The 72,089-nt window shown below is 37.2% G+C and overlaps 2 protein-coding genes, 1 non-coding gene and 1 pseudogene across 3 annotated transcripts; 2 read left to right on the top strand and 2 right to left on the bottom strand.

Annotated features, from left to right (window-relative positions):
* The first annotated feature begins 14,034 nt into the window (after positions 1-14,034).
* Positions 14,035-15,003, top strand: OR51S1 (olfactory receptor family 51 subfamily S member 1). The gene has a single exon (XM_058306431.1). It carries the CDS (start codon positions 14,035-14,037, stop codon positions 15,001-15,003), a length of 969 nt encoding a protein of 322 aa, XP_058162414.1.
* Positions 15,004-24,142: 9,139 nt separating this feature from the next.
* LOC101431274 (olfactory receptor 51F2) lies at positions 24,143-25,093 on the bottom strand. The gene has a single exon (XM_004447288.3). It carries the CDS (start codon positions 25,091-25,093, stop codon positions 24,143-24,145), a length of 951 nt encoding a protein of 316 aa, XP_004447345.3.
* Positions 25,094-36,531: 11,438 nt separating this feature from the next.
* Positions 36,532-37,454, top strand: LOC131280248 (olfactory receptor 52R1-like; annotated as a pseudogene).
* A 12,580-nt stretch (positions 37,455-50,034) lies between these two features.
* On the bottom strand, positions 50,035-50,198 carry LOC111763527 (U1 spliceosomal RNA). The gene has a single exon (XR_002796383.2). It is a non-coding gene; the product is annotated as a U1 spliceosomal RNA (small nuclear RNA).
* Positions 50,199-72,089: the final 21,891 nt, after the last annotated feature.

Raw genomic sequence — 72,089 nt, forward strand, 5'->3', positions numbered from 1 at the left:
AAACTAAAAACTTCTAACCATGGGTAATATGGCACTATATGGCATAGCATCATCAATCTCTCCAATCTCCTCTTTTTTAATCTCTTACTCCTTCTTTCTGCTCCAAGCATACTTTCTTATTTTACAGGAATCCCAAGTTGAGTCCTGCCTCCAGGCCTTTGAATTTACCTAGAACACATTTTTCCATATCTCCACATGTCTGTTCATTCTTAGTATTTAGGAGACAATTCAAAAATCACCTCATCAGGTATGTCACTATTTCTGAGTATTCAGCCATTCTCCATTTATTACCCCATTATCCTTTCCTGTTTCTTCACAGCCCTTATAGTCATCTGGAATTGACATAATTGTTTTATGTTTATTATTTGTCACTCAAACTGGAATATATAGTCCACAAAAGAAGGTTCCATCTCATCCTTTACAACTACACCCTACAATAACATGTGGTACATATCGGTGCTTAAAAATGGTTTATTGAATGAAAGTCATTTTAAGGAACAAAGAGGGAAGATTAAGGGACAGATAGTTGTGCAAATACTGCACGTAAAAGGAGTTAGGCATTGTGCAAGACACTTCACTAACATCACATCTCAACTACTGCCAGAGATATCAAATAGTAGTCCAAAGCCTCATGGCTAAAAAGTGGCAAAATGTGAATCTGCCACCCACATTATTCTAGATCTGAAAGGCACTGCGCCTAACAGGATTCCTGAAATATAATAACAAATGACACTCATGTTGATCTGAGAACAGGAGGGAATTGGGAGTAATTTAATTCTGTCCTTCCCTCTAGCTTGTTAGGTCAGATTCACTTATCCCATTAATAAATGACCATTCTGGATATCAAAGAGCCTGCAGCTCAGATAGATATCAGGCGATATAGAGCCCTTTGGATGGGACAGAGATCAGCTCTGGATCCTGGAGTGATGAAGGAGTTAGGAATGTATACTCATAGAGGAGAGAGCTTAAGACAGAATCTGGATATGGGCTGTAGATGTTCTGAGGGGCTAAGGCAGACTTAATCAATACTTCTAGCTCCATTCACAATGGCGCTAAACTGCAAAGGGTGAGTCTGAGGCCAACCTCCAGGTCCAACAGATCACACCAGCTCAGGAAGGAAATGGGAGGAGCATGGGAGGAGACATTAGTAACCTGAATCCAGGAGAAGACAGACTATACCCTGGGATAAAGAAATTAATGCACCATTCCCTGAAAGGAAGTGGAAGTGACAGAGATGAGCCAAGATAAACCCACAATGTGAGATCTGGTTACCCAGGTCTGCAGCAGGGATTACAGGAACAAAAACATCCCTGAAAGGTCTCAGGGAGGGGAGGAGCAGGGGTAGCATGACATACAAAGAGTTCCCATGTTGTTTACAGAGATTTAGCTTGATTATGACCAGGGTGTGAAGGAAAAGCCGCAATGTGGGACGGGAACAGGGATTTCAGTGATACTTGATCCATCAGAAAACAGGGCACTATTAAGACCAGTAATGCCAAGGAGAATGAAAATGCGTGAAGTACAGGGAAGAGAGAGAAAAAAAGAGGTAGACAAAATGATTAAACCAGAGGAGAAAGGAGACCCAGTCAAGCTAGTTGTTGTAGTTCAGAGAGATCTGACTTTACATATATAGATATGTGTGTGTATATATGTATATATGTATATGTGTGTATGAGTATGTGTGTGTATATGTAAATATACATGTGTATAAAATACATATATATGTAAAATATATATATTTATGTATGTGTGTGTGTGTGTGTATATATATGTAAAAAGGTGAATAGGTTTAGGGACAGGAAAAAAGGGTAACCAGAATCATTCTGTAGCCCAGGTGAGATCTAATCTGTGAGCTGATTCATGGCCCAGCCGGAGGATGAAAAGCAAAGTGAATCAATGCTCTCTACAGAGATGGAACCTGTGACTTTCATTCTAGTAGTATCATGGGTACCCCAGTGAGCAAATGGCAATTAATCAAAACAAAGACAATTAACAAAGCCAGAAGTGTCCCTGTGGCTTGAGCTTCAGTCCCTCTCTGGGACTTATTATCTTCTTTCCAAAGAAAAGGCTGGCGAGAGGTTGTGATAATGGCCAAAGAGCAGACAGGTCAGGGTAGAACAGGGCATTCAGTGTCTACCAGGTCTCTGAGCTCAGGACCAGGGAGAGGTGGAGGCTCACCTGCTTCACTGGCTATGAGAACTAGACTGGAAGCCAGGGATAGGAGGATTCTTCCATTCCTGTTCCAGTTCAAGGGTCATTGTGGTGCTTCCACTGGGTAGAACAATAGGCCGTTAACTAACCACAGCATTCTCATTGAGACGCCCCCATGGGGCTCTGGCAATGAGAGGCTGAACACCTGTGCTCACCCTTCCTTTGCCTCATAGCCCACCCACTGACCCAGATGGGGTACAGCAAAAGTAACATAAAGAACACCTCAAGGCAGTCCACTAGAACATCAAAGTGTGTGAGGGGCGCTGGGAGAAACCAGGTGTGGTGAGTGAACTGTACTGACATGGGAAAAATAAGAATGGGGATGAGAGTGAGAAGATAAATGGGGATAGGGTAGAAATTGGGGAGATGAAGTAAGAAGGAGAGGAAAGAGGATTGAGAAAGAGGTGCGGAAGTTAGTCTTTCTGAGTCTGGAAGGACAGAATGAGAACCGGGCAAAGAAATTGTCCCTTCTCAGAAAGTTGCTCCAAATTTTGAATACTTGGAATTTAGGCTGGGGTTGGAGAGTTTGGATGGGACAAGAGGAGAAATGAGAAAAGCCTGGTGCCCTTTGCAGAAGTTAGGAGCTCTAAGGTTCAGGGTCTGGGCAATGAGACTGAATTTTTGTCTAAGCAGGATCCTTAAAAATGCTCATGGTATTCAAAAATACTTATTTCAGGAAGGCTGAATAAATGCTGTTATTATAGGAATGTCAAAGATATCCTTTGCCTTCAAATAGTTCATAGTGTAGTAGGAGGCCCCGGGAAGAGTTACAATAGTGCATTTTAAGTTTATGAAGAGAATTGAAAAGTAGCCATGGATAGAGGTAGTAGAACAGGAAGAGTGATTCATTTGGAGGGGAGTGATAGATCTCTTAGCATCTATGCTCCAGAAAGGATGGATTCATTCCTGAAAGGGAAAATAAAGAGAAAGCAGATATTACTGGAGGTGCAAAGGTAAGGCTGATGAGCTAGCAAGCTGGATTTCAAATTGGGTAAAGGTCTTAGATAACTAGAGCTAATGAACGTTAACATATAACATCATACCTGGGAACTAGGAAGTCTCTTGAAACAGACTCTATTGACCAGACATATCACAGAGGGATATATTAAATTTACCAGTATAGTTCTAAGCTTACTGGTAGCCAGAAACTCTGGATGGTGGAATTTGGGGTGCCTTGAATGTTTAGAGCTTTCTGCCTCCCTTGACCCAGTGATAATCTGAAGGAGTCCTTGTCCTCAGCTTATTCAGGGAAAGGATATACACAACGAGCTTTCCCAGTGAGGACACAGCATAAAAAATAAACCGAATATAGAAACAGAACTGACTTATACCTTTATATCCCAATTACCCGCAAAAATTTAAGCCTAAGAATATGGTAGGTTATTATCTAAAATTAGGCCCTATAACTTGTATAATCATCTCTATTGCTTAGATTACTTTATTCTGCAACACTAGATGCTTTACTCATTTTTTATTCTCCATATCTGTCTGGGTCTCTTAAATCCATATTTCTTATCATTCTTTATTTGATTTCTTACTTAGTTTGATGATTCATTTTATGTGATATATCACTTGTCTCCAGTAGATTGTTTAGTTCTCAACACTGAATGTATCCCTCCCAGTATATTTAGGGTTAATTTGGAGACTGATGGGGGGTCTCTCAAGCTATGGAGGGAGCAAACATTGCTTTCGATATGATGTTCACTCTCTTAGTCACTTCCGGGTGCTCTGGTCAATTCCATGAGACCTAGCTGCTGGGGAGTTGATGCTATAAATACTCTCACAATGCCACTTCGTATAGCCATTCTTTCCATGCAGCATTTATCTGAAACCAGAGACACTGTCTGACCCACTCTCTTCCATGCTTGCCTGTAAATAGCATGAAGAATTGTGGTGAGGATGCTCATAGCCAGCGCTAGCTGGACACAAGTGAAAAGTGAACAAATTTGTTCATAATACTCTGACTTCTCCATGTCACTATTCAGATCTCTTCACTAGCCCAGCATCTCCCCTAAAACCAAATATCTTGTGTCTCATCTGTTCGGTAAGCTTAGCCATTTGTCTTTCAGAATGGCAGGGTACTAATAGGAGAAATGAATATGACTTTTGTCCTCTTGCAGAAACACTGTTCAGTATTTGTAAATGTCTTTTGGAGATGATGTTCCACACTTTCATTTTTGAATCCATAGAATTAAATCTGTAAAAAGCAAGAGTTCAGTTTGAAAAAAGAGGGTTTTTAAAAATATTTGTACCCATCTGTCAGTTATTTTGAAGTTAAATAAGAGTAACCTAATGGTTATTTATTTATTTATTGAGGAACCAGGGCCCAGGATTGAACCAGGGACTTTATATATTGGAAGCTGGCGCTCACCCACTGAGCTACACAAGCTTCCTGGAGTTGGTTTTTTTCATTTGTTTGTTTTAGGAGTTACCAGGGGTCAAGCCTGGGACACTTGAGCTTCACCTGCTCCCCCTAGTGGTTATTTTTAAGATTGAAAAATAGACTCCTAAGATTTAGAAGACTCCTTTGAGCACCAGACCAGCTAAAGAATCTCAGCTAATTTTTAAACATATTTGTAAGTCTGCATGGTTAGGTAATTATAAGCACCTATATGTAAAAATTATAATACTTTAATGAAGTCCATTCTTACCAGCGTATTTTTAGTCCCCAGCTTGGACTCTCTGTTTCTCTGTCTCGAGTGGCCCTTAGGTGGAGCTCCTGAGTGTCTTCACTTGTTTTTATTGATACCGAAAGTTCCTTCAACTTTATCTAGTTGTTTTAAAACATTTTATTAACCAATGTCCAGTTTGATTCCTATTAAAATTTATAGCAGTTAGTACAGGGCATTAGGTTTTTAGGATTAATACTCTTATTCTTTACAGATAAATAAAAAGATCAGGAAAATAAGGTATTTTTTCTTCATCTTACCTAAATAGAAGGAGGGTGAGATGGAACTAAGAAGGAAATCTCCTAGATCCTATTTTAGTGTTAGATGGTGTATCATGGGAAAAGCAAGTAAGTAGAAGGCAAAGCCCTGGCTCTTTGTTTTGTTTAGAACAGAATTTGCATTTGACTTTGGACAGCTATTTGACCACACTCTTCCTCTGTTGATACTATCACAGTGCTGCATGGAAACAGTTTCCAGCATCAAGAGAGATAATGGATATGAAAGTATTCTGAGAACTGTTCATCAGAATGAAAATAGTGTGTGATAAGTCATTGTTACATTGTACTGTCTTCTGAATAAACATGGCATTTAAAATAAACAAATAATGCTGCAATATATGTGCATATGCACATATTATTATATTTGTAAGGATGCGATTGTGTGAGGTGGTCAAAACTTTGGTCAGGAACATTTCCCATTTACCATTTGTGGAGGCAGACATGTACATGTAAAGACGTACATACATGCACAGGTTCTTTTGTTTCCTCATGACTTTCCATACAAGTACTTATATACGTGTGTGTATGTGTATGTCAGTACATATTGCGCAGTGTATGTATCTTAGTAAAAGTGCACTTGTATATGCCCACATCTCTGGATGTGTGTCTGAGGATGAACATTCTTTTCTGCTTTAATTCCTGTTAATTTGATTGCAAAGCCTCAGAAATATTTCCAACCTTGAATATAAATCTTTTTTTAAAACTGTATATCTGAGCATGTCTGTGTTTCTGTGTGAATCAATTTGAATAACTGTGTGTGTGTCAGTGTGCACTGACATATGTCCAGTACTAAATGCGAATATTCTTTTGCTTGTGAATAGGTGTAAATAAGAGGCTACATATGTTCCTAGTTAGAGTGTATGAGAGAAGTTTCAATATTCTGGGAAGGCATGAGCCTGTCAAATGTGAAGGGCCTGTGCAGTGGTGATAAGCCACAAAGGTCCACAGGCTTTCCTCAACAGACACCTGGCTCAAACCCCATTCTGCTTTATCCTCTATCAACCATAACTTGTACCTCATTTGTTTATAATATGTATGTGAAATGTATGGTATGCATCATCAATCTCTGCTTTCCTGACTGCAAGCCCAGACACTCAGAAACTCCACCGAAGGGTCACTTGAAGGAGAGAAGCAGAGATTCCAAGTCATAGGAGGAGAGGGTGGAGACTAGAACTATGCTGAGAAGAAATGACTCCATTTAATGAAAGAATAAAATTTTGGAAAAACTTTTAGGAGGTGTGAATGAGAGGTGGGTAGGCAGATTTTGAGAAAGGGAATAAGAATGGAATAAGAAAAGTGGGAGGACATTTCAGAAAAAGGGCTCGCATGCAGAAGAAACCTTTGGGAAACAGGGTTTTAAGGAGCCTTGGTGTATAAGATTTACATCGCATATTTAATATATACCAGGAAATGGGTTCACAACAATGAATAAAATAATCTTGCTTTGAGGAGGTCACAATCCATTGAGGAGGGAGGCATGAAAAGAAAGATTTAAGAAAGATTTATAATTGAGGATGACGAGGACTGTATTAGAAGGTTCACACAGTGTGATAGGAAGAGGTCAGTAACCCAATCCCTGGATTTATAGTTGGAGAAAGGTGGTTGGCAGTGGTTCAGGGAAGAAAGGAAGTACCATCTGAGTTGAGATATGGTGATAAATATGTGATATGCTGATACAGAAAGGGAGAAGGAAATTTCATGAATAAAACGTGATTTTTTTTTAAAAGATTTATTTATTTATTTAATTCCCCTCCCCTTCCCCGGTTGTCTGTTTTCTGTGTCTTTTTGCTGCGTCTTGTTTCTTTGTCCGCTTCTGTTGTCGTCAGCGGCATGGGAAGTGTGGGCGGCGCCATTTCTCGGCAGGCTGCTCCCTCCTTTGCGCTGGGCGGCTCTCCTTATGGGTGCACTCCTTGCACCTTGCACGTGGGGCTCCCCTATGCGGGGGACACCCCTGTGTGGCACGGCACTCCTTGCACGCATCAGCACTGTGCATGGGCCAGCTCCACACGGGTCAAGGAGGCCCGGGGCTTGAACCGCAGGCCTCCCATATGGTAGACGGACGCCCTAACCACTGGGCCAAAGTCCATTTCCCTAAAACGTGATTTTATTTTCATTTATTTCTAACCCCCCCCCCCCCCCCCCCCGTTGTCTCTTCTCTGTGTCTATTTTACTGCATCTTCTTTGTCTGCTTCTGTTGTTGTCAGCGGCATGGGAATCTGTGTTTCTTTTTGTTGCATCATCTTGTTGTGTCAGCTCTCCGTGTGTGTGGCGCCATTCCTGGGCAGGCTGCACTTTCTTTTGCGCTGGGCGGCTCTCCTTACGGGGTGCAGTCCTTGCGCGTGGGACTCCCTGATGTGGGAGACACCCTGCGTGGCACTGCACTCCTTGCGCGCCTCAGCACTGTGCATGGTCGAGCTCCACACTGGTCAAGGAGGCCCAGCATTTGAACTGCGGACCTCCCATGTGGTAGACGGATTCCCTAACCACTGGGCCAAGTCCGCCACCTCAAAACATGATTTTAAAAAGTATATAAACCTATGATGTTTCAATGAAATCAGAGTAGATCTAGAAGACCAAGATACATGGGTGCAAACAGAATAGAAATGAGTTATGCAGTAAAGGCTGTCCAGGGACAGATGGTAACGGGATTTCTGTAACACATAAGGCGTAACCATCACTTTAAAGCAGTGGAAAGTCAATGAAAAGGTTTTAAGCCAAGAACCACAGCCACATTATCGAATTGCAAATTTAAAATAATACCCTGGGATTTATGTGGAGGAAGGATTGAAAGGCAGATGTATTCACAGCAAGAAAATCATCTGGAATAAGGCAAATGAAATCCGCAGCAAAGGACGTGGCACTACTGATGAGTAAAAGAATTGGATACAGGAGAAAAATTTGAGCAAAGTAAAAGTGACTGAATAATTGATCCTCATTTGATATATGAATACATGTTTCCATATAAAAAAATAAATATTAGAGTTAAGGCCAAAGTCACCTTTGAACGTCATTCTCCCCTTTGAATATCATCTTCACCCCACCTGCAATCATTAATCAAATCAATTTAATTGGTATCCTTCCAGGTGTACTTCTATGCACTTACATACAAAAAATAGCTATTTGTCAGAATATAGAGTTCTTTGGGAGATTTAAAAAATATGTTATTACTATAATGCATAAATCATAATGTAGCTTATTTTAACTTGGCAAGGTGTCTTCATTGTGACCATATCTCTGATTAGTTATTCCCCAGTGAAGAATTCTATTTTTTATTCCCTTGCAAACATATCTATAAAGATATTTTGTTTGTTCCTTTATGTATATGAAATTCTTTTCCCTTTATAGATAAAGAACTAGAAATGCCAATTCAAGTGAATTTTTTATTTTAATAGGTTATGCTAAATTGTTCTACAAAAACTAGGCAATTTTATATTCTTCACAGCCTTTTTTTTAAAAGATTTTATTTATTTTTTCATTTATTTATTTATCTATCTATCTCTCTTCCCCCTTCCCCCAGTTGTCTGCTCTCTGTGTCCATTCGCTGTGTGTTCTTCTGTGACTGCTTCTATCTTTATCAGCAGCACCGGGAATCTGTGTTTCCTTTTGTTATTAAGAGTACTCTTTTAACATTTTTTCCAGCACTTAATATTTTCAAATTTTATGTTATCCTATATGATTGGTAGAAAATGGTTTATCCTTGTAGTTTGAATATATATCCTCAACAATTACTACTGAGGTTGATGATTTTATTATACATTGTTATCAGTTGTATTTATTCTTATATAAATAACTTCATATAATTGCTATATTTTATTTTATATTGTTCAACAATTCTTTGTTATCCTAGGTCCTTAACATTTCCATGTAAATTTTAGGATCAGCTTATGAATTTCTACAAAAATGTCTGCTGACATTTTGGTAGGCATTTTGTTGAAACTACTAGATCAATGATGGGAGGGAATTGATATTTTAACTATACTGAATCTTCCAATCTATAAACATGGAATATCTTTCCATTTATTTAGAGCTGCTTTATTTTTCCTCAAAAATGTTTTGAGTTTTCCATGTACAATATCATATATTTGTTAAATTTATTCCTATATATTTCATTACTTTTATGTTATTGTGAATATAATTTTTAAATTTTTATTTCATTTTCAGATTGTTCATTACTACTATATAGAAATAAAACTGATGTTTGCATTTTGACTTTGTAGCCTGTGGTCATGATAAATTCATTGGTTAGTTTAAATAGTTTCTGGATGGATGTATACCTAGAATATACAATGTTGAATAGAAGCGATAAGAGCAGATATCGCTGCCTTATTCTCAATTTTAGGGATAAAATGTTCAGTCTTTCACAATAAAATATAATGTCATTTAGGTAATTCATAGATGTCCTTATCAGGTTGAGGAAATCCTTTTATATATAGTTTGTTAAGAGTTCTTTTATTTTTTAAATCATGATTTGGTATAGTACTTTATCAAATGTTTTTTCTGTTTCTATCGAGATGACAGTGTGTTTTGTGTTTTTCTCTTTTTTTTAAAGTAAGTACTAGGGATTGATCCCAGGACCTCATTCATGTAAAGCGCAGGTTCAACCGCTAAGCACATTTCTCAGATAAATCGCACTTGGTCATGGTTTAGATTTGCTCTCATATATTGCCAAATTTGATTTGTCAATATTATGAATTATTTTGTTTATTTACTTGAGAGGTATTTGTAGTTTTCCTGAGGTGTCTTTATTTGGTTTTAGAAAAAGGGTGGTGTTATGTACTTAGATTGAATTGGAAACCTGTTCCCTCCTCTATTTTATAAAACAGTTTGAGAAATATTTGCTATTATTTTTTAAAATATTTGATAGAATTCACCAATAAAGACTTCTAGGTCTGTGCTGATCATTGTTGGAAGATTTTTAGTTAATGTATTAACCAGCCACATGGGTGCTGATGCAAAATACCAGAAAGCTGTTGGCTTTTATAAAGGGTATTTATTTGGGGTACACACTTACAATCATAAGGCCCTAAAGAGTTCAACTCAGTGTTACTTCTTCACCAAGCTCTATTGCCATGTGTTGAAGCAAAATGGTGGATGATGTCTGCGAGGGTTCAGACTTCTTCATTCTTCTTAAGGTTCTGTAGACCCAGCTTCTTCCTATATCATCTCTAGGCAGGCATAAGGCTCTACCAGCAGCAGAATACACATTCTTTCAGGCCTCCATGGAAAATTCTGCATGATAGATCATAGGTTGAGATGTGAAATAATGTTTGAAATGTGTCTGTCTTCCAGGGACTTGTTTCTTTCCATCCTCAGCTGGTCTGCTCTCTTCACAAGGTCGGCTGTAAACTATCAGACTCTTTCTCTTCCCAGGGCCTCTGCCATGTCTAATGAAGCCGTCTGTCTTTTCTCATGTATCTGCTTCCCTGTGTATTTATTTACTGGGGCTCCAGCATCAAAACTCAACCTCTCTTCTCTGCCGTGTAATTTTCTCTGCCCCTTGGTGGGCAGGGACTCAGCAGCCTACTGACGTGACAAAATAAAAGTCCTAATCTGGATTTAATAAAGTAAAAGTGAAACCTCTGAATCTAATACAATCTAATATGCCTAGAGGAACAGGCCAGTTTACAAACATAATCCAATATCTATTTTTAGAATTCATAAATAATATCAAGCTCCTATAGTCAATAATTCAATTTCTTTAACTGTTATCATTTTGTTCAGATTTCTTTTTTTTAATGAGTTAGTTTTAATAATATGCACCTTCCTAGGAATTTTTTCATTTCATCTAAGTTGTCAAATTTGTTGTTGTACGATCATTTATAATATTCCCTTTAGATTTTTTAAAATTCCTGTAGAGCAAGCAGTATGTCTCAACTTCATTCCTTTTTTGGTAATATGCTTCTTTTATCATTTTTTTTTGTAAGCCTGGCAAAGTGTCTCTCAATTTTGTTCATTTTTTCAAAGAATAAACTTTTGGTTTCATTGATTTCCTGTGTTGTTTTTCCATTTCTACTTTGTTTATCTTTACTCACTTCACTTTGGGGTTTGATTGCTCTTTGTTTTGTAACTACTTAAAGTAGCAGCTGAGGTTATTTATTTGAAACCTTTCTTTTTTTCTAACATAGGTATTTCAGGTTATAAGTTTCCTCAAAGCACTGCTCTAGCTGCATACTATCCATTTTGATATACTGTATTTTTATTTTAATATGGTTCAAAATTATTTTTAATTTATCTTATTTCTTCTTGGCCCATTTATTATCTCTTTTTCAACAAATTTTATTTTAGGGCAGTTTTAGGTTTACATAAAATTTGCACAGAAAGTACAGAGAGTTCTCTAATACCCCCACATAGATTCCTCTATTATTAATATCTTGTATTATGTCATACATTTCTTACACTCATTGGTTATTTAGAAGTATGTTATTTAAAACACAGATTTCTTGTTGTCATGTCTAATTCAATTTTGTTATAGTTATAAACATTCTTTGTATGATTTCAACATTCCAAACACTATTTTGCACTTCAACCTATGGTCTATCATATAGAATTTTCCATGGGGGCCTGAAAAGAATATGTATTCTGCTGCTGTTGGGTGGAGTGTTCTATAAATGTCATTTTGGTTCATACTGATATTCAAGTTTTCTATTTCCTTACGGATTTTCTAACTGTGTTATCAATTGTTGAAAGTGTGATTTGAAATCCCAAAACTTTGTTGAATTGGTTATTTCTCTTATCAACGTTGCTCATTGTGCTTTATGCATTTTAGGTGTCTTTATTTGCATATATACCAGTAATTTCTATGTCTTCTTGATGTATTGACTATTTTTCATTACCAATTATCTTTATTCATTTCATAAAATGTCTTGAAGTCTGTTTTGTCTTGTGGAGTATAGCAACTCCACTCTCTATGGTATAACTTTTTCCATCTTTTTACTTTCAAACTTTACGTCTTTGAACCTAACATGTGTCTCTTGTATTCAGAATATATTTATACCTTGCTTGTTTTTCTTGTATGGCAATCTATGCTTTTGGGGAGGGTGTTTAATCCATTCACTATTAATGTAATTATTGATACGATTGGAATTTTGCTTGTCGCTTTGCTATTTGTTTTTCTCTTGGTCACCTGACTTTATTGTTCCTATATTCTTCCTTTATTGACTTCAGTTATGGTAAATAAATATTTCTAGCCAAGCATTTAAATTCCTCTCTTGAGGAATTTACTGTTTCTAAAATATCTTGTTAGTCATTGCTCTAGGGATTATAATATGCATCTATACATACTAGCTTATCATATTCTATTATAGAATAGTACTAACTTAATTCCAGTGAAATACAGAAATTCTGCTCTAATATATGTCCTTTTCCTCTCCTCCTTTGTGCTATTGCCATACATATTCCTTCTATATATATTACTGACCCAATAATAGGGTGTTATAATTAATTCTTTGTATGATCTATGTCTTTTAGAGAAATTTGGAGAAAATCAAGAAAAATATATATTTACTATTTCCAGTGTTCTCCATTTCTTCCTGTAGATTCTAGTTACAATCTTGTTTCAGCCAGAATTCCCAGTTAAATCCATTGCTTGCCCTAGATAGAACTACAGCTTCAAGTAGTGGGGCATATTGGACCTTCCTATTTTTTGCCACCATGACCATGTTTGCTATCCTGACAATACTTCACCATTTGATTGAGGGAGGAAGGTATCATTTTAGTGCTTTCCCAGTTCTTCTTGTTGATATAATAAATAATATCTGGATATTATACAGGAAGTCAGGCTAATTCTGAGGCTTTTATTTTGAAAAAATGATGAGTAGTGATGCCACCAACAAGATATGTTTTGTCATTTTTGTTATTATTAATTTCCTCAGCACTGTCCTCTAGCTGAGGAAGATGGAGAGGTTTTAAGTTCTACTTCTAAGATCGTCTTTGGATTATTTGAATTTAAGATACATCTCACCCAAGTGGAGATTTCCAGGAAGAGGTGAATATAGAATGGTCTGTGGGATATACTGGAGAGTCATCAGTTACAGATTTGATTTGATGCTATGAATGTAGATAACTGAGGAGAAGGAAGAAGGCCCCAAAAAGATCCCTGACAAACCCAAAAGTAAAACTGGATGGAATGTAGGAAGGTGAAAACAAGAGATAAATTCCAAGAGGTACATCTTAAAAAAAAATGCAATTTACAAAAATGATGGGGTGGTGGATGGGGAGCGGGGTATATGGGAACCTCTTATGTTTTTTTACGTTTTTTTTTAAATGTTTTTTTTTTTGTGATCTATTAACTTTAATAGAAAAAGTGTAAAAAAAGAAAAGATAAGGAGAATGCATTAATAATAATCAAAGCTCCTTGATAAATCAATCAAGTGTTTGATTGATTAAAATAAGTGTTCCCTTGATTTAGCAATAGAGGGGTAATTGATGTCCTTAATGAAAGCAGTTAAAGGGCATTAGAATGTTAATGCCTTAGGGTGGCACAGAATTTAGTGACCTGCATTTAGAAGGAGATAAATAAGTGGATATGAGGAGAGATACTCTCCTCAAGTGTTTGTCATTCAAGGAGGAGGTTAAATTAGGAAAAAGCTACAGGGAGAGACAGAGTTAAAGTAAATGGGAAAATAATTTAGGGAGAGAAATAGGACTTTGACTACAGCTGTAGGAAGTGCTCCAAGGCAAGAAATGATCATAGCCTAGAGTATTAGTGTATGTATGTGTGCATTTGGAGGGTAAGTGTGTTTATGTCGGGATGTTGGGCAGGGGCGGGTTGGAGAGATGCAGGTTGCTTTAGAAAATATCATGTCATATGTCATAAGATTAATTCAATCATTCTAATCAATTTTCAGGTTCCTGAGTTCAAAGCTAGATCCTGAACTATGTCAACACTTCCTATTCAGACAGGCCCAAATATCAGCACTTCAGTGGCTCCCACCTTCCTGCTGGTGGGCATGCCAGGCCTTTCAGCTGTACCCTCCTGGTGGACGATCCCCCTGATCACTGTCTACCTTCTCTCTTCCCTGGGCAATGGTATCATCCTCTGGATCATTGCCTTTGAGCCCACCCTGCACCACCCAATGTATGTCTTCCTTTTCTTGCTCTGTGTGTCTGACGTTGGCTTGGCCACAGCCTTGATGCCTACCCTGCTGGGCCTTGCCCTTGCTGATGCTCACATTGTCCCTGACTCAGCCTGTCTCCTCCAGATGTTCTTTGTCCATGTCTTTTCTGTCATGGAATCTTCTGTCTTGCTTGTTATGGCCTTAGATCGGGCATTGGCCATCTGCTGCCCTCTCCGCTACCCAGCACTCCTCAATAATGGCATCATTAGCAAGATTGGTCTGGGCATTGCTTTTCGATGTCTGGGTCTCCATCTGCCTCTGCCATTCCTCCTGGCCCATATGTCCTACTGCCACCCAAAGGTCCTGACCCATTCTTATTGCTTGCACCCAGACGTGGCCCGTCTTTCCTGCCCAGGAGCTTGGGGTGCAAACTACAGCCTCTTTGTGGTCCTGTCAGCCATGGGGTTGGACCCTCTGCTTATTTTTTTATCTTATGGCCTAATTGGCAGGGTGTTGCATGGTTTGGGATCCAGTGAAGAACGTTGGAAGGCTAGTCAAACATGTGCAGCCCACCTCTGTGCTGTACTCCTCTTCTATGTGCCCATGATCCTCCTGGCACTCATTGACCATCTTAGGCTTCCTATTCCTCAGCCTGTCCATACTCTTCTCTCCTATGTCCATTTCCTGCTTCCTCCACTGATAAACCCTGTTCTCTATAGCGTTAAGATGAAGGAAATTAGAGAGAGAATACTCAAGAGGTTGCAGCCCAGGAAGGTGGGTTGTGCTTAGTGAGAAAGATGTGTCTCAAATTTTGGTGGCCCAGGTTTATCTGATGAAAAGTTTTCCATGAGTAAGAATTCTGGTCATCATACATAAAATGCCCATTCAGTTACACGTAAGTACATGTACACAGATGTTTCTGCCTGTCTTTAAAAGTGTGTGTGTGTATTTCCATGAGCGTTTACAAGCCAGATGAAACGGAATAGATCCACCCATTGTTAAACACATGCCAGTGGATCGAAAAACCAGAGCCTAGATCTTGTCATAACCATCTGTGTGGCTCTTGTTTTATAGTTAATTTCACCACCACATCTATATGGCCTAATTATTGAGAAAGTTGCAGCTAAGCAGTTATACATCAAAGGAAAGAGAAACATTCTACTCAATTTTTTGGAGGATCTTCCACTAGTGTTGGGATCTTACAGGAAGTAGGGGTTCCTGAAACATCCTCAGAATTGGCATTTATAATAATCTTTCCTATGAAGAATATATGGTAGATGTTTCATTTACTAACATCTTGTCTGTAGGGGTTGGATGAATGAGAATGACACAAGAAAGTCACTTATTTAAGTTCTCTAAATCAAGGTATCTGTTCTATAACTCTGATCAAACCAGATAAAAAAAGAGGGAAAGGGAAATTTTTAAGCCATTATTTAACTTTCAAAATGTTAGTGTAATTTTTAAGTACACAAATGCATATTTACTGTTAAATTTAAAATAATTCATAAAAATACATAATAAGTGACAATCACCTTAAATGACAGCATCCAAACATAACCATTATTACTTTTGTTGTGAGCACAAATAAATGTAAAGTCTTATGTAAATGAAAGCATATATATGGTAGATGTAATTATGGTCTCAAAATTCTAATAGTATTTTATACCTGCACCCATATCAGGGGAGTCAATGTAAACAGATTGTACTTACCCTCACTCTGACAGCTTGGCCATGTGACTTGCTTTGGTCAGTAGGATGTATTTGAATGTGATAAGAGCAGAGATATAAGTGTGACTTTTGCAAAGAGGTTTGACTTTTGAGCTATGAGAACTGTTTCCCTCAAAAGAGGTGCTACTCCTTCAACCTCGTCCCCAGAATGAGCCACATGGTACATATCCTCACCCCACCAAAAAACCCAGAGCCAATTCCAACTGACCAGAAACCTGAAGCAGAGCCCTCAGGCCAAGGCAGTGTGTACCAAGAGGAACTCTGTCAACCCGATGTCTCAGTGAGATAATAAATGCCGTTATTATAAGCAACTGAAGTATAGTGGTGGCTATGCAGCAAAAGTGATCTCACATATTATATTTGTAGATTTATTCAATAAGCATGATTAATTTCTTAATGTATTTATCTTAATGTTCATGCAATTATTAATACACATATATGATGAACTTGCCTTGTTTGTAACACAAAGCTAGAATAACATTCTATGTGTCTTTCTGCATTTTGTTTTACCTATGGGAGAAATCCACAAGAAACTAGTATCCATGTAATTCATTCAAATGCTTGCATGGTGTTTCATGATATGAATGGATTACATTATGTTCAACTATTTTCTATTAATGTATGCATGAATTATCATCAATTTTATGCCATTGCCAACAATGCTGAATAAACATTCTTATACAACTCTCCATGTGTACCTATACTTTTATTCCTATAAAATCAATTTTCAGGTCATCATTACTGGTTTTAACAGGTCATACATTTAAAAAATGTCAATATATATTAGCAGATCTATTCACCAAAATGTTCTGCCAATTCATATGTCTACCTTTATGGAGGATAGTATCTTTTACTTGCATCACCACAAGCATTTACTGTGTTCAAATTTTCATCAATTTTATTAGTGACAATGATTTAATTTTACTTAATTTTGAATTCATCAAATAATATGTGTCTTTTACATGACTATCTGTTGTTTCCTCTGTTAATTGTTTATTTAGATATGGTCCATCCATTTTTCCATTGGATTGTTTATGATTTAAACATAAATTTGCAGGATATCTTTATTTCATGCTTTTCTAGATCTGGTATTTAATTTTGACCTTTATTTATTCAGCCTATGGTCAAAATTATGAATAGGTTTATATAATGAAATTTATATTTTCCATAATAATTTCAGTTTCATGTCTTGCTTTAGACAAGAGTCTCCTTGATCCCTATGCTTTACCAACATTATGATTTTTTAAATTGTTGTAACAGTCTTTTTCTTTTACATCATACTTCTAACTGAACTGTACCATTTTACATAACACATGCACATATATTTGTAAATGCATATTTAATTAAATCCATATATACATTTGCATATATGCATATATAACCTGTGTTAGAGGATAAAATTTACATTCATCAAGGTGACTAGTGCCAGTATCATTTATGAAATATTTTTCTTTATCTCACTGAAATGAAATACCACACATCTATTATAAAGGTATATGTACATGTATGGACTTTGCTTCAAAGATCTGTTTAAATATTTATATATGTGTATGCATACATGCACATTTCTACATATATTTCCATAAATATATATGAATATATACATACCTATTATTGATCTATTATAGCAGCTATAGGATGATTTAATTGATATGTTGCATAAAGTGATTTCCCTGTTCCAAAATGAACAAACAAAAGCTTATAAATTCTAAGAGGAACTACATTATTTTTATAGAGTCGATGTGGGAGAATTGACATTTATGGTAATAAGCTTCCCCATCAAAAATATATGGTAGGTGCTAACATTTTGATTACCTATTTCAATAAAATTAGTTGCTTTAGAGAAAATTTTTAATGTATTTTATACATGTATGACATTTTATGTTTATATAAACATAGCCTATTCCCCATATTGCTAGAGTAAAGCTTTTATTTTTTATCTTACATTAATTCATGTTATCAGGTTATTATGTGCTTTAAAGAAGTGTTTAGTTGTTTATTTATTTACTTATTGACTTGCAGCATATATAAGTATAAATACATGATTGGAATCATTTCCCCAATATTCATTCAAATTATTTTATTTTATTATTTTATTTTATTCACTAGAACTGCAAACAATTATGAAAGATAAAAGTGAAAGTAAGCATTCAATTATTTTGTAAGATTTGAATAGAAGTGGCTTTAAAGTTTCATCCATGATAGTTGACTGCTAGATATTTAGTTAAAACTTATAATATTTAAATGTTCATTTAAATTCCTATTTTATTTAGTTTCTGGTAAGTTTAGCTGATGAATCCTATAAAATGCATTTTCAGTATTCTGTGATATATTCATAATTTTCTGCTTGGTCATGTTGAATTTCTAATACCAAAGCATACTTGTTCTCTTATGAATCCAAAGAATATATTTTAAATGAAAAGAAGTAAATTGAATCTATTTAATATGAAAGCTAAAATATACTAGGATATATTGGGATATGTCCCAGGAACTCAAGAGTTTTTATATCCTCATATTATATCAAACCTTTCTTCAGGGTATACATTCTCTATTCAACTAATTAGAGTTAGTCTCTCCATTACACAAATGAAAACACTGAGTTTAAGAACTTAAGAATGTCCTATGTATAAAATTAATTCCAGAGATAATATTTTATTTTCAGATTTGCCTTGATCCAAAGCCCCTGCCACAACAGTCATTTAAAATAGTCATATAGGAAAACATTTCGGCTTTGAAGCAGTGAATGAGGCCTCTGAGAAACCCAGTTCTCCCAAGGTCTACCCCATCTTCCCAGCTGCCCTGGCAGAGCCACCTCCAGCTTTCCATGTATTTCCTGGGAGGGGAATGACTGTGAACTCAGGGTTTAGCATCAACAGGCCTGGTTTTGAACTCTCACTCCACTAGCTGCCTGTGTAATATGGCAATAGTTGTCCCCATATTTCTAAAATACGTGTAATGAGAACTGCGTGAAATCAAGTGCCTGTATACAAGTTTCTGAATATAGGTGATAATAAATGGTAATTATTTGGCATTAAAAATAAAATGAACAATAACTATATTTAAACTTTTAAATTCATATTCATGCTTTTATACTTTAAAGGTAAAAGGACTTCTAGAGATTTTGCAACCTCATTTTATAAATGGGAATCTGCAACTTGGGGCCTGTTGAAAACACCTTTGGTTGGATCTTAGTAAACCAATGGCAGATCCTGAAGTAAAATCCAGCACTACCAGCTTCCTCCATGTGTATTACTCTGCTAAGTGAGGAGAGTAGGGAACTCTGGACTCAGCTGCTGTCTCCTGACTCTGGTACTCATGGCCAGTGACCACAACCACTGGTGGCAGCTATTACCAGGCTGTCAATCTATTACCTTACCTGGCCAGGGGGAGCTCTGTTCTCTCTCAGCAAGTCAATCTCTTCATTTCAACCTGAGCGATAGGCACCTGGCAAAACACATTTTTTCTCTTCCAACAGTGCATATGGGGATGAAAGGAGTGCAGATTCCTAGAGGATCCCAGCAGATGGCATAGATAAATGAAACAAACTCCTAGATTGTGTCAGTGCTGGGGACTGTGTAAACTAAGGGAACAGCGACTTATTACTAGGCTCCTACCAAACTTTCCATGTGTGCATGTAGGCCTAGTGATGCAGATCTTCATTTTTCAAAGGAAGTAGTAAATCTGTATTTTTATATGAAATCATCCAAACAGTATCATGTCCAGAAAAATATGTCTGAAAGCCGTATTAGGATCTTGTAGCTTTTAAATACATTAACTTCTTCAACCTATCTGACTACAAAGCTTTTCCATTCATCTTGCCTCCTCCCTGGCAGGACTGGGCTATCACAGTAACCAGTTTAGAGGACAAACAATTCTTCATGGGACCAACTAACTCTTTCTTCTGTGGAATGGCTTCCAAAAACTCAGTCTAGAGCCACATTATGTCTTAGAATTTAGCAAAATCCAGAGCCCTGACCCCCTAAAGAAGGATGTCATAATCCTAATGGGTTCTAAATTTATTCGCTGAGACCAACCCAGGAGGTTCTTGGAGCTTTTTGGCCTGGCTCCATTTACACTGGCAGGAAGTGATAGATGGGGGCAAGGATCCTTAGGTATAAAAGTTGTTTGTGAGTCTGCTTTGACACAAATGTGAACATTTTGTTTTGTGTCTTTTTTTTTTTCATTTTTAATTTTTTGAAAAGATATTTAGATTATATAAATGCTACATAAAAAAAAATGTAAGGGATTACTACATGCCCCACTTCCCACACCTCCCAAATTTTCCCACATTCACAGCATCCTTCATTAGTGTGGTACATTTGTTATAATTGATGAACACATTTTGGAACATTGCCACTAAGAATGAACTATAGTTTATATTGTAGATTACATTTTCTCCCATACAGTTCTGTAGATTATGGAAAGATATATAATGGCCTGTATCTGTTGCTGCAATGTCATTCAGGATGATCCCCAAGTCTGAAAATCTCCCCATATTACACCTGTTTTTCCCTTTTGCTGCCCTCAGAACCTCCAGTGGCCAAGGACTCCATGTCAATGATATAATTACTTCCATTGGTGGAATCACAATAAGTCTACAGTAGAATACCAGTAAGACTATGTTAGTCCATAGTTGATTCCCCAGTCCTGAGCATTCTGGGATGCTGATGCCTCTCCACAAATAAAATACTGGGTTCAGTTCTCTTTTCCACATTCAAGAAAATGTATGGTCCAGTTAGAAATTTAAGTAAAGAAGTACAAATTCCTAACTTTGATGCACTTAATCCAGCACCAGTCCAGGTTCAAGACAAAATTATATGGCTCATTTTTGTCTTATGAAGCCTCCTATTACTACCTGGTATATACTTTCATCAATCTGAGTTGATAATTTACTAGTCTCCAGGTCCAGAAAGCACTTTAAGGTCACCAGGGGGAACACTGTCTAAAACTGGGAAAAAGCTAGGTTTTTCAGGGAACAAAGCAGAGAGTTCTGTCTTTGGAAAGGCTAAATTTAGATAATTGGGGTGAAAGTTGAAATAAAATCTATTATTTTCCTCCTATTTTTCTTTTTCCATCTCAAATGACTGAGTCTATTTTCTTATTTTTACCTAAAAAATGTTACCTATAAAGGCTATGGAGATGGCTGACTTTTTATCTGGATTATAGACATTGGAAGAATATGAGATGAGGACAGCCAACTGACTACTCAGGGTGCTCTGTGAAAGCCAGAGGGCTTCTATAGGAACATGTAAGGAAATCTTCATCTCTTTTCTTCAGGCATAGTTTGTATAGTTCTGAGAATCAGCCTCAGTATTTAACTGAAGGGTAGCATAGCTGCAAGGTGGTTTGATTGTTCAGTTTTAATAGGTCTTCTCTGATAAATAAGAACCCTGAAAAACACTAGGAATAAACAAATGGAAAAATAATGTGATTCTGACTCCTGAGATGTTGGCATTTGAGTGAAGAAACTGGAGAATCTTGAAATTTTTGAATATCCCATGCCAGCAGAAGCAACAGATTTCCCTTTTTCAGAAGAGATTTATTATCCCTATCAGAAGACACCACAAAGACCACTTGAGGACTGTGTCTCAGATCTCAGAAGATTTTGTTTATTCCTTCAGAAGATCTACCTCCACCATTCATCAGTTCATCATAGAATCAAAGCCAGTAGCCAGTCAGGCCTTAGCAAATTATGAGTACAGAAATGCAATAGCTACTTTGGAAGGAAATAACTATCCACAGATGTCATCACAAAACCTACCTACAATATGAAGTGGAATCAGGTGAACACTTGTGGGAGTGGATATTGAAAGTGTTTAGAACTGAGACTGCAGAAGAAGTGGGTGACGGTATGAAGACAAATCATGGGCATGATGACAACCTCCAGCAAATTAGGTGGAGATGCCAGAACTTTTTGGCATAATATAGACTATAGTGAAAGGGCTTAGGAATCTCTAGGAGGTAGAAACGTTAGAATGGATTTATTAGGTAGCATGAGAGAATTTACCATATGTCCAAGTACGTGGGGAGGAATGAAAAGCATCTCACACTGAGGCAATAGAGAATGCATTTGTAAGATGAGTTCTGGTATCTTTGAATAATTCAGTAGTTGCTATGCTATGTAGGCTGGGTTAGGCAACAAAAAGAGGCTACTATAGAACTCCCTACTAACAATGAGAATATGGGATTCTAAGGTCAGATGACATCATGAAATAATCAGAGGCAAGGTGGATGTAATTACTCTAAGTGAAAACAAGGCTAGAATGACAATGAGGGTGGCTGGATGCACAGAGATCTGTGACAATGTATAATAGATTATAGTGTTTCTGGTGGCAATACAAATACACTGATAACTAAGGCATTACTCAAGATAAACCTAAAAATGAAAGCTGCTCGGTGTCAAATTGACATCAACCACTATCATGGAAAACTGTGTTCCCTTTTCCAGTTTACAGATTGATATTCTACTTTACCCAGAGGCCATTAATTGAATTATTGTGTATGCATTGAAACATATATCACCAAAGTATTGGTTCCCTTGATGAAGTATCCTACAGTGCCACAATATAATAAATATTCTCCAGATCTCTCTCTAAATGAATTTATGACCATTTACAAATGTGACTGCTTTGAAACAAGAGGGACATGTCGACTCTCTGAGGATTACTGGATACAGAAATGACCTCTTACTGGTAATACATCATATTCCATCATATTTTTTTTAGTTTGAGTAAGAAAGTATGGAGCAAAGTGATTAATGAAGTTCTGGCCAAAGCTTGTCTCATATTGAGCCCAAAGACTTTGCAGCTCTATCTCTGGTTGTCCCCCAGAGGCTTGAATGCAAAATTAGGAATAATACATTTATCATCTGGAAAAGCTTTTACATTGTTCACAGATCTGTTAAGTTAGAACCATCGTACTGGAAAGGACAAAGTGCAAGACAAAGAAAGTGTAAATAAATTATGTGAAATGGTTGGTCCAGAATCCCCTGTCACCCATTATTATTATATGGATGCCACTCATTTAAGTCCAAACCCATGACCTCAGTAGGAATTCCTGATGAACTATGGCAGAAGAGGACATTATTCAGGCTTGCTTCATGGAAGAATTTTTGGACAAGTTGGTGCTAAACAAAACTGGGATCCAGATGCATACTAGCTCCATACATGATGGTGGTAGCCATAAAGAATTAATGTGAAGAAAAGTCCCCATAATGGGCAGAGTTCTGAGTAATGCCTTCAACTGATAAATTTGGAGGGAAGGAGATTTTGTCTAAGATATGTGGATATAAATTGACTTCTTGACATTTCTGAAAGGTTTAGCTAGTTGTTCAGGGATTATAACAAGTAACTTTGAAGGAAAGAAAATAAGGAACTCTGTAGAGATGTATGTTACAAAACATATGGAAGTAGGCACAAATGGTGCAGTTCTTTATATCTCATGGTAATACCAAAAAGAGTACTCACTTCAGAATAGGAACACAAAAACCAGGTAGAAAGGCTGCCTGAGTGTCTATCAGTCAGTATTGGCTTCCCAATACTGGTGCAGTGGGTCTATAATGTTCTCATCATTTGTAGAGATGGTGATAAATCAAGAGCCAAAATCCTTTCTCCAAGGCTAATCTGATTATTACCTATTTGTCCAACTAAGAGTAGTAACTGATGGTGAACATTTGATACGGTATTTTCCTTTTACATTATCAGTTTTTTCTGCACATAACAGAGATCAGAAAAATTCCATCTATATAAGACCCAAAAGTAAGTTACATTGATCTGAAGATGTATTATATAACATCATAATTTGGAAGCAAGTAGCAGAGAATTAAGAGATTCAAGAAAAAAAATCCAATAAATTAAAATGCTTTTTGCTTGTCATTCAGAAAATAACTCCCTCACAGAGTTTCCCACATTAAATCTGGATTTTCAGAACTATATGCATAGTCTGAATGAATATTTTATGCAGGTTTCACACATGAGTAACTCTTAAGATATATTATCTTGGTCGTGAAAACAATATAACAATTTAGATGATATTAATATGAATTTACTGACAAGGAAATTGATTGAGAAAATATTACATAGGTAGTAGGTTGCTTAGCTTGGAATCTTGGAGACATGCCCTAAGCATTTTAAGGAAATTACTGCATCATAAGACAGCACTCATTCTTAGCTAGCTCTTTTTCTGCCCAGATATGACATGATTAGATCTGGACCTGCTTTTGAGTTAAAACCATGATCACAGCCTTGCGAATCTGCTTTGTCTTCACGCTGTAGATAATAGGGTTGAGCACAGGAGGGATGAGCAGGAAAACATTGGCCATGATGGTATGGACAAATGGAGGTGCTGAATGGCCATAACGATGCACAAGAGACAAGCTGATGAGAGGGATGTAGAAGATGGCAACAGCACTAATGTGTGATATGCAGGTGTTGAATGCTTTCTGACGCTCCTCTGAGGAAGCAATTCTGAGGACGGACCTAATGATCAGAACATAGGAGAGAAGGATACAAGGGCAGTCAAACCCTGTTGTGGAGAAGAGTGCAAGCAGACCAAGGATGCTGTTGATTTTGTTGTCTGTGCATGATAGCTGAATGAGATCAACGTGGTAGCAGTATGAATGGGAGAGGACCATAGATTTGCAGAAGGACAGTCTCTTGACAAAGAGCACAACTGGGAGCATGATCCCAACATTCCTTATCAACACAGTAATCCCAATCTGGGCTATCCTGACATTGGTGAGGATGGTTGTGTATCGCAGTGGGTCACAGATGGCCACAAAACGATCAAAGGCCATGGCCATCAGAACCCCAGATTCCATGAAAGTAAGCCCATGAAGAAAGAACATCTGGGCAATGCAGGCATTTATGTTGATCTCTCGGGCTTCAAACCAGAAGACACCAAGTGTAGTGGAAAGTGTGCATAGAGACAAGCCCAGGTCCGTGGCTGAAAGCATAGAAAGGAAATAATACATGGGCTCATGCAGGCTCTGCTCCCGGAAGACCACAAACAAGATCATGCTATTTCCAGAGAGGGCGACAACATATAGGAGGCAAAAGGGGATGGAGATCCAGACCTGTGCTGCCCTCAGACCTGGAATGCCCGTCAGGAGGAAGATCAGAGGTTGAGGATTGGTATGATTGAGAGCCAACATAATGAGTGACTAGAAGACAGGGTGTTTGAATAATTGAACGTAAATAGCAAATATACACAGTTTATAATTTCTTACAATAGCACATCTTTCTGGTACTCCGATAATTACTGAATTATTGAATTCCCCAATAACTTGGATATTTTCTCAATTTCCACTTCTCTCTCATTTCTTCAGTTTTCATAATTTATTAAGAAAAGGTATTCCCTGGATTGTTCCACATCAAATTTTGTAAAGCATATTTTATAGTTCTTTTTGGTATAGTTCTTTTCAGTACTTGGCATAAATAACTCCTCCCTGCTAATGAAAAATCCCAGAAGAATACATAACAAATATAAGGATCAATCTGGTTTTCAATTATTATTATTTTTATTTGACTTGAACTTTATTTTGACTGTTGTAGCTTTACTATGCCACAATGATTACAAATTTTAATTCTAGCCTCAAGAATTAAAGACTTCCCTTGTGACTGCACAATAAATGCTGGTTGAATTGGCATCATCTCAGGATACCTGATTTCCTGTACTTTGTGAAAATAAATTACTCATTCTGGAACAAAACACTGAAAACTACAAGTCACATTGGAAATGTGGATATTATTAGGTTTGCCAGGGAAATAACCAGCAAAATGCCAAAAACATCACTGAGATACCCATATCTGTATGTGTGATAAAGAAATACGGGGACAAGGAAGGAAGAAAGGAAGGCAGGGAGGGAGTGAGGGAGGAGGGAAAGAGGAAACAAGGAATGAAGGATTATTTAAAAAGCAAATGGGAATATTTTGCCAAGATTAGCAAGAAATTTTAGATAAAACTTCAACAAACTGCATAAGAAATGAAAAAGATAAAACTGCATATAGAAAAATGAAACTTTAAATGAAAGCTGTATGAATAACGATAATAATATTTTAGCAGAAAAAAAAATGCAAAATTTTCTAGGAAAATCGCGATCACCAAACTAGGCGAAGTGGTACAATCCAGCAGAGAAGGAATTTCAATGAGAGCAAAAAATCCACTGACAAAAGGACTAAAACGTATGTTATTTCCAGTTTCTATCAAACTTAAAGAAGAAAAGAACATGGAATATTTCTTCCTTTTCCAAATTCTTCTAGAACACTGGTTCTCAATGGAATAGTGGAAATTTTGTCCTCCAGGGTCACCTGGTAATGCCTGGAGACAATTTTGGTTGTCATAACTGGTGGATGGAGGGCAGGGATGCTGCTACACTTGCTACAATGCATAGGACAGCCCCTTACAACTAAGAATGACCAGTCTACAATGTCAGTAGTGCTGAGTTGAGAAACCCTGCTCATATAAAAAGATGGAAAGTTATCCATCTAAAGTTTCAAGACCATAATTTAAATAACAAAAGTTAACAAGGTTACAATGTAGGAAATTATAAACTAATATTACTTATGAAGATAGATGCAATATTATAAGTAACTTGCAAGTCTGAGCCAACTGTGCTTTTTAAAAATGCTGCATTTTAACCCAGGAGGGTTTGTCCGAAGTGTGAAAAAATGATTCGACTTAAGAAACGTATCATGGAACTTCTATACTAATAACTATAAGGAGGGAAAACATGAATTTCCTCAAGAGATGAGAAAAAAGCATTCAGAAAATTCAACAGTAATACTTGGCAAAAATTATTAATATACTGGAATAAAAATAAAGGTCTCCTGATAAAGGGTACCTACAGAAATCTAGAGTAAATATTCTAATGATGACAAATTCAAAGCATTTCCACCAAAATTACTGTCAAAATATGGATAACTATTATCACAATTCCATTCAACATTCAAAGGGCCATTCTTGCCCATGACAAAACGCAAATAAATAGATAGAGTTGTTGTTTTTGAAAAGATACAAAAATGTCTTTATTTAGGTTTTAACTACTTTTTAACCTGAAAAATCAAAAAGAATATCAAGACCAAAGAATGTTGCTCTATCTACTTAAAATGGCATTCTGAATTGAAGTATTGAAAATGAGATAAACAGAATATTTGAAAAAACATTTATGGAAGTAGAATTAACAAATAGGGCAAAACAGGATTTAGGATATTGAATCAGGCCATAGAGGGAGTGAAAGATGTTATTAAAAAAAAAAAAAAGATGGTCAAAACTTCCCTAGATCAGAAAGAAAAGAACAAAAAGTTGCCAGTTTGGTAATGAACCTCAAATCACAATAACTGGGTTTTGTCTTTCCCATTCTATTCAACAAAAACTCGATTCTCAGCACTCACTGTGCGTGCTTGTTGTCTTGTTATTTTTTGTTTGTAACTTGTCAAAAAAATTGGTGGACTAGATCAATGCTATGTTAGAATCATGTGGAAACTAAAAAATATGTCATGCTCCAAGCTCAGACTATGTAAATCAAATTTCTATGGATGGAGACCAAGCATGGGCTAGAAATTTGCATGTCTGTTTGTTGATGTTTTGTGGTCTGAGACTAATGGTGAGAGATTTGCATCTGGAAAGTGGTAGCACAGAATAAATGGATATGTTCAGGGGGTTTGATTAAGGAAGAAATGGTGGACATTGGGGAATGTTACCATGACCAGGATGAGTAATAAGAAGAAAGCATGGAAGAGAGGTAGGACCCTCTTGTCTGTGTCTTTATATGTAAATCTTGAAGTTTAAAAATATCTCTGATGTGCCTATTTCCAGTTGTTTCTGTGATGGTCAAAAGCTAAGATGGATTTGAAGTACTTCTTTCTAAATATAAATGGATAATATTAAGAGGGCTAAAATATGCTCGCAATATAAGGATTCTGATAAAAACCATATTTCCTAACAAAGGGGAATAGAGAAATCAGTTAAATTTAAAAACTGAGTGAAACATTAGACAATATACAATATATATCAAATTTAGAGGCACATAGAATCATAACAATTTACTCCATGTCCTTGACATAACTGGCTTTGAAGTTTTGTCCTGGAAAGAAACATTTGTTTGCGAAGTTTTTGCTGATGTATCTCTTCATTCCCACAGCCTTCAGGTAGACCTATCTTCCCCAAATTTCAACACTTCTACCTCTGAATTTTAGCTTAATGTACCTTCCTCACTCCAGCCCCATCCCAGCCTCTCTGCTCTGTCCTCAGTCTTGTGTGATTAGCTCTCATACTCCCTGTCCTTTGGGCCTGTTCTTTCTAGTCCTTGCATCTTACCTGTCTCCCAGCAGAGCAGGGAGCTGCCCGCTTTGTATATGGGTGGCCCTTAAACTTGGCCCTTTATAAAAGCCCAACACGTAACTAGCCCTGCTTCTAAGAGACCTGTGGGACTTGAAGGTATATAATCAGACAAATTGCATGGCCCTAGGTATTATATTTAGAATTTCCCAGGAGCTTCCATACCCTAAGTAAAGCTTAGGTTTATATCCCCATTTTAAATATGTTATTGATCACTTTTATAATTTTATATAAATATAAACATTATTTTTCTCCAAAATCTTTAGAATTTGTATCTTAATTTCCTCCTTTGTAGCACAACCAGATGTAGAAATGTCCTTGCACTACCTTCCACTCCTTTTACCTCCTTTCTTAAATTCAGTCAACTATAGCATAATGTTTCCCTGGACAAGATTTGCCTATGGTTCTGTTTCTGTGATGAAATCTTTAATATTTATTTTTAGGTTATTTGAATTTAAAAGCAAATTAATTTTTATTAAAATATTATTAGAGGTGGTGGACTTGGCCCAGTGGTTAGGGGGTTTGTCTACCACATGGGAGGTCCACGGTTCAAACCCCGGGCCTCCTTGACCTGTGTGGAGCTGGCCCACGTGCAGTGCTGATGTGCACAAGGAGTGCCGTGCCCTGTCACGCAGGGGTGCCCCCCATGTAGGGGAGCCCCATGAGCAAGGAGTGCACCCCGTAAGGAGAACCACCCAGCGAGAAAGAAAGCGCAGCCTGCCCAGGAATGGTGCTGCACACACGGAGAACTGACACAACAAGATGACGCAACAAAAAGAAACAGATTCCTGATGCCGCTGACAGCAACAGAAGTGGACAAAGAAGACACAGCAAATAGACACAGAGCACAGACAATCCGGGGGGGGCGGGGAAGGGGAGAGAAATAAATAAATAATAATAATAAAATATTATTAGATAAACATTATTCAACATAGATATACAATACTAGCTTATGTGTGACCATAGAAAAGAATGAAATATAATCCAATATCAAAATGTTTTTTGATATTACTTCCTCTTATAGTACTATCAAAAAATATATTTCTGTAAGAGGAAGCATTCATACAACAAAACAAAATAGATTCTTTCCTTTCATACCTATTCAATTATGTCAAATTACTATTTAATGTTCAAAGTGCATGGTTTTCTAGGACATCCTTCTGTTTCCTCTGTGCAATTTTTTTGTTTTTTTCAGGAGGTATCAGGGACTGAAACTGAGACCTTGTACATGGGAAGCAGGCACTCAAACCACTGAGTTAGTTACCCATCTCCCTTCTCTGTGCTATTTTAATGTGCAAACAAATATCCTTATGATTTTTTAAACCTGCAGTATCTGATTCAGTAATACTGGAATAGGGCCTGCATTTCTGATTATGTCACCCACTCCTATTCTGAGAGCATATTTGATAGCAGGACTGTAATGTGTTCTGCATTTTGTAAAGCATGTTGGATCACAGTTTTTCTAGGGATACATGCACAGCACCCTGGAGTAAGCCCAACACATAACTGTTATCATTTGTTGAACTTTTTTGTATCCCTGTTTCTTTTTGCTAAAGTGTGTTCTCAAATATTTAAAAACTGGGTACATGGGTGATAAACTTCTGATTTATATAGAGTTTTTTTTATGTAGAGTCTGTTTTAGTTTGGTAAAGGCTGCCAAGGTAAAGGCTGCCAGAAATGGATGGGCTTTTACAAAGGGGATTTATTAACATATAAGCTTACAGTTCTGAGGCTGTGAAGGTATCCAAATCAAGGCATCATCAGATGTTTTCTCTCTCCTGGGTTGCAGCTGTGCATGATCAGGCACTTGGTGGCATCTGTTCATCTCTCCCCTCTCCTGGGAACCTCGTTTCTTTTAGCTTCTGGTTTCAGTGTTCTCTTCTCAGCTTCAGTTTTCCATTGATTTCAGCTTCTCGCTCCCAGGAACTTCTCTCACAGCTTCTAGGAGGTTTTACATATGTCTGTGCATGTTTCTTCAATGTAAAAATGACACTAGTAAGAGGATTAAGACCCACCCTGAGTCATACAATCTAATCAAAGACCCTTAATAAATTAATTTAATCAAAGGGCCCACATACAATAGGTTTATATGCACAGGAATGGAATACTCTGAGGAGATGAACTTTTAGGTTCCACACAGCATCAAAGTTTCACAAAGCATGTGTAGAATATACCTAGTTAACTCTTGTTCTTATTGGTAGAATGCCTATATATAAAAGCAGAAGCTTTGAATCACTTTCTCTGAACATTTTTAAGGTTTGGTGTAATGTAATGGCTAAGACTACAATCTCTGCAGTCAGCCAGAGATAAAATTCTGGTTCTGTCTACACTGTGAAAACTTAAATTCTCTGTGTTTCTTTACCTGTAAAATGAGGATTTGGTGCCTAATTGAATTGTTGTAGAGTATATATAATTACGGAAAAAAACATTTATATGTGGAGATTAAAGACTTGATGTGAAAAACATGTCTAGAAGCAGTAAAAGAACTAGGAAGAGCAGATACTATAGTTAGAGATGGAATGCTCAAGATTTGAGAGATCAAGCAGCTCTGAGGTGTGACAACATCAAGGCTGTGTCCAGAAGTGACTGGCTGAGGTACTGTGGAGATAAAGATCAATTCAAGGGAAGATAAAAGAGCTATGTGGCAATGGATGCAGAGAAATTCTATACATTGATTTATTGAAGTTCACCAGGATTCTCAGATCAATGCTCAACAATCGTTTCTCCTATTGTACCAGAGAGAAGTCGGGTAATCATGGTTTTGAAGGCCAGGATGTGAGAATCTGAGAAGAAAGATTTATTAACAGCCAGCTGAGCTCAGCAGACTTCTGTCCCAAAAAACTGAGTTTGGAATAGGATTTTTGGTTCTCTTTTATACAGAGGATGTTGGAGTGGGGAGTCAAACAGTGCTTTTATGAAAAAGGACTTTCTTTGTTAGTTTCTTAGAGTTGTGAGTGTTTGAGTACCAGATAAGTTTTGAATTAACATATCCCCCACATTCCAGGTAAGCTTGAATTAATCTATCCTTCACATTCCAGGTAAGCTTGAATTAACATATCCCCCATATTCTGTCTGGATGTAAGTTGGAATACACATTCAGTCTTTATAGAGCCTTTATCACTTAATTGGCTTTCTGGGAACTAGGCATACTGGTATTTAGAATAAGATAAATTTGAATTCATGCACACACCATATTCCTATCAACAGTTCCTGTTCAAATGTCCTTCTTTGCCTTTGTCCTTACATCCCTCTGAAAAATAACTCTAACACTGGTATGGTGAAAAGTTTATGGCACACAAATTCAATAGGTTTCAACAGTGCCCAGAATCATACTAATGGAGACTGGGGTTCAGAGCTAGTCTGTGATCCAGATGATAGAGGGTCAGTGAGGAAGAAGCTATTGAAAAACTCAAACAAGGAGGGAGCTATAGGGTGAGTGAGGAAAGGATTGACTTTCCTAATACTCCTTTCAGCAAGCCATTTCGAACTAAACTTGTAAAGTGGTGTGTTTGACCTGACAATTCAAATTCCACAAGACCATGGGGGTCATATATTCTTGGGTGGCCTTAAGGTATCTGAAACTGTAGAAGAGAAACAAAATGGTGATATCAGAGACCTTCCTCTAGAGGTCACATTCTGATAGGGGAGGAAATACTCTCTTGGAAAAGAAACTGGCACTGTTCAACTTTCAGTATTCCAAGCACTATACAAACTATAGTTATAAGAAACAAACACATGCAGAAAATACTATGTAATCTAAAATAAACCAAAAGACTGGTCATTACCATCCCCAAATCCTCAAGATTGGGGAAAGAACAATGGACTAAAGTAGACTTACTATTTTTTTTTAAGATTTATTTTTTACTTATTTCTCTCCCCTTCTCCCCCGCCCACTTGTCTGCTCTCTGTGTCCATTTACTGCATGTTCTTCTGTGACTGCTTCTATCCTTATCAGCAGCACCAGAATCTGTGTTTCTTTTTGTTGCATCATCTTGTGTCAGCTCTCCGTGTTTGCGGCGCTATTCTTGGGCAAGCTGCACTTTCTTTCGCACTGAGCGGCATTCCTTATGGGGCTCACTCCTTGCATGTGGGGCTCCCCTATGCAGAAGACACCCTTGCATGGCACAGCACTCCTTGCACACATCAGCACTATTATTCTATTATTCTACTCTATTCTATTCCCCAGGGAATTCTTGGCCATGTGTGAGACATTTTTGGTGGTCCCAGTGAGGAGGTGCTGCTAGCAGCTTCTGGGTAAAGGCCAGAGATGTTGCTTAACATTCTGCAGTGCATAGGAGAATGCCCTCCACAAGGAATCTCTAGCCCCAAATGTCAACAGTACCAAGGCAGAGAAACCCTGAGACAAGAGGATGAAGTCAAGGTACAGAAAATGAAGGTGATAGAAACAGGAAGACCAAAAAGTACACATTTGAAGAGCACCTGATTTTATCTAGTTTGTTTTCTACCTGAAAATGTATGAAAACTTTGAATCTGGTGTTTAGTTATGCATCTCTCTGAGTTGCCAGACCATGTATGCAAAACATCTAAGAATATTCCCATTCCTAGTTGTCAGAGCATTAAGTTAATGGGGTGATGCTAAACTCATGCTGGCTGTCACTGGAGTCCGACCCCCTGGCTTATGTGTCTGTTTTCACACTTCTTTATATTCCAGATGACCAAATGTGTTTTCTAAACCAATAAGTAATAATTAGCTGGCAGTCAGTTCTTGCCTCATTCTCCCATCTTATTTGAGGATGTGATGTGAGTTTGCATTATATTCAGGTTTCTATTGTGTATAAATGTAATAGCAGTTAGCATTTTTCTAAATGCTGTTTGTACTTTGTCTCCTTCAACCCTCAAAACAGCCTCTGAGGTAGATACTGTTATTAGCCCCATTTTTCACATGAGTAAATGGAAGAACAGAAAAAAAAAATTATTCTACTCTAGACTTATTGTTAGCTATTATTCTACTCTAGACTTATTGTTAGTCAAGCAATAGAAGAATGTTTATCATTGATGTGGAGGCAGTGACCACCAGAATTTCTGTGGGGAGGGAGAGGGAAAAATAGGTTTAATATGGGGGCATTTTAGGGACATTGTTATTGTCCTGCATGACTTTGCAATGATGGATACAGGCCATCATCTCTTTTGTCATTACTTACAAAATTGCACTGGACAGAGTAAAAACTATATTATACACTATAATCCATGGTGACTGATAATTTTTCAATATGTGTTCATCAATTACAACAAATATACCACACTAATGAAAGATGTAGTTAATGTGGGAAAGTGTGGAAGGGGGAGGGATTGGGGTATATGGGAATCCTTGTAATTTTTGTAACCTTTAAGTAATCTTAAGTTTCTTTAAGATAAATTTAAAAAAAGAAAGATGCTGGTAAGACCCATGTGAGCTGATATACTGTCAAATTTGAGAGAGGTAGCAGCCACTAGAGGATCAGATAATGGATACATCTATGTCATTCAAGTAGGTTGGAGGGATATACCCCAGATTATTCTCTGGCTGGCAGGGCAACCACTAGGATGAGAAATCTGCATGACTGACTTGATGGTATGACATTAAAGTGATACCAGGAAAGCTGTCCACATATATCAGTACATTTTAACATACAGCTCATCAGCTAATGAGTTAGTTCATTGCCACTGAATCACATCATTTATTAATTCCTTTACAAAACATTTATTAATCTCCTAGAATTCTGTTCCAAACACAATGGTGTTAAGAGATAGTACATGGTTCCATGCAGACCTCATGAGCATTTATTGTCTAGGATAAATGTTGTCAAATACAGATGCAACCATATCCAGTCAGAAGCCTGCTTTTGTGAATAAAGTGTTATAGGACTACAGGCACACTCATGCATTTATGTATTGCCTGAGACTGCTTTTGTTCTACAATAGTTACTCTGGGTAATAGCAACATAGATCATGTTTGGAAAAGTTTTAGACCACAGACAGGTTCAACTATGGCAGGGAGGGAACACTGGTGGGGTGTTATTGATGGGGGGCACATGGTTAGGAGGGAGTTCTCCAGGGCATGTATACAGGGTACTGAAAATGTCTGGATATTTTCAGAGTGGTTATAGTTAAAAATGACAACTGAGAGAATGCTGAGTTCCTGGCCAGGGGAGCTCTATCACATTCCCCAAAGGAACAACAACAATCCCAATGGCAAAGACCAATAAGAAGGACAGTCCAACAATGAGCCCTTGATACTGATGACTATTCTATGAGCCTGTGCTCCTGACATATGAACTAGGCCTACAGCTGCAGGGTACCTAAGAGTTACCTGCTGAGAGCCTCCATGTTGCTCAAATGTGGCCACTCTCTAAGCCAAACTCAGCTTGTAAAAGCACTACCTTCCCCCCAGTGTGGGACATGACTCCCGGGGATGAGCCTCCCTGGTGCCGAAGGATTACTACCAAGTACCAGCTGAATATGTAACTAAAAAAAGAAAGACCTTGAATAAAAGGGTCAACTCAGACGAGCAGAATATCTTACCTTTCATGTAATATCAGGTATTAAAAACTGCTCTTTGACCTTGAATAAAAGGGGGACATGGAAAGGACAAATGAGTTTGTATGGCTATGAATCTCCATAAAAGAGTTGGGATGTCATCAGAGGGGTTGCACTTATGCATACCTCAGCAGGGTCCCAGAGACAGCCAAAGTAGATACAACCCCAGGAACTGGTTCTCCTGAGGGTTACAGAGACCTACCGGTTCTATGGTCATGGTGTATGACTCTGGAGTTCAGTGTCATGTCACTTGGCCCTCTTTGGGGTTGGTGTTCCTGAGTGTGATGGAGTTGGACTTAGATATGACCTTTCTACACATGCCTCTTCTATCACTTTTACTGGACCCATGGTAGGTGCTGGGGTTGGTGTATACTCAGGAGACCTGAATCTCTGGACTGTCCATGTGACTGCCAGGGCCTGAGCCTCAGCAGACTTGCAACTCCTACCCTCTGGTTTATCGGACTTACCCTGGCCAGCAAACAGGGAGGTAAAAAAACCACCACACCATGAAGCCAAGAGTGCCTACATCTGCAAGTAGGAGAATTGCATCTACCATCCATGTGGAATCTAAGGCCCCTCCTGATATAGAGATGGAGTGGACATAACCATCCCAGGGTCCACAGGATGGAAGAATAGAGTATGGATTAGAGTGGACTTACTGATATTCTACTATGGAACTATTGTGATTAGTAATGGAAGAAATTGTAGCATTGATGTGAAGAAAGTGGCCATGGTAGCTGCTGAGGGTAGGGAGAGGGAAGAAGAGATATGATGTGCGGGCATTTTCAGGATGTGGATTTGTCCTTGGTGGTACTGCAGGGACAGATCCTGGGCATAGTATGTCCTGCCTTGGCCCACTGGGTGACCTGGCGCACAGTGTAAACTACAATGTAAACGATTATGCATGTGGTGCATCAGTGCTCCAAAATGTATCTGCTGAATGTAATGAATGACCCACAATGATGAAAGAGGTTGTTGATGTGGGAGGAGTGGGGTGAGGGGTTGGACAGTATGTGGGGACATGTAAATGAAACATTAAAAAATAAATAAATAGAAAAAAATGCCTAGAATATTTATCATATGAACTGCTGCAGAAAAGCTTTTGACCCCTGATCTAGGAAGATTTATACACTAAAATTAATAAGATAAATTTAATTTCTATAGTTGGTCACTCAGTAATCTTCCAGGACAAACCATTTTTTGAGAAATATGCTAATATCAAAGTTTTCTCAATATTTTGGTATTAATATCAGTGAATGGTAAGTGAAAGAGTTTTCCAAACCTGCTTCCTACATTACAAAGTTGCAGAAGTGGATAAAGCAGTGGGATAAAAAGAAGAATTGATGGGAAAGTGTTGAAGAGATCACTGTTAGTTCTAAAACCCAATAGAACAAGAATCACTACAACATTGTCAAGATAGCTTTCCTTTAGCAATATACTTTAGAGAAAAATATTAATTCTTAAAACTAATTCAACTTCAACTTTTATGTTCTGATGCTATGTTTAAATGAATAATAAATCAAGGGTAGCATTGCTTCATGTTGAAAATCGTATTACAACTGTTTAAATTACTCTAGTTTACCATTAAAACCAATTGCTACATTATCCAATTGTCCTGTCCAAAAGACTTCTAATTAATAATCAATAATTCCTTTGATTGTTATCATCTGCAGAAAGTAATATCTCCCCAATAGAGAACAAATTAGCCTATCCATGATGTTGACTTCCAGGAACAGCTCTTCTCATTCTGTGATCTTTATTCTGCTTGGAATCCCAGGACTTGAGAATTCCCACTTCTGAACTGCTTTCCGTTCTGTGCTATATATGCTTTTACTGTACTAGGCAATATTACTGACCTTCATATAATCCGAACTGATACATGCTCCATGAAACCATGTACCTCTTTCTGGCCATGCTGGCTATCACTGGTCTGTTCCTCTCCTCCTCCTCTCAACCTAAAATATTGCTCATGAGATTGAATACCATGCCTTCCTCATCCAGGTGTTCTTCATTCATGCGTTCTCTTTGGTGGAGCCTGGGGTGTTCATGACCATGGTCTTGGACCACTGTGTGACTATCTGCTTCCCACTGTATCACTCCAATATCTTGACCCCATCTGTTGTGGGTAAACTGGGGACAACTGTGATGATAAGAGAGATGCTGTGGGTGAACCCCTTCTACTTCATGGTCTCCAGAATGCCCTTCTGCCTCAACTGGGTCATTCCTCAATTACACTGTGAGCATATGGTTATGCTGAAGCTGAATATGCTGACAGTAGAATCAGTCATGGATACAGGCTCTTTGCAGCCTTCTCTGTGGGTGGCTTTGATATAATCATCATCAGTATCTCCTGTGTCATGATTTTGAGAACTGTGCTGCAGTTGCCCTCTGTTGAAGCCTGGTTCAAAGATTTTGGCACATGTGCTTCCCATATCTGTGTAATCTTAGTTTTGTATATCCCAGTGCTCTTTACTTTCCTAACCCATAGCTTTGGCCATCATGTGCCCCAAGTGGTATACATCATGTTTGCTAACCTCTATCTACTATTTCCTCCCAAGCTCAATTCTATCATCTATGCATTTAGAAGCAAACAGATCCAGGATAAGGTTAAAATGGAATGTTGTGGAAAATATCACTGAACCAAGGGTCATGGCATCACCACTGCTCTAATAACCTACTATTCAGGAAACATTAATGAAGAAAGTTTTCAAAGGTATCACTTATCGATGCTAAGTTATCTCTGTGAACATGTGGCCCATAGGGTGGCAGCACTGTTGAAGCAGGATAAATATTATCAGATCACACAGTACAAGAGAGAGGTCAGCAGCACATATGCACATTGCAGAGGGATGTGCTTGATAATAAAAAACTGAGTTTGACCTAGTTATTTATCACAGGATAATAGTAAAAAAAATTTTCTTCTATCTAATTAGTTAAGATGAAAAAATATTTTCCACAAATTATTAAGGTAAAAGTTGTTTTTATATTGCAGGGATATTTTAAATTGTTAAGTCATCATTTAACAGAAATTTGCATCAAGACATCTAAAAGTACATTTATTTGTCACCATCTCAGAGTATCTATAGAAGAAGAATTTAAGAAAAAAAACCACATGATCAAAGAAATTCCTTCCCAAAATCACCATAAAGATCAAACATTCAAATGTTAGTCTATAACTAGATGAAGCAATATACAATTGAATATTATTTGTCATTTAACTATAGGCATAACTTGTTGCATTGAGCTTTGTTTTTATTGTTCTTCACATACATAGAGTTTTTGTTTGTTTGTTTGTTTGTTTGTTACAAATTGAACATTTGTGGCAACCTGTGTCAGGCAAGTTCTTCCAAAAGCGTATGCTCATGTTTCATTCCTGTGACACATTTTGGTAATTTTTGCAATATTTCTAACTTTTCCATTATCATTATATCTGTAATGGTAATCTGTGATGTGTAACGTTAATAGTATAATTGTTTTGGGATACCATGAACTGCGCCCTTATAGACAGCAATCTTCATGATAAATGTTGTCTTTGTTCTGACTGCTCCATGCACTAGCTGTTCCTCATCTCTCTCTCTCATCAAGACTCCCTATTCCCTGAGACACAAAGATATAGAAATTAGGCCAATGAATAATCCTACAAGGGACTCTAAGTGTTCAAGTGAAAAGAAGAGCTTTTAAATTAAATCTTTGAAATGATTAAACTTGGTGGGGAAGTCATGTCAAAAGCCTAGATAGGCTGAAAACTTTAACTCTTGTCCAAACAGATAGCCAATGATAAAAAGGGAAATAGCTTCCCTGCTGGTATGGAGAAAGTTTTAGTGGTCTAGGTAGAAGATCAAACCAGCCAAGACATCCCCTTAAGCCAAAACTTAATCCAGAGCAAGGATTTAACTCTCCTCACTTCTATGAAGGCAGAGAGGAGCTAGGAAGCTAACAGAGTTTGGTTAATGAGGTTTATTGAAAGAAGCTGGAACCATAACATAAAAGTGCAAGGGGAAGCAGCAAGTGCTGATGCAGAAGCTGCAGAAAGTTATCCAGAAGATCTAGCCAAGATGTATGATGAAGAGGGCTATACTAAACAACACTTTTTCAATGTAGACAAAATAGCCTTCTTTCAGAATAAGATTCCATTTAAGAATTTCATAGCTAGAGAGGAAGTCAACTGCTGGCTTTGAAGTTTCAAAGGATAGGCTGACTCTCTTGTTATGGGATAATGCAGCTGGTTATTTGAAGTTGAAACCAATGCTCATTTACTATTCTGAAAATCCTAGGACTCTTGAGAATTATGTTAAATCTACTCTGCTTGTGCTCTGTATATATAAGAAGAAAGCCTGGATGAGAGCACATCAGTTTATAAAATGGTTATAAAGTGGTTTACTGAATGTTTTAAACCCACTATAGAGATCTACTGCTCAGAAAAAAATAATCCTTTTGAAATATTACTGATCACCATCCCAGGGTACATAGGATGGAGGAATAAAATATGGATTAGAGTGGACTTACTGGTATTCTACTATAGAACTATTGTGACTCTAACAATGGAAAAAACTGTATTACTGATGTGGAGATAGTGACCAAGATAGTTGCTGAGGGCAGGGAAAGGAATGAAGAGATGTGATGTGGAGTCATTTTCAGGACTTGGATTTGTCCTAAATGATATTGCAGGGACAGATCCTGGACATTATATATCCTGCCATAACCCAGTGAATGTACCGGGGGAGAGTATAAACTATAATATAAACTATAATCCATGCAGTACAGCAGTGCTCCAAATGTATTCACCAAATGCAATAAATGTGCCACAATGATGAAAGAGGTTGTTGATGTAGGAGGAGTGGGGGGGGGGGAGTGTGGAGTATATGGGAACCTCTTATATTTTTTCAATGTAATATTTTTTGTGATCTATGTATCTTTAAAAAAATGCAATTACATTTAAAAACATTTGAAAAAAAATTACCTATCATTGATCATTCACCTGGTCACTCAAGAACTCTAATGGATATGCCCAATGAGATTCATGTTGTTTTCATGCTTGCCAGCACAACATCAATTCTGTAGCCCATGTTCAAGGAACCATTTTGAATTTCAAGCCTTATTATATAAGAAATAAATTTCTTAAGGTCAAATATCAATATTAACAGGAGTTTGGAAGAATTTATTTTAAAGATGTCCATGGAGGAAATAACTACCCATCTGATGGAAATAGCAGAAGAATTAAAATTAGAACTGGAGCTTGAAAATGTGACTGAATTGCTGCAATCCAATGATAAACTTGAGGGATGAGGAATTCCTTCTTATGAATGAACATAAGAAACATGAAAGAAAATGGTTTCTTGAGATGGAATCTACTCCTGGTGGAGATGCTGTGAACATCATTGAAATAATGAATGATTCTAGAATATGACAACAACTTAGTTGATAAAGCAATGGCAGGGTTTGAGGAGATTGACTCCAATTTTGAAAGAAGTTCTACTGTGGGTGAAATACTGTTAAAGAGTTTCAATTTCTACAGAGAAATCATTCATGAAAGGAATAGTCACTAGGTGAAGCCAACTTCATCATTGTCTTATTTTTAAATATTGCCACAGCCACCCCAAACTTCAGCAAACACCACCCTGATGAGTCAGTGACCATCAACATCGAGGCATGATCCTCCTCTGGCAAAAAGGTCATGACTTGCTGAAGGTGAAGATGATGATTAGTATTTTTTTTTCTTTTGCTCAAAAAAGTATTGTTGAGACCAGCTCAACATAGGAGCTCAAATGGGAGGTGCCACAGAACTTAAGAAAGAGACACAAGAAGTAGAAAGATGGGAACAAGGGACTCAGAATCTCAAGGGCAAAGAACCTTGATCCAAGTGTCCACATTGTATTTATTGAATATCACAGGGATGGGAGTATAGTTACTTTTTTATTCTTTAGATAACATTTTGCCAGAGCAATCACATCTGCATTTTCACCATGTCATGCAGGGCTCAAATGTTTCTTTCTGCAAAGAGTTATAACAGTTATGGTTTGTTCAGGACAGTGTTCTGTCTTGAAAGGCCCTGATGTTCTAAGATCTGTACTCTCCTTTGCTTCATGGAAACATTTTAACCTCTGACCCATCATGGAAACATTTTAGCTTCCAGCCATTTCTACACACACACACACACACACACACCCCTTTTTTTTTTTTTTTTATGAAGTAATGACTACAGCTCGGGTAGTTTCTTGTTGTATTAATCTCCAGAGAGTTTGTTGCATGCATCTGAGGACTAAACACATACAAAACAGATAGGAACAGATAATTAATATAGCTTCTAGAAGATCTCCGGCCAACTCTTAATCCATGTCAAAGGGTTTAAGGATCTTAATCCATCCACAATTCCTGTCATAGTTTGTGAAGAAGGAAGCAATTGCAAATAAACATGTTGAATATTTGTTATTTATGCTTGTAATTGAAAAATATCTAAGTTTAAATTGTCTCTGGCCATGCAAAAGTCATTTCACTGATTCCTAAGGAACATCACTGCTGTTATATATAGAGAGAGTCACAGTAAAAACTAGATATATTCCAATCACATTGTAGGCATAAACACATATTTACAGTTAGTAATTCTTCTCCCAAGTTTGGAACAGCATTTTATACATAATCCATAACTGCAGTAGATTATAGAACAACAAACAATAAGACTTCCAACTAGCAGACATTTAATGAATGGACTTTCATTTCTCATGGGCTTATGATTCTCAACCAGCAAGGTTATATAGGCCAGTACTCAATCAAAAATGACCTCATTTTCCCCAGTTTGTATAGTTAAGGCATAGGCAGCAACAAACCATCGTTGCTCCCCCATTTGGGACTGTGGAGCAGTTGGAAGTTTATCTCATAATATCAATGCTTTCGTTGGTCCTGCTCTTAGCATCTTCACTGGACCTGGGGCCACAACTCAGTGTTGAATTAAAACTTAGTCAATTGTTGTGAGGATTCATTTTTTAGGCAGAAAATAATAGATATCTTGTTATAAGTGTCCCGATGCAATGTTTGTTGCAGTGAAACATAACTTGCCCCTTCCAAGACCAGTAGGGGACTGATGCCACAGTCATTGGAGTGAGCATGAAAGACACTCATGAGGGATGTCCATGAGCTAGTGGTGAGTAATAGGCAGCCAGAACTACTGGGCTAGGCACCACAAGGTTTGATACTCATGATATTCACCTTTCTGGTAGAGCCACTCTGCTTCTTCTCAGGTCTCAATGGTATGGTTCTGAATCTTCACGAAGGTATCTGCCTCAACAGTCCTGAAAGGGATGTTAGAGGAGTGGGTAGGGATGTGACAGTTACCTATCACTGCTGACAGGCATCCCAGATGCTCTTCACAGATCATCTCTCCCCCATAAAGGATTATTCATAATAGTCCATCGTTTCTATTTTGGTTTTAGTATTTGCAAACCACCCCTAGATAGGGATGGCATTCTTCTGAGTGGCCAGACACTATTGGGTTAAGCCCTTCACTTTCAACACAGCTTTTTATGCTGCAGACAATTGCTTTTCTAAGGGACTGTATTATACTTTTGGCCACTTACCACAATTGTGACTAAAACCCAAGGGGTACTTGTTTAGAATTTTGCCTTTGCCACAAACCCCACCCAAAGCCAATATTGGTACTGGACATATACAATTCACAGGCTAAGTCAATGTCAACCTTCTTCCTCCTCCCTCCCCCCCCCCCTTTTTTTAAAGCAGCCTGCTGGAGGTCCTCCTCTTCCCCCCATGAAGGACCTTTCCCAATTAACACATGCAATGGTTTTAATATCTGAATTAAGTGAGGGATGAAGGGTTTTCAGTATTCCAACAATACTACAAACTCCATTAACATGAGAAAACATTGTCCTTTATCAATTACTGCAGAGGGTATATTTTTATCTTACCCAGCCAAACAACATTGAAGAATTTGATAGAGCGGCACGGACTTTGTAGCCTGTCCCAGTTTTTGCCTATTTCAGGCTCTAAGGATAAGATACTATTGTCTCTGATGTTTCTTTTAATTCTGAAAAAAGAATTACTGATTAACATAATATCATCAGTAGGGTTACAGTCACAGGTTTCTTCCATGCAGCCAGATTCTTTATCACCAGGCCAGGACACATGGTTGGGCTATGCATACAGCTTTGGGCAAGCACTGGAAAAGTCCACTGTTGGCTTTTTCACAGGTAGGGGAATGCAGGCTGGCTTGACTTGCCTGAGGAGATACTAAAGGAAGCCTTAGCAAATTTTAAAACAAAATGATATTGACATAGTTGGATATTAATTTTTTGCAACGAACTAGCAATATTTGGGCCTGCTGCATACAACAGTGGTGTTACTTTAATTTATGATAAGAGGTTGTTTCTGTGACACATACTATTTTTTTTTCAAATAATTATAGCCGTGATTAACAACATTGTACTTTTGTTTAATATTATGCTAAAACACTGGTAAATTTTTAGGAATTTTATATATTCTTTAAGTATTCATAAGTACTTTTTACTCACACAACTGTAATTAACAGAGAGTTAAAGAATGCTTTTTAATTTTATAACCCTTTTAAATACTTTACATTCAACTTATAGCATATTAAAGGAACTTAATTATTTTATTAATAAAAAGATACTTTTCAGAATTTGACTTTGAGAAAGCAGGTTTGAACATCATGTTCCTTTAAAAGTGATGAGACTTGTTTCTTTATTAAAAAAAAAACAAGGTAACGATAAGGTTAAAGTTTAAGTGTTATAGACCAGTGATATTGACCAGACTCAGACTTTGAATAAAGTTCCAATTGAGAGCTTAATTAGCCGCACGGCGACTGCCTTTACCTGCGCAGAGGAGAGAACAGCCCTGAGTCTAAGGGAAGAGGTGTTTATATAGCCTTTTGGGGGGGGGGGGGTTACTAGTAAGTGAGCAAACAAGCAGGCACAGAAGTGGAACACTACAGTTAGCTGAAGATAGTGTATCTATTTTTTTCTTTTTAAAAGCCCTTTCCTTGGGAGTAGCCCTAAGTTATTTATTGGCACTTTTCTTGGGAGCAACCCTAAGTTATTTATTTATCTGAAGGCACTTGCAATTCCTATTTCCTAATGTAGTTCTATTCCTATTTTTCCAATGTGGCCTTACCCTTACATAAGAAGTTATTTTGTTAAAATAGACATTTTTTTGTATGCTGATTATTCAGGAGAAAAACTCCCTATAAACTTTTAGTAAAACTGACTAATGAGTTAAGAAACTTTGAGAAATAACAAAATTTAACTTTCTATTAAGATGCTATTTGCTATTAAAGTTTTTAAATCTTAATAGATACACTCATCACACCTTACTCAACTTTTTTTTTCTTGTAAATGGCCTCATTTTATTTATTTATTTATTTTTTATTATTATTTTTAATTACATTAAAAAATATATATGAGGTCCCATTCAACCCCACCGCCCCCGCCCCCCACTCCCCCCACAGCAACACTCTCTCCCATCATCGTGATACATCCTTTGCACCTGGTAAGTTCATCTCTGAGCATCACTGCACCCCATAGTCAATGGTCCACATCATAGCCCAGACTCTCTCACGTTCCATCCAGTGGGCCCTGGGGGGATCTACAGTGTCCTGTAATTGTCCGTGAAGCACTATCCAGGACAACTCCACGTCCCGAAAATGCCTCCACATCTCATCTCTTCCTCCCGTTCCCCACACCCAGCAGACCCCATGGCTACCGTTCCCACACCCATTCCACATTTTCTCTGTGGACATTGGATTGGTTGTGTCCATTGCACATCTATGTCAAGTGAGGGCTTAGATTCCACATGGGTACTGGATGCACTCTTCCCGCTTCTAGTTGTAGACACCCTAGGCTCCATGTTGTGGTGGTTGACCTTCTTCAACTCCATGTTAGCTGAGTGGAGTAAGTCCAATAAGTCAAAGTGTAGGAGCTGAAGTCTGTTGAGGCTCTGGGCCTGGGTGTCATATTATCAGTCCAGAGATTCAAATCCCCTACATATATCTTAAACTCAGCACCAACTACAATTCCAATAAAGTAGCATGCAAGTCTTGTGAAAAGAGATCCCCTCTGAGTCCATTTCCATCACGCAGAAACACCAGCTCCAAAGAAGGTCCATCTGTCATGGCAGTGAACCCCTTCTGCCATGACCATAGAACCCGTGGGTCTCTTTATCCCTCAAAAGAACCAATACCTGGGGTTGTATCTACCTTATCTGTCTCTTAGACTCTGTTCAGTTGTACATAGGGGTATTCCTTCTGACAACCTCCAGACTCTTTTTTAGAGACTCACAGCCTTATAATCTCATTTCTCCTCTCCATTTCCCCCTTACATTAGGTCAAACCGCTTCCCGAAGTCATGTTATTATATGTAGACAGGTATATTCTGCTGTTCCGCATTGAATCTTTAATTCAAGGTCATTTTCTAGTTGCTTCTTCAGCTGGTACTTGGTAGTGATCCCTTGGTGCCAGGGAGGCTCATCCCCGGGTGTCATGTCCCACGCTGGGGGGAATGCATCACATCTACACGCTGAGTTTGGCTGTGAGAGTGGCCACATTTGAGTAACATGAAGGCTGTCAGGAGGAAACCCCCAGGCACAATGCTACTCTAGGCCTTGTTCTTATTGCAGGTGCATAGGCTCAAAAGTGTAGCCATTAGTATCAAGAGCCCACTGTTGGGCCCTCCTTCCTTCCTGGTTCTTGCCGTTGCACCTGGAGGATTGCCGCTGCTCTCCCAGGGCCCACAACAATGACCCCCCGGCCAGGAGCCCAGTACCCCCCCAGCTGTTGTTTTTAATTGTTTCCACTATGAGTATATATAGACATTACCATATACCCTGGGCATATGCCCTGTGTAACTCCCTGTCAACCATATATATCCTGTCAATAACATCCCATATCAGTATTCCTCCGCTGCCATTGTTGAACCACTCTGTGATCCAAAACTTCCCGTAAAGTGAATCCCAACATAATGTCAGCTTCAGAAGAGTCTTAGATCACCAAAATTCATATATACAATATACAGTATTTCCCCAGATCCACCATAAAACCTTTTCCCTTCCACAGCAATAATCTTTTAACTTATTCATATCATATTTCCTGAAACTGATGTACAGATTCCGAAACTATAGTTTTCAAACAAGGTAACATTTGTGCTTACTATGTGGTCCATACTTTAGGTTGTACAGTTTTCTAAATTTTTTAGTTATCCTATGTTTTGTCTTATGGTTTTCATTATTAGTCTGTCATCCCCTATATGTTTTTGGTGTAATATTAGCTGTTTTATATTCATCCTCGTGTACTCTCACATAACTCCTCTTTTGCCCCCTTATTTACCTTTGTTCCATCCATTGCTCGTCCATTTTCCCCTCCCCTTAGGGCCCACAACGCCTGCCAATCTAATGCCCTGGGAGCCGTCCTTTCTCACGAGAGATACAGTTCTCTCTATTCGACGGCATTAGTCTTCCCCAGGATATGGGTCCACCCCACCCAATGGTAGAACCCACCTTGGCAAAATGAGCCTTCAGCTATTCCCTCCAGAGTCCGTCCCACATCAGACCATACCCCCTGAGTGTCCTAACCAGGTAACCCTCCTACTTATACTTTGATACGTTTTACTCAACATTTAGTTCTCAACGAACTTCTGGCACTCTCCCATGTTTGTATGTTGCCCCTCCCTCCCACCTATTTCTTGGACCATATTACCCCTCTTCCCATCCCCAGCCCCCCTCAAACCCAGAAAACCCCACCCGAAGGTAACCCCTTGCCCCCATTTTGTCCCTTCTTTGTGCTCATACTTACCCCCAGCTCATCACAGATTCCACCCCTGCAGACAATGACTCACATCCTTCCTCCACCCCCCGATTTCCAGTAAGCCACTTTTCCAGACTCTAGCTCTCTGAGGCAGTTAACTTATTTCATATCGTTGACCTTACTCAAATTTAACCACAAAAATTCCTTTTCCACAAACCTTCTGCACTTTCTATATTCATTCAGGTTTTGTCCCACATTTTACTCTTTCTTAGTAACCAATCATTTATCTCAGGACAAAATTACTTACTGTTTCCTTAATAATAATAACATATTTTTTACACCCTATGTATATAAGTTACCAAAATGATTTTGGAAACTGTCTCCAAGCAAACCTCTTACAATATACAATTACCATCAACACTTAATAAACTTGTCAAAATAATGATTCAGTTTGGTTATATGCAAATATAATGTTTCTTCATTTCAAATACATAGTAATGTGCAACACTAGAAGCAGTCTTTTAGAAACAAGTTGGCAGGGGAGGCTGGCTGCCAACAAGTTTTCTTGTATAATATTATTTTTTGTTTTTATTATCAATTCAGTTTTTGTTTAATAATGACTTCTTGGAATTAGCCATTCAAAACTTTAATTCAAACAATGCTTCCACAAACTTCTTATAATTATTTATAGCCATATAGACTATAATTATTTTATTTTGAGACAAATTTCACCTTCACAGAACACATTTCCTTACTTAATACTACCACAATACCTTCTACAACTTGCCATATGCATTCAAGTTTTGTCCTGCATATTTCCATTTTGATTTTAAGAAAACTAGCCATCTTATTTTAGGACAAAACACACTTTTTTGAACAAACATTAAATTTCAGTCAGTACTCCCACAAACTTTTTACCTTTTTTAATATTTATTTAAGTTTTATAGCCTTCATTTTATCCTGTGAAGAAAAATAAACTATTTATTTCAATTTAGGCAAGAACTATTTTTTATGAAGAGACTTATAGTAATATCATAAGTCAAGACTTACAATTTGATCATTGTAGAGATCTTATTAATATTTAAACTTATGTATTAATATAAGTGCTTATTTAATTTTTGGCCATCTGAATAGAGCTCTTTTAAAAACTTTTATTTATCAATTTATATTACCATCCAGAGGTATCAAAATATACACTGATATTGAATAAACATACACAAAAACAATTACAACACACCAACAGAAACATAAAAGTTACTAATTTGACCCATAATTCTTACTCTTTTGGTATAACTGTTTCCAAGCCTCCCATCATTTCACATCTTTGATTTTACTGCTTTTAAGATTTCTTCTGGAATCCGTTTTGCCTGTAACATGCAAACTTGTTCTTAGAAACACTTTCATTAGTAATCAGCAACTGGTTAGGATTACTTGAGCAGCATAAATGCAGTTAAGCTCTTATTTCACAGTTTAGACAGACAGTTAACCCACATTTTTTGGATTACTACATTTTAGGACTACACTAAACTTGAAATTCAGGAGTAAGCTATTGATTCAAAACTAAAAATTCCTTTTAACACCTTGAAAAAATTTTGTATGAATTGTATTAGTTTGGCCAAATAAGCCCAATCAGAATCAGCATGGAAACAAAACAAAACACCAATGTTGCCATGTTTTCTTCCTCTTCCAGAGGTTTAATTCTATCTACCCCCACTAACCCACTGCCACATTATCATGTAGGCAGCACGGGGTTTGCACAATTGCTGCCAGAATAATTTCCTTATCTTAGTCAACACTTCAACAGAGAGTTTTCTTACAAACATGATTTCACTAACAAGGGCCTTATTTAGCACTCTGCCTGTGCAGGATGTTGTATTTGTGAGTTTACCTTTCCTTGCAAAAGTGGCTCAACATGATTTCCTTCCATTCTAGCCTGCAAGATTCCCTTTTGTAAAGAGGATAATTGAGGCTGGGTATTTCCAGGCACAGGTGTAAGGGGTGGAGGAAGAGAAGTATATTAGCTTCCTCAAAATTAATTAATGGAGGGGTCATAGGCAAAGATAGTTTAGAATCAAAATCTTCAGAAATTTTTATAGGGGAAAGGTCATCCTGGACCTTTTCTTCATCTTCTTCTTCATCCTCTGTTTGTAAAGGTTCTAGGATGGACATAATAATTATCCATGTAGGCCAGATAGTAACAGGGGTGTGGACCCCCTGAACATTTTGAGGAAGTGTTTCAGGAGACAGACATAAGGATGATACTTAATTGTACTATCTATATTTCCCATTGTAACCCTGTTTTAAATACCCGAGAGGTCCCTACCAACTGAAGTCTTCAGGCTCAGGATTGTCACTCAAGGCTCTTTAGTTTTGCTCCAGTGATCCTTCTCATATTTGAGTGTTCAAGCCCCATGTCATGCCCCACTGTGGGCACCAGATGTTGAGACCAGCTCAACATAGGAAGAGCTCAAATCAGAGGTGCTGCAGAACTTAAGAAAGAGACACAAGAAGTAAGAAAAGATGGAAACAGGGGACTCAAAGTCAAGGACTAAGAGCCTCAACCCAAGCTTCCACATCATATTTATTTAATATCTTGGGGATGGGAGTATAGTTACTTTTTTTATTCTTTAGATAACATTTTGCCAGAGCAATCATGTCCACATTTTCACCATGTTATGCAGGGCTTAAATGTTTCTTTCTGCAAACAGTTGGGGGTTGTTCAGGACAGTGTTCCATCTTGAAAGGACCTGATGTTCTAAGGTCTGCACCCTCATTTGCTTCATGAAACTATTTAACCTCTGACCTGTCATGGAAACATTTTAGCCTCCGGCTATTTCTCCACATTTCCCCCCTTTTGTTTTAGTTCTAAATAAATTATTTTTATAAAATACAGTTTGGAATATTAGATGAGATAAAAATTGATTATGCATGCTTCAGAAAACATAGTATTGCAATTTTCAATGTTACTACATAGTTTTCATAGCCCTCATTTAAAGTACATTATTAAAAATGCATATTCTTTAAAAACAGTATTGACAATAGAGATAATAGACAACAAAACTTAACAATTAATTGTCTGGCCATATACACATATTTTGTTCCAGTCTATATTTTACCCATACTCTGAAAATACTATGCAATTTAGTATCCTGTTTTTGGCACATATCATAAGAATTTTTCTATGCTTTTATGTAATCATCTTGCACTTTATTTTAATGGTTGTATTATATTTCATTGAATAAATTTGCCAACAGCTTATTTAAGCATTTACTGATTGTTGACATTTAGATTTCCTCTACTACAATTATAAAACTTTTACAATAAACATCTTCCTTTTTGTAGCTTTTCCCTTAATTGGATTGCTTTCCTAGGACATTCCTAGGTCAAAGGCTAATCAGTTTTCTGGCTTTTGATGATTATTGCCAAAAGTATTGCACCAATTTATTTATTTTTTTCTTCAGGGGAGAGTGAGAACGCAGTCCCCCACTACCACAAATTATGCAGTCAAGTTTCCCACATTTGGGGAAATTGCAGGCAATAGCATATCCGGAGTGCAATGGATAAGCTTTGCCCTGGGAAAACCACCTTTGTGATCATGGTATCTCCCCTGCCAGGTAAGTGTATTGCACCAATTTAAATGGCCACAAACATTGTGCAATAGAACCTGTGTCACACAATTCTTAATATAATTATTGTTTTAAGCAATGAAGTATTTTTTAGTTAAGGTATGTAAAAATTTTTTTTTAGACCTAATGCTACTGGACATTTAATAGGCTACAGTATAATGTAAACATAAGTTTTATATGCACTAGGAAACCAAACAATTTATGTTTTTCTCTTTTTTGTGATATTCACTGTGTGTGGTGGTCTGGTACTTAACCCTCAATCTCCTAAGATATGCCTATATTATATTTGTAAAAAATGTCTAAGGATATGAAAAATGAACATGATATGATAGTAAATATAGGAAAAGAAGGATAATTGCCAATAAAGTTTAATGCCAATCTAAAAAGTAATGTATATGCTTAGAGTAAAACTGGGAAATACATCCAAAACTAAAAATTGTTACTTAGTGTAGTGAGATTTGTGGCATTTTCATTTCCTTTTTGTGATACTTCGTATTTTGTAAAAAAATCCTCAATTAACCATATTTCATGATAAGACTACAAAAAGAAAATAGTTGAAACAACAACAAAGATGTATAGAATAGTTTAATTCAATATTAAAGCCCAGGTGAGTTGAGTGGGGAATTCACTAGTGTGAGAGACTTTGGGATAGATTATGTTCCACAAATGTTTGAATATCCAGATGTAAAAACTGCTACCAGAATCACAACTTCTTGAGAAGTGAAATGTGAGGAATAGGTGAGCTGAAGTGTTGTTATCTCTATTCAAAGTTTGCTAATTCCCTGAGTATAATGGATTTCAGAATGAAGGAGAGGATTTGGGTGAAAAATGAAGACCCTCTTCTGAAGATAAATATTCTGTATGCTATAAGATGATGAGAAAGTTACTAGATATTTTAGTAGCTTTGTTAATATTAATTTTCCTTTTAAATTAAAATCTTAACTGTTTTTAAAAAACATGATTCCTTAAACTTTGCATTAATATTGTTACTCTATTCACCACACTGTACTGTCAAAGTCAATAGTGAGGAAGATACTAAAACTCTTGTTACTAAAACCAATTCTTACATTACTAAGACTCTTATGTTATGAAAACCAAATTACCTGAAGGTACTTTATGATGAATCAGGAATATGCTTGTTTCTCCAAGGACAGGTTATTGGAGCTTGTACATTCCTCCCAAAAATAAGGTGTTCTCCAAGAGAATTTTCATACTTTCCAAGTTTTACAGTTCTAAGGGACTATGAATTTCTTATCAGAAAAAAATTATTTTGTGATTGAGAATCTCTATTTTTAAATTTACTTCTACTACTGCAAAACTTACAAGCAATAAAATGCAAAAAAAAAATCAATATATTGTTTGATAAGTGCTGACTTGAGTAAATACCTGTGTAGTCACTAGTGCAATCAAGATATGAAGATTTTCATCATTCAAAAGATTTCTCCAACCCCTTTGTACTCCATCACCAGGCCACTTTCAAAAAGGCAAATTCTGATCTGTTTTAATTCATGCTTCCTCCATTCATATACTCTAATCTCTATAGTGTCAAGATGAAGGAAATTAAGGAGAGAATACTCAAGACTGTATCCCAGGAAAGTGGGTTGTCCTCAGTGAGGAAGATGTTTCATCTTTTGGTGACCCAGGGTTAACCTGATACAAAATTTTCCATGACTGAGAACTCTGGTCAACTTGCATAAAATGGTCATTCAGGTACGTATGAGTACATGTATTTGGATGTTTCTGCCTGTCTTTAAAAGTGTGCATGTGTATTTTGTGAATGTTTACAAGCCCCAGAGAATGGAACTGATCCATCCATTGTTAAATACATGCCAATGGCATTGAAGGGACCAGAGCCTAGATCTTGTCACAATGATCTCTGTGGTTCTTGCTTTATAGTTAATTTCACCACCATATCTGTATGGCCTAATTGCTGAGAAAACTGGAGTTAAGCAACTATACATCCAAGGAAAGAGAAACATTTTGCTCAATTGGTTGGAGGATCTTCCACTAGAGTTGGGACCTCATAGGACACAAGGATTCTGAAATATCCTTAGAATTTGCATTTATAATAAACTTTCTTGTCAAGAATATATAGTAGGTATCTCATTTACTAACATCTTGTCCTTAGGAGCTGGATGAGTGAGATCGACACAAGAAAGTCACTTATTAGGGTTCTTCCAATCAAGGTATATGCTGTATAACTCTTATCAGTCTAGATAAAAAAAAGGGGAGAGGGAAATTTTTTCAGGTATTATTTGTTTTTTAAAAGCCAGTATTATTTCTGAATATATAAATGCATGTTTACTGTTAAAATTTGAAAAAATTCAGAATAATATTTATAATAAATGAAAATTACCTTAAATGATATTATCCGAACATAACCTTCATTACCTTGGTTTACACGAATAAATATAGTCTTATGTAAAAGGAAGCATATATGTGGCAGATGTAATTATGGTCTCAGACCTTTACTTCTGAGTCATAATATTTTATACCTGTACCCATATAATGGGAGCCAAAGTGAGTAAGTGTACTGACACTCACTCTGACAGCTTGGCCATGTGACTTGCTTTGGTCAATAGATCTAAGTGAATATAAGAACAGAGATGTACATGTGTTTTTTGCAATGAGGTTTGACTTCTTGAACTATAAGAACTGTTTCTCCCAAAATAGGTGCTGCCCCTTCAACCTGGTCCCCAGAATGAGCCACATGGTGTGATCTTCACACCACCCAAAAACCCAGAGCCATTCCAACTGACCAGAAACCTGAAGGAGAGCCCCTCACCCCGCTGGGGCCAAGGCAGTATGTAGCAAGAGGACCTCTGTCAACCTGATGGCTCAGTGAGAGAATAAATCCTGCTTTATAAGCAACTGAGGTGTGGTTGCCAGGCAGCATAAGTGAACTCACACATTATATTTGTAGTTTTATTCTATAAACATGATTAATTTCCTAATGCATTTGTCTTACTGTTCATCCAGTTATTAATATACATATATGAAGAGCTTGCCTTGTTTGTAGTACAAAATATGAATAATATTCCCTATGCCTTTCTAGATTTTGCTTTTCTTTTCTCTTTTTTTGGTTTGTTTGTTTATTTGTTTGTCTTTATTTATTTTTTAATGTTACATTAAAAAAATATGAGGTCCCTATATACCCCTCAACCCCTCCCCCCACTCCTCCCCCAATAACAACAACCTCCTCCATAATCATGAGACATTCATTGCTCTTGGTGAATACATCTCTGAGCACCACTGCACCTCATGGTCAATGGTCCACACCATAGCCCACACTCTCCCACAGTCCACCCAGTGGGCCATGGGAAGACACACAATGTCTGGTAACTGTCCCTGTAGCACCACCCAGGACCACTCGAAGTCCTGAAAATGCTCCCACATCTCATCTCTTCCTCCCATTCCCTACCCCCAGCAGCCACCATGGCCACTTTCTCCACAGCAACGCCACATTTTCTTAAATTACTAATGGATTTTGCTTTTCTAATGGGAGGTATTCATAAGAAACTAGTATCCATGTAATTCATTCAAATGTCTGCATAATATTTCATAATATGAATGGATTGCAGTGTATTCAACTATTTTCTATTAATGGATGCATGAATTATCATAATTTTATGCCATTGTCAACAGTGCTGAACAAGCATTCTTATATAGCTCTCGATGTACACTTATACTTTTATTTTATAAAATTGATTTCCAGGTCATCTTTATGGGCTTTAACAGGTCTTATATTTTAAAAGACTCAACATATATTAGCAGATACTTTTGCCAAAAAGTTGTGCTAATTCGTATTTCTACCTTCATATAGGACAGTGCCTTTTTTTTGCATCATCATAAGCATTGGCTTTTACCACTATTTTTAACTTTTCAACAATTTTCTGAGTGAAAATGATCTAATTATACTCATTTTGAATTTATCAAATAATGAGTTACTTTCACATGACTATTATTTGTTTCTTCTCATGTTTATTGCCTATTCAGATAATATCCATCCATTTTTCTATCAGAATATTAAAAATTTAAACATAAATTTTCAGGATATCCTTATTTCATACTTTTCCTGGTCTGATAATTGATTTTGGCCTTTATTTATTCAACTGGTGATCAGAAAGTATGGATAGTTTTATCTCATCAAATCTTTATTTTTCATAATAATTTCTGATTCATATCTTATTTTTTTAATTTATTTAATTTTTTAATTCATTTTTTAAAATATTACATTCAAAAATATGAGGTCCCCATGTACCCCCCACCACCCTCACCCCAATACTCCCCCCACAGCAACATTCTCCTCCATCATCATGACACATTCATTGCATTTGGTGAATACATCTCTGAGCATCGCTGCACCTCATGGTCAATGGTCCACATCATAGCCCACACTCTCCCACGTTCTATCCAGTGGGCCATGGGAGGACCTACAATGTCTGGTAATTGTCCCTGCAGCACCACCCAGGACAACTCCAAGTTCCAAAAATGCCTCCACATCTCATCTCTTTCTCCCATTCCCTACACCTAGCAGCCACCATGGTCACTTTTTCCACACCATTGCTACATTTTCTTTGATTGCTAACCAAAATAGTTCATGAATAGAATATCAGTAAGTCCACTCTAATCCATATTCTATTCCTCCATCCTGTGGACCTTGGATTGGTTGTGTCCATTCCACATCTATGTCAAGAGGGGGCTTAGATTCCATGTGGATGCTGGATGCAATCCTCCTGCTTTCAGTTGTAGGCACTCTTGGCTCCATGGTGTGGTGGTTGACATTCTTCAACTCCATGTTAGCTGAGTGGGGTAAGTCCAATAAGCCAGAGTGTAGGAGCTGAAGTCTGTTGAGGCTCAGGACCTGGCTATCATATGGTCAGTCCAGAGATTCAGATCCCCTGGGTATATCTTAAACCCCAGCAACAACTATAATTCTGGTAAAGTAACAGGAAAGGCTTGTGAAAAGAGATCACACCTGAGTCCAGCTCCATCACACAGAAACACCAGCTCAAAGAAGGGCCAACTGACATGGCACTGAACTCCATCTGCCATGACCATAGAACCTGTGGGTCTCTGTAGCCCTCAGAAGAACCAATACCTGGGGTTGTATCTACTTTATCAGTCTCTGGGACTCTGCTCAGGTGTGCATAAGGGCAACCCCTCTGATAACCCCATGGCTCTTTTTAGAGACTCATAACCATATAAACTCATTTGTCCTTTCCATTTCCCCCTTGATTTAGGTCAAAAAGCATTTTTAACTGCTGTTATTAAATGTAGACAGAGATACTCTGCTGGCCCAAGTTGACCCATTTATTCAAGGTCATTTTCTAGGTACATCATCAGCTGGTACTTGGTATTGATCCCTCGGTGCCAGGGAGGCTCATCCCCAGGAGTCATGTCCCACACTGAGGGGAAAGCAACGAATTTACATGCTGAGTTTGGCTTCAAGACTGGCCATATTTGAGCAGCACGGAAGATCTCAGGAGGTAACTTTAGACACACTGCTGCTCTAGGCCTTGTTCTTATTTCAGGTGCACAGCCTCACAAGCATAGCCATTAGTATGAGGGGCTCATTGTTGGATTTTTGGGTTTTTTTTTTTTTTTGGTCTTTGCCATTGAACTTGGGGGATTGTTGCTGTTCCTTTAGGGACTATGATAGAGCTCCCCTGGCTAGGATCTCAGCACTCCCTCGGTTGTTGTTTTTAATTGTTTCCACTATGAAAATGTCCAAACATTTTTATGTACCCTGGATATATGCCCTGTAGAACTCCCTGTCAACCATGTGTCCTTTGTCAATAACATTCCACAGTAGTATTCCTCTACTGCCCTTGTTGAACCTCTCTGTGATCCAAAACTTCCTGCAAAGTGAAGCCCAATATATTGCCACGTTCCCTTAATAGTAAAATGAAATATAGTGATGAGCTTAAAGGTTAGATAGAGAATACATATTAATTTGGAAAATTTCTACATCTTATCTTTTTCTTTTCTTTTCTTTTTTCTAATTATTAAGCTTATCTTCACAAAAGTCTTAGATCACAGTAATTCATATTAACAATATATAGTACTCCCACATATCAAACATAAAACCATTTCCCTTCCACAGCAATAATCTTTTAACATATTCATACCATATTTACTGAAACTGATGTACAGATATTGAGACAATAGCTTTCAAACAAGGTAACATTTGTGTTTACATTGTGGTTTATATTTTAGACTATACAATTTTCTACATTGTTAGTTATCTTATGTTTTACATTATGATTTACATTTTAGGCTATCTCTATATTTTTGGTGTAATTTTACATGTCTTATATCCATCCTTGCATACCCTTGTGAAACACTTCTATTGCCCACACAGTTACATTGGTTCCATCTATTCAATACTTATTTTCCCCTCCCCTTAGGGCCCACAGTGACAGTCAATCTTCATTTCTTGAAAAGCATTGTTCAGAGATACTTGCAACAGTGTTGAGGGCTTGACTTGCTCAACTGCCCTAATGCCCTGGGAGCCACCCTTTCTCTTGAGAGATACAGTTCCCTCTATTTGATGGCATCAGTCCTCCCCAGGATGCGGGTATACCTCCACTCTCATTATATGGGCCTCTACCCAATGATATAACCCACTCTGGCAAAATGAGCATTATTCACATATTCCCTAGGAGTCTGTCCTGTGTCAGATTATCCCCATTAAGTATCTTAAACAGGTAACTTTCCTTATTATATTTTTGAAAAGTTTTTCTCAGAATTATACTCTCAGTGAACACCTGACAATCTCCTATTTTCATATGTTACCCCACTCTCCCCCCAAATTCTTGGGCATTATTATCCATCCTCCCATCCCTAGCCCCCCTCAAGCCTGCAAAGCCCCATCCAAAGGTAACCCTATGCTCCGATTTTATCCCTTCTATGTACACATACTTAACTCTAGCTTATCATAGATTTCACCCATGTAGATGTCAGCTAATGTCTTTCTTCTACCCCCCGATTTCCTGTAAGCCTATCATCCAGTCTCTAGCTCTCTGAGGCAGCTTGATTTACTAATTTCATATCATTGAGGTCATGTGGTTTTGTCCTTCAATGCCTGGGTTGCTTCACTCAACATAATGTTCTCAAGATTCATCCATGTTATCATGTGTGTTTGTAGTGTATTTGTTCTTAAAGCCGAGTAGTATTCCATTGTATGTATATACCACATTTTATTTATCCATTCATCTGTTGATGGCATTTGGGTTGATTCCAACTTTTGGCGATAGTGAGCAATGCTGCTATGAACACGGTGTGCATATATCGGTTTGTGTCCTTGTTTTCAGTTCTGCTGGATATATACCCAGCAGTGGAATTGCTGGGTCAGATGGCAAATGTATGGTTAGTTTTTTGAGAAACCGCCAACTGTCCTCCAGAATGGTTGGATCCTTCTGCATTCCCACCAGCAGGGGATGAGTGTTCCCATTCCTCCACATCCTCTCCAGCATTTGTATTCTTCTGTTTTTTTCATAGCTGCCAATCTTATGGGAGTAAGATGGTATCTCATTGTAGTTTTGATTTGCATTTCCCTGATAGCTAGAGATTTGAAGCATTTTTTCATGTGCTTTTTAGCCATTTGTATTTCTTCTTTGGAGAAGTGTCTGTTTAAATCTTTTTTCCATTTTTTTAAATGGGTTGTTTATCTTTTTATTTTCAAGATATAGGAGTCTTTATATATGCAATTTATAAGTTTCCTGTCAGATATATGGTTACCAAATATTTTCTCCCATTGTGTATGCTCCCTTTTCACTTTCTTGAGAAACTCCTTTGAGGTGCAGAAGGCTTTAATTTTGAGGAAGTCCCATTTATCTATTTGTTCTTTTGCTGCTCATGCTTTTGGTGTGATACTCATGAAGCCATTTCCTATTACAAGGTCTTGTACATGCTTCCCTACACTGCTTTCCAAAGTCTTTATGGTCTTGGCTCTTATATTTAGGTTTTTAATCCATCTTGAGTTGATTTTTGTATAAGATGTGAGATGGTAATCCCCTTTCATTCTTTTACATATGTATATCCAGTTCTCCAGGCACCATTTGTTGAATAGGCCCTTCTTTCCCAGTTGAGAGAGTTTGGTGGCTTTATTGAATATTATATGGCTATATATATGAGGATCTATGTCAAAACTCTCAATTCAGTTCCATTGGTCTGTGTGTCTCTCCTTGTGCCAATACCATGCTGTTTTCACTACTGTAGCTTTGTAGAATGTTTTGAAGTCAGGTAGTGTGATTCCTCTAATTTCATTTTTCTTTTTCAATATGTCTTTGGCTATTCGGGGCCTCTTTCCTTTCCAAATAAATTTCATAGTTAGTTTTTCTAGTTCCTTAAAGAAGGCTGTGTTGACTTTTATTGGGATTGCATTGAATGTGTACATCAGTTTTGGTAGGCTAGACATCTTAATAATATTTAGTCTTCCTATCCATTGACAGGGAATATACTTCCACTTGTTTAGGTCTTCTTTGATTTCCTTGAACAGTCTTGTGTAGTTCTCTGTGTATACGTTTTTTTACATCTTTAGTTAAATTTATTCTTAGGTATTTGATTTTTTAAATTTACTATTGTAAATGGTATTTGTTTCTTGATTTCCCCTGAACTTGCTCATTATTAGGGTACAGAAATGGTACTGATTTTTGCACATTGATCTTATAACCTGCAACTTTACTAAACTCATTTATGAGTTCTAGAAACTTTGTTGTAGACCTCTCAGGGTTTTCTATGTATAGGATCATGTCATCTGCAAATAATAAAATTTTGACTTCATTCTTTCCAATTTGAATGCTTTTTATATCTGGTTCTTGCCTCAGTGCTAGAGTAAGTACTTCTAAAACAATGTTAAATAGAAGCAGTCAGAGTGGGAATCCTTGTCTTGTTCCTGATTTTAGAGGGAAGGATTTTAGGATTTCATCATTGTAAATGATGTTGGCTGTGGGTTTTTCATATATATTCTTTATCACGTTCAATAAATTTCCTTGTATTCCAATCTTTTGGAGTGTTTTTAACAAGAAAGGGTGCTGTATTTTGTGAAGTGCTTTTTCTGCATGTATAGATATAATCATGTGATTTTTTTCCTTCAGTCTGTTTATATGGTGTATTACATTGATTGATTTTCTTATGTGTAACCATCCTTGCATAACTGGAATGAATCCCACTTGGTCATGGTGTATAATTCATTTAATGTGTTGTTGAATAAGGTTAGCAAGTATTTTGTTGAGTATTTTTGCATCTAGGTTCATTAGAGAAATTTGTCTGTAATTTTCCTTTCCTGTGGTGTCTTTGTTTGGCTTTGGTACTAGGGTAATGTTGGCATCATAGAATGAGTTTGGAAATGTTCCTTCTGTTTCAATTTTATGGAAGAGTTTTAGCAGGATTGCTGTTAGTTCTTTCCAGAATGTTTTGTAGAATTCACCTGTGAAGCCATCTGGCCCTGAACTCTTCTCTGTTGGGAGGTTTTTAATGACTGATTTTATCTCTTTACTTGTGATTGGTTTGTTGAGATCATCAATTTCTTCTTTCATCAATATAGGCTGCTTATGTGTTTCTAGGAATTTGTCCATTTCCTCTGAATTATCATTTTTGTTGGAATATAGTTTTTCAAATTATCCTCTTATGATAGTCTTTATTTCTGTGGGGTCAGTGGTGATGTCACCTTTCTCATTTCTTATTTTGTGTACTTGCTTCTTCTCTCTTTTTTTCTTTGTTAATCTCACTAAGTGTCTGTCAATTTCATTGATCTTCTCAAAGAACCAGCTCTTGTTCTTGTTTATCTTTTCAAGTGCTTTCTTATTTTCTATTTCATTTAGTTCTGCTCTTATCTTTGTTATTTCTTTCTTTCTTCTTCCTGTGGGGTTACTTTATTGTTTTTTTTACTAATTCCTCCAAATATGCAGTTAGTTCTTCAATTTTTGCTCCTTTTTCTTTTTTGATGTATGAATTTATGGCTATAAATTTCCCTCTCAGTACTACTTTTGCTGTGTCCCATAAGTTTTGGTGTGTTGTGTTATCATTTTCATTAGTTCCAAGGTAGTTAGTTATTAATTTCTTCTGAGATTTCCTCTTTTACCCACTGTTTTTCTAAGAGTGTGCTGTTTAATTTCCATATCTTGGTGTGAAATCTGGGCTGCTGGCCCTTGCAAATTTCCAGCTTCACTCCACTGTGGTCAGAGATATTATTTTGTATGATTTCGATCTTTCTAAATTCATTAAGCCTTTCTTTGTGGCCTAGCATATTGTCTATCTTGGAGAATGATCCATGTGCACTGAGAAAAATGTATATCCTGCTGTATTTTGGTGTAATGATTTGTATATGTCTACTAGATCCAGCTCCTCTAATATACTGTTAAAATATTTTGTTTCTTTAGTGATTCTCTTTTGAGATGTTCTGTCCAAAGTTGATAGTGGTATATTAAAATCTCCCACTATAATCATAGATGCATCTATTCTTTCACTTAGTTTTTCCAGTGTTTGCCTCATGTATTTGGAGGTGCCCTTGTTAGGAGCATAAATATTTATGGTTGTTCATTCTTCTTGACAGAATGTCCCTTTCACTAATACATAGTATCCTTCTTTGTCCCTCACAATTATTTCACATTTAAAGTCCATTTTGTCTGATATTAATATAGCTACACCTGTCTTTTTTTTTTGGTTATTGTTTGCTTGTAAGATTGTTTGCCAACCATTCACTTTCAGCCTCCATGAATCCCTGGGTCTAAGATGTGTTTCTTGTAGACAGTGTATAGATGGGTCATATTTCCTTATCCAATGTCCCAGTGTGAATCTTTTGATAGGTGACTTTAATCCATTGACATTCAGTGTTATTACTTTCAAGGAATTATTTATGTTAGCCATATTTTGATTGGACTTGTGTTTGTCATATTTTGTTTGTTTGTTTTTCCTTCTCTTTTTGTCTTTTTTGTTGCTCTTACAATCTCCTCCAACTCTGCCTCTCATGTTTTTTTCCTTTCTTCCTGCAAAATCCCTTTAGTATTTCTTGAAGCATAGGTTTCTTTTTGGCACACTCTTTCAATTTCTGTTTATCTCTGAATATTTTGAACTCTCCATCATTTTGAATGCTAGTTTAGCTGGGTAGAGTATTCTTGGCTGGAAATTTTTTTCTTTTAGTGTCTTGACTATATCCTACCACTGTCTTCTTGCCTCCATGGTTTCAGATGAGAAATCAGCACTTAATCTAATGGAGCCTCCCTTGTATGTGATGGTTTTCTTTTCTCTTGCTGCTTTTAGAATTTTCTCTTTGTTTTGAGCATTGGATAATTTGACAAGTATATGTCTTGGGGTGGGCCTGTTGGAGTTTATGATGTTTGGGGTGCACTATGCTTCTTGGATATGTACATCCATCTCTCTCAGTAGATTTGGGAAGTTTTCAGCCATTATTTCCTGCAACACCCTTTCGTCCCCTTTCCCTTCTCTTCTCCTTTTTGGATGCCTATAATACATACGTTTGTGCATTTTGCATTGTCATTCAGGTCCCTAAGTCCTAGCTGGATTTTTTCTATCTTTTTATTGATCAATTCTCCTATCTGTTTGAAATCCAGTGTACTGTCTTCCACATCACTAATTCTCTCCTCTGCCTCTTCTAATCTGCTGCTATTTGCTGTGAGTGTATTTTTGATTTCTTGAACTGTGGTGTTCATTCCCATCATATCTGTTATCTTTTTCCATATGTCTGCAATTTCCTCTCCAAGTGTTTTCTTCATATTGTTAAACTCTTCCTTTAGTTCATTAAGTTGTTCTCTAATATATGTTCTGAGATCTTTAATTACTTGTCCAATGTTCTGCTCCCCTTCCTGGTTTTTAGTTTTTTCATTGGATTCAGCCATGTTTTCCTGATTATTGGTTTGGTTTGTGGTTTTTTGTTGCTGTCTGGTCATCATTGTATCTTGATGGGTTTAATCAGTTCTTTAGCTTCTTTGTCTAGTCTTGGGGATTCATTAGTTGTTGTTGTTGTGTAAGTATTATGTCTTCTCTTTGTCACTTTGTTCTTCTTATTCTAATTTCTTGTTGCTGGCTGAGTTCACTTGGAAGGAAATTATTAGGACAAGGGAAAGGAAACTGTGTAAGAAAAGAAAATGTGTAAAGTAGTATTGGTAATAAATGTTAACAGAGCAACAATGTGAGATCTGGGAGAATGGATATTAGACTCATGTAAGTTGTGTAGAGTTATAGCAGTAAGTAGAGTACCTATAATGAGATAGTCAACTGAATATGGGGAGGAATATAGTATTAATTAAAAAAGCCAATGTTTTCATGAGAGAGAGAAAGAGAATAGAAAGACAATGATATCAAGAGTGGATAAAAGACAGAAAATAGAACAAAGGTATTAGAAATTAAAAGTTAGACAATTTGGGGACCAAAGAAAGGGAGGTGGAATGTAAGAGAGACAGTAGATGATGGAGGATAGCAAGATGTGGGGGAAAGGGGATAGTGTAGGTGGTCAAAATCAATTCACACAGAGATGAGGAAATGGAGGATGAGGAAACACAGCTAATGTGAGGTGCTCCTGGCAGCACCTATTGTATAAATAAAATAAAATAAAATAAGAAGACAAAGAGAGAAAAGAAAAAAAGGAGAAGAAAAAAATAGGTGGGTGGGCAAAGAAAAGGGAGGGAAACAAGCAAGAAAAAGAAAAGAAGAAAGAAAAAAAAAACCCTAAATAAATGAAAAAGGACTTTGGGGGATACAATGGAAGAAAAGACCAGGAGATAATGCAATATTAGCAAGCAAGGCAATAAAAAAAAAAAAGAAAGGAAAAAGAGAAAAAGGAAAAACAATACCCAAATGCCTAGGGCTAGGACAATCAAGGACCTCAGATGTACCTCAGGGCATGGTGGATTCAGGGATGGGAAGTCTGTGATATTGCAGACTCAAGAGATGTGAGTCTCTGGGGTGTGGGCCACCAGGGTTTAAGGGACACTGACCTGGGAACCATGCATCTGGTCAACAGGGAGCCTGGGAGCACTGCAGCACAACACAGCCTTCAGGGATCCCTGCAGCTGGATGCCAGCACTAGGGTGAGGGGTCATGCCCGCAAACTCTGACCTCTGTGTCAGAAACCCAAAATTCCACCTCTCACAAGAGTCTCTTCTGTCACTGTCTCTCCAAATTGACTTCAGGACACCTCCCACCCTGCAAGCCACCGAAACAGCCTGCTGAGAGTGCTGCTGTACTACAAACAGTTTGGGGATGCCACAGATGGGCCATCTGCCCTAGGAGGTGAGGCTGTAGCCGGAAACTCTGATCTCTGTGTCAGAAACCCAAAATTCCACATCTTGCAAAAATCTCCTCCGTCTCTGTCTCACCAAATTGACTTCCAGACACCTCCCACCCTGCAAGCCCCTGAATAGCCCGCTCAGGGCTTGGCAACTCCCCAACACAGCAAAGCCTTCAGGTATCGCCACCTTGGGACTGCCAGCCCCAGGGGGAAGCATCCCACTTGTAGCCCCAATCTCCATAAAAGAGACCCCAAATTCTACCTTTTACAAGAATCTTCTATGTCACTGTCCCACTAAATTGATATCCAGATACCTCCTGTTCTGCAAACACCCAAAACAGCCCAGTCCAGCAAAATTCCAACCCTAGTAAGCCACTTATTTGCAGGAGAGATTTAAAGTGCACTCACTCAGATGCCATCTTGCCCCATCTCCTCATATCTTGTTTTAAAAAAGAGTCTCTTTGATCCCTACATACACTCTTACAATTTTTTTCTAAAATTGTTGTAACATTTTTTTCTTTTACATCTTCTATCTGAACTGTAAAATTTTACATACATATATACATATGTATTTATATCTGTATATATATGTAGATACATACATATATACATTTACATATATATACATATATATTCTGTATTAGAGGATCAAATTTACATTCATCAAGGTGAATAGGTACTAGTGCCAGGATCATTTATGCAATACATTTTATCTCTCTGAAATTAAATAATACATGTGTCTATTATATTATACATGTATATGTATATATGGACATTGCTCCAAAGATTTGTTTCTATATTTATAAATGTGTATGTGCATACATGCATATTTCTATTTCTACTTCTATGTATATATGTACATGAATATATACATCATCTCACTGATCTATTATAGCAGCTTCATAGTGTGATTTAGTTGATATTCTGTAAATAGTGATTTCCCTGACACAAAATTAACAAACAAAAGCTTAGAAATTCTTAGAGAAATTACATTGGTTTTGTAGAGTCAATGTGAGAGAATTGACATTTATGATAATAAACTTTCACAACAAGAATTTATGGTAGGTATCTCATTTACTAACATTTTGTTTATATATTTCAATAAATTCTTTGCTTTAGATAATTTAATTTCTATGTATTTTATAAATATATGACATTTGATGCTAATTTAAATACAGCATTTCCCATTTCTATATCCACATATGTATTGCTAGATAGAGTAAAGCTCTGTTTTCACCTTGCATTGATTCATGTTTTCAGATTATCATCTGCATTAAATGTTATACAGCATATATAACTAAAAATAGATGATTTGTTTCTTTTCCCCAATATTCAGTCAAATTTTTTTATTTTCTTATTTTATTTAATTCACTAGAACTTCCAAAATAACTATGAAAGATCATAGTGAAAGTAAATATTCAATTTCTTTCCATGGTTTTAATGAAACAGCTTGAACATTTTACCCATTAGGATGTTAGTTGACTGCTAGATATTTGTTAAAATTTATAATATTTAAATGTTCATTTAAGTTCCTGTTTTACTTAGAATTTAGTAAGTTTAGTTGTTGAATCCTATCAAATGCCTTTTCAGCATTCAGTGATTTTATTAGTTAGACAAAGTAACAGAACTAGGTTGACTTTTTAAAAAAAAGTTATTTATTTTTTTAAAATGTTACATTAAAAAAAAATGAGCTCCCCATATACTCCCCCACCCCCCTCACCCCACTCCTCCCATAACAACAACCTCCTCCAACATCATGTGACATTCATTGCACTTGGTGAATACATCTCTGAGCACTGCTGCACCACATGGTCAATGGTCAACATTATAGGTTACGCTCTCCCCAGTCCACCCAGTGGGCCATGGGAAGACATACATTGTCCAGTAACTGTCCCTGTAGTGCCACCCAGGGCAAGTCCAAGTCCTGAAAATGCCCCCACATCACATCATTTCTTCCCATTCCCCACCCTCAGCAGCTACCATGGCCACTTTCTCCATATCAATGCTACATTTACTTCGATTACCAATCACAATAGTTCCAGAATAGAATATCAGTAAGTTCACTAATCCATACTCTATTCCTCCATTCTGTGGACCCTGGGATGGTTATGTCCATTCCACCTCTGCATTGAAAGGGTCTTAGATTCCACTTGGATGATGGATGCAATTCTTCTATTTGCAGTTGTAGGCACTCTTGACTTTTATAAAGGGTATTTATTTGGGGTAGAAGTTTACAGTCACAAGGTCATAAAGAATCCAACTCAAGGTACCATAAGAGGTACTTTCTCACCCAAAGTCATTTGCCACATGAACAAGATGTCAGACAATATCTGTGAGAGTTCAGCCTTCTTTCTTCCTCTTAAGACTCTGTAGTCCCAGCTTCTTCCAATTTCAGCTGTATGTTGGTGCAAGATCTAGTGATGCAGATATTCATTTTCAAGAAAAGTTATAAATCTTTATTTTTATATCAAATCATCTAAACACTATCTCGTCCAAACAAATCTGTTCAAAGACCTAATTGGGTCTTTGTAGCTTCTAAACACTTTAACTTCTTTAACCTATCTGACTCCAAAGTTTTTCTACTCATCTTGCCTCCTCCCTGGCAGGACTGGGCTATCTCAGTAGTCAGTTTAGAGGTCAAGCAATCCATTATGGGACCTATTAACTCCTTCTTCTGTAGGTTGGCTTCCAAAAACTCAGTCTACAGCCACATTATAACTTACTAATTAGCAAAATTCTGGACCCTGATCCCTTAAATAAGGATGGTATCATCCTAGTGGGCCTCAAAATTTATTTGTTCAGACTGCCCCTTTCTCATTAGGAGATTCTTGAAGCTCTTTGCCCTGGCTCTGTTTACAGTGGCAGGAAGTGATAGATGGGCCCAAGCCTCCTTACTTACTAAAATTGTTTGTGTCTGCTTTGCTAGAAATGTGCATATTCTGCTTTGTGTCATGGTAGTCATTATTGGCAAATAGTGACATCAAAGAGAATCTCACAAGAGACTGTCACAAGGTCCCCTAAGTTTCTTATAAAAGAAAACTTCTTAATTAGGAGAGACTTTACTGAGCTAAGCCTAGATGATAACTGTCCTGACTAAATCAGAAAAACCAGAGCAACTATTGCCTCTTCCCTTCATTACATGTTGAATACCCTTTGGTACTTGATCCAAGTTTTCACCTTTCATAGAAACTTCTTTGATTATCGCTTGTTCTCCAATATTTTTTGCACTCATTTATGATAGCCATTTTAGCAAGTGCTGTCCCTTTATACTTATGCTTTTCTTTTAGTACAAATTTATGTACATCTATTATGCAAATACTGTAGAAGTGTGTATTGTAAGGAAACTTAAAGTTGAATCTTTGTCTTCTGGCCACTAACAATGCAGTTGGTGAGAGAGTCACAAGCCTGATTTTTGAGGTGCATATGGGTCTCCAGGCACTGAGAACTCAGCCTTTTACCTTTACTAAATGTGTTACTAAATGTCAATGTCCTCACCCTATATTTTCATGTCCTAAAAATGGCTTCAGTAAAGTATCATCTTTCTAAGGACCCCTTCACATTGTCCCCAGAAAAGTGTTACTCAAACATTAATGCACATACCACTTACTTGGGGATGTCACCAAAATACATGTTCTGACTTAATCGGCTTGTAGTAGGACATGTGATTCTGCAGTTCTGACTACTTTACAGATGATGCTGATGCTATTGATCAGTGAACCACACTTTGAGTAACAAAGTAGAGAACATACTTAAGCTCAGACACATGGTAAAAGGTTTTATAAAAATTATAATAAGGAATAAGATCAGAGAGGGCAAATATAGAGATGTTAAATGGTTCCAGGATCTTTCAGAGCTTTTCTAGTTTCAGGTCAAGACTACTTTCCTACTTCCTCTTCAGAAGCCTCTCTGGGTTCTTATCCTTCATTTATATGCCAGATGATTCACACCATCAACCCCCAAACAGCCACAAAAAGATTCTGACCTTGAGAAGGAATGTAGATCACTTCTCCCTTAGAAGCATAAAAACTGTGGTATGATAGATGCCCAATAGGGGATTGATTGACTAATTAAATAAGTAATGATAACTAAAAGATTGAAATCAAGTGAGTCATTTCCTTCTTGGAAGAAGAACTGTCTTGCTCACAGGACAATTTATTATAGAGACGATGGAACTTCCACATTTGCCCCATCATTTAGACTTCAGATCTAGGTTTTCAGGACCTTCACTCTAATCTGCTGAATTTTTATGCAATACATCATGGGAATTATGAAAGGTGATACCAGCAAGAATGCATCTGCAATCAGGATATTAGCCAAAGTGGATGTATGCTTGGAAAAGTGGTGCCTGGTAGCCAAGGTGACCATGGGCACAAAGAAAATAAGCAAAGCACAGATGTGGGTATTAAGAGCTTTGAGCCATTCCCAAGGAATGCAATACCTAGTATTGTCTTCAGGATGAATACATAAGAAACAGCAGTGAACACAGTTTGTCATCATGCAGAATGCAAGTGACCAAAAAAGTTGACCCTATTGTCAGATCAGAATAGTGACATGATATCTTGGTGCAGACAGCAGGAGTGTGATAACAGGTGTTGTTATAGCATCTACAACTCTAAAATAAAAAAGAAAGGGAAACACTCGAAGAATGCTCTTTATAGCAAATGCTAAGCCAATTTTCACTATTCTGGAGCTTGTGAGGATAAAACTGTACCTCAGGGGTTGTAAAAGACTAACTCATGATCAAGTGACATGATAGAAGTACCAAAGACTCCATGTCTGTGAATCCATGGATGAAGAACTCCTGGGCAATGCGTGCATCAACAGAAATTCCCATGACATTGAAAAGGTATAACCTTAATATAGTAGGCATAGAGGAGAAAGGCAGGCTCAGGTAAGACAGGATCAGCATAGAGAGGAAATAATACTTGGGCTCATGCAGGGAATGCTCAATCCTGATGACAAATAGGATAGTGCATTTGCTCAGGATGGCCATGAGATACATGAGGCAGATAGGGTTGGAGATCCAAATATGTGCACACTTCCTCCAGTGAATAGGAATGTGAAGATTTTAACTTCTGAGATATTGAGAGGAAACAACATTAATAGTTCTTGTCTATCTGCTCCAGGGTCTAAAGCAATACTAATAGACAGAAATTATTTTAGTCATATTTAGTGAACTTTTGAATGTGCAATAGATCAAATATATTCCAAACCAAATTGTCCTTTGGTATCATCAAATAATGTAATACAACCTTTCCTGTATGAAGAAAATATGGACTAGGTTTAAACAGGTTCTTCATGTTATACATTTAAGATCTTTATACTCTCTGACTCTATCTTAATCTTTTCCCTAATATATTTATAAATGCTATAGCTTAGAAGTAAAGTGTTTTGATAGCCTTTTCTTGAATCCACCAGTTTATCAAATTTATGCATCGAGTGATCAATGTCTTTACATATTGATTTCCAGATGATCTCTAAAGTCATGGGGATTGTCAGTGGTCATGGATTCATGAAAACTTCACATGCTCTGATACCAGGAATTAAAGGAGGCCTAAATATTATATTATTATTTATGAAACACATAAATGAAAATATAAAATTGAACTATAACAGAGGTTGACAAACTATGGTCTGCTTGTTTTTATAAAACTCACAGTCCAAATAAATTTTGTTTTTGTTGTTTCATATTTTTTATCAGTTGTATTTTAAAAAATGAGATGAAGACTATGTAACAGAGAAGGTATGTGAACAGCCGAGTTTAAAAATTTACTTACTGGCCATTTAGAGAAAATGTTTGTTAACACCTCTAGTAAAAAATATTATGGATATTCCACACACGCATTCATGCACATAGGTGTCATATTAGTATGAATGGATATGGATGGGACTGGAGTTTGGGTGAAAAGGAACTTCAACTTAAAGAGTAATGTTTAATGTCTTTTATTTAAGAAAAAAACATGAAGCAAATAAATAAATATTTAAATTTTCAGTCAGAATAGTGAAAATGCAGATATTACTCTCTGAACTCTTCTGTATTCTTTTTAAAAAAATTAATTTATTGAAGTATATCACTCATACATAAACATACATAAACAATACATGTATAATAATAGTTGTGAACTTACAAAACAAACATACATAACATCATAACTCACCCTACCACCAATAACTTCCATTGTTGTTAAACCTTTTTAACTAATGATTAAAGAGCATTGTCAAAATATTACTACTAACCAAAGTATTTTCCCTGAACAACCCTATTATTATGTTTATACAATTTATATATGAACATACACAAACAATTAAGCATATAGTAAAAGTTGTGAACTTACAAAACAAACATGCATAACATCATACAGGGGACCCATACATCAATCCTCCACCAACTCCTTGCATTGTTGTGAGACATTTGTTACAAACTATGAAAGAATATTATCAAAATCTTACTACTAATCATAATTCTTATCTTACATTTGGAGTATTTTCCCCCCAACCCACCCTATTATTATTTTTTAAATATATATTTTTTATGACAGAAGTTGTAAACTTATAAAACAATCATGCACATGTGCAGAATTCCCAAACACCCTTCCATCAACACACCACACTGTGGTGGAACATTTGTCACAGATAAGATAATATCATCTGATTGTTACCATGTCCACAGTGTACATTTGGCTCACATTTTCCATACTGCCTCAGAATCAACACAGTACATCTTTTGCATAGATACAAGAATATTATATTATTATTACTAACCACAGTCCATAGGTCATTCCAGCTGTATTTTTCCCATGCCTCTCCACATTCCCAACACCCTGGAGTAGCAATGTACATTTGCTCTAACTCACAAAGGCTACTCTTGCATCTGTACCATCAACCACAATTCTCATCCACTTCTTGGTTTACTATGCTATTCAGTTCCTTGGTTATTCTCTAGCATTCTGTCAATTGATATTTACATACCTAGACTACCATTTTCAGCCACATCCCCATTTATAAACTAGATGTTACTCACTGTGTGCTACCATCCACTCTATATATTTCCACACTTTTACAGAAAAGCTAATTAAAACTTCTGCATACATTAAACATCAGTAGTCCATATCAGTAGTCCTCGTATCTCCTTTAATAATCCACCACCTATCACCAGGTTTTTGAAGATATTTTCCTAAAATTTCTTCTAGAAGGTTTATGGTTCTTGCTTTTATTTGTAGGTTTTTGATCCATTTTGAGTTAAATTTTGGATAAGGTGTGAGATAGGGGTTGTTAGAAATAAATCTTATTCTGGAAGAAAATAAGGCTTACCCGATTGTGAAGGGGAAAAGAATTTATTTTCAATCTTGCAAGAAGGGGCACACAACCAGAAAACATGGCCGGCGCCCTGAACAAAGAAAAATGACACAATTTATACCCCTAAGCCTAGCAAGCCCTTCCTCTGCTTCTTCATAGATTGGATACTTCAGAAGTTACAACCTATCTGAAAAGATCTAACTTTCCCATGCAAAAGTTTGTGATTAGCTGCTTCGCTCATCACATTCCAACCATTTTTGTTTTTACCTGCTTCCCTTTGCCAAATAAGGAATGGAATGTGGTGCTGAATTGGTATTGGCTTAGCTCTTTCTTGGGCATTTTCCTTTTTTTTTTTTTTTTTTTACTCCTTATAGGACTGGCTTAAGCTGGTTTCCTTTGTTGCTGTTTAACCCCGGAGTGGGAGACTGAGGCAGTAGGCTGCCAGGTTACATTCCTTTATGTGAAAACTAAACTAATCTTTGTTTCTTACAATTGCCCCTCTTTCTTTTTAAATTCTTTTTTTAGTTTTCACATTTCCGTTCTTCAAATTTTCTAAGTGCTATCTCACACTCTTCATCATAAGAATCTCTTTCTTGAAGGGGGTACAGATTGTTTTGCTTACACTATATGGGCATTTGTTTGGTTAGGGCAGTTTTAATAAGTCTTTGAACTAGTCCTCGGGCACATGGAATGATATAGCATCTGACTGTGGTTAGCACCCCAGCTGAGATAATGAGGGAAGTTAAGATGGACAGTGCAACCCCTTTCCATTTTCCAAACCAATTTTCAAGCCATTTTGTGAGTGAATTATTATTGCCAGAATTCTCTGCTAATTCCTCAGATAAGGCTGTTAGGCCTTGTAAAGCTTTAGTGATAGCTCAGTCAGGGGCAGTGTTATTGGGGATGAATGTACAGCAACCACCTCCAATCATAACACAGACTCCCCCTTTCTCAGCTAGCATATCTAAAGCCATTCTATTTTCCCAGGCCATTCTGCTAGTAGCATCTAATTGTTCTGCAATTCCTTTAACTGCATTCCTGGTGTAATTAATAAATCTCTGTTGGTTATAATAGATATAATTAATCCAGTCTACATTTTTATTAATGATGACTTACCAGAACAAGAATGACTCAAATCCAGCTGCTACCTGATTTCTAGCCTTAAACTCATCTGTGACTCCTTGGGGAACTCCAATATTGTCTAAATAGATCCGGTCATCAAAAGAACCAAGTAAACTTCTTTTCTCTCTCCCTCCCTGGGATGATATTCTCACTTCATTTTTAAATGCCAGGGTGAATGGGATAGCTAATTGGACCAGAGCACAGGTTCCGCCCCACC

Source organism: Dasypus novemcinctus, chromosome 10 (assembly GCF_030445035.2).
Source record: "Dasypus novemcinctus isolate mDasNov1 chromosome 10, mDasNov1.1.hap2, whole genome shotgun sequence".
Classification (NCBI taxonomy): Eukaryota; Metazoa; Chordata; class Mammalia; order Cingulata; family Dasypodidae; genus Dasypus; species Dasypus novemcinctus.

Excerpts from the sequence above, each read along its gene's own strand:
- OR51S1 (XM_058306431.1), top strand. The coding sequence starts at position 14,035 with ATGTCAACACTTCCTATTCAGACAGGCCCAAATATCAGCACTTCAGTG.
- LOC101431274 (XM_004447288.3), bottom strand. The coding sequence starts at position 25,093 with ATGTTGGCTCTCAATCATACCAATCCTCAACCTCTGATCTTCCTCCTG.